This window comes from Lissotriton helveticus, chromosome 6 (assembly GCF_964261635.1).
Source record: "Lissotriton helveticus chromosome 6, aLisHel1.1, whole genome shotgun sequence".
NCBI lineage: Eukaryota > Metazoa > Chordata > Amphibia > Caudata > Salamandridae > Lissotriton > Lissotriton helveticus.
This window is the reverse complement of record NC_136067.1, coordinates 144,132,040-144,204,128: the sequence shown is the minus strand read 5'-3', so window position 1 is coordinate 144,204,128 and position 72,089 is coordinate 144,132,040. Positions and strand designations below refer to the sequence as shown.

The following is a 72,089-nucleotide window of genomic DNA, read 5'->3' as shown; positions in this document are numbered from 1 at the left end:
GGGTTGGCTGCTTTGGCACCGTAGTGCTGATTCTTGCCAACATAGATTTTTGAATTTAACTGACGGTTTTAAAACTGTTAGATCTGATCCCCGATTTGACTTAGGTTATACTGTCACCTCGTATTCTGTAGGCAAATTGTGTCAAAATAGGCTGAAACATTCAACTTTACCTGCAGTTGAGAATCACCTTTCTAAACTAAATGCAGACGTGGACTTGAATGATTTCATTAAAGGCCCGGCTAGTGGCAGGTCGAAAAGGTGGTTATATGGGGTTTACAATGAAATTTGGAAGCTATCACAGATTGAGGCTGCTACACGCCTTAGGGCTATTGATCAAGCAAATCTTGAGAAAGTGCTTGCAGTTGTCGACAATAGCATTAATGTGCTTTCCTCTAGAATTTACACATTGGATAATATTGTGTCGTCAGTCGTCGATATTGTACATGATGAAGTGTCAGTATTATACCATGGTCAAAATCAATTACGATCAATCATGCAGTTTGCATGGACCCTTCAAACTCTAAAAATGGGTAAAGTTCCCTGGGGGTACATGAACGTTTCTTCTTTATTTGCACCGTTTAATTTGACTGACAAACAACGCTTACTTTCAATGCGTGATGCTTCCTTTTCTATGTTACATATTGAAAGGTTAGAATCTTTACCTTTTTCCGTGGCTGAAGCCACTGCTGCAACGTGGCTTATCCACGGTTTAATAACGCTGCCTTTTGCTTTATATAAGTTTTCAAATTGCATGAAATATGTACCCATAGGTCGTTATGAACCTTTAGGTAGCGGTTTCCTTCATGAATTCTGGTCACTCCCATACACATACAGATGTTTTAAGGATGACCAGGAAGTTTATCTGACAGGGGAGGAGCGCACTGAGACGCCAGATCATTATTTAATGTGTAGACACATACAGTTACACGGTTCATGCAACAAGGACCGACCGAATATGGCTTGCGTTTTACAAGGCACGCCAGTTCCTGCTATCATCCCCACGTTTAAATTATTAGAGAATGGTAGTTATTTAATGCTCAATAATGAAAACTGTTGTGGGTTAATTAAAGGTATAGCTTTCATAGTAACAGTCAGTGAGCGGGTTATTTGCTGCAGAAATGTGCTTTATCCTCCCACACGTGAACATAGGGAGTCTTCCATCTGGCCACAGATACCAACCTTGGGAGCAGAATTCAGCGGCATGGCAAGAATAAGGGCTCTTTTGTCCCAGAAAGAGGTGGCCTTGAGCTCGGCCCGTGAAACTTTCGTGCTTCACATTGCAAACACCCGTACAGAGGTTCAGGCTCTTTTGAATACTGATTTGCCTTTGCCTTTCGGAGCGATGGTTCGAACTATCTTTAACGCATCCTCCACAAAAGGCCTTGCACATTTTTTTTAAAGTTGTAAGCAGTGGTCTTGTGACTTCCTTTGAAAAGATTTTTGGAGTCATCCCTGCTTTCTTCCATTCTATTTTTTCATCCTTGTTTGGAGGGTTCCCATTTTTACTTGCATTAGCAGCTGGCGCGCTAGTGGTTTTTTGTCTCTTTAAATATGGATGTCCTTCCTGTGCAAGACCCCGCGCAACAGCTACTGACGCGGTTTCGCAACCGCATGCATGAATATTATGGCACACTGCCGTTGGCGACATTGAGCACGGCATATGGATTATCTTTTCGATTCTCCTACTTCACCTGTGTCCAGCCTGTATTTCACTGCCTGACCTGTGATTTCCATTGGGCCATTGATTTGTGTCTCTGCGGACCGGTTTCTCCTGACGTCGATTTTAATCAGCTGATGAGTCCTATCATTGCTCACGAGTTGGTTTGTTCTGACGAGAGGATTATGGCCTTAGCAGTGGCGCATGGACTAATGGGTCCCTAGGATATATTGTCGGCAGCACAGACTTTCTTGGAACTAAGTTTTCTTGAAAACCCACCGAGCTGTCCTCTGATGGTTATAGAGGATCCGGTGCTGGGAGAACACGTATGCTCCTTTCATCTTTTAAATTGGATGGCTGAACTATTTTCGGATGAGGACAGTGATTTCCTATTAGAGGCAGTTGCTGCTTACTTTTCATATACAGTTTTATAATAGACACTGCCTCGGATTGACGTGCTGATTAATAGCATTTCATTGATTTTATTGACTTATTTGTCAAGAAATTTTTTATTTTATTTGCCTATTGGCTTGAGCCACGTTATATTTTTGGGCTATTTTTTAGCATTAATTTTTAAAGTTTAGTTTCGATTCATGCTCGTTTACTGTTGAGTTCTGCTCTCATGTGATGGCACTTCTGTTATCATATTTACTCCGTTCTCGGATCATGGGGGGGTGTCATATAGCTCCTGTATATCCTTATATCGTGTTAAGTTAGCATAGGTACATTTGAGGTTTAAACGCCATTTTTCTTTCTTGCAACTTCTGCACACGACACTTAATTGTTGACTTAGCTTTCAACCTAGTAGTTTGCCGTGGTGTATGTGAGAATAATATGTTATTGCTCTGATATCAGCTTTGCTTAATAAACTATGTCTGCACGAAGAGTGCTGAAGTTTCAGGAACAACACGATATGGAATTGTTATGAGGTCTGATCTCCACGCCTTCATAGTCATAACACAAGTGCAGCCTTTGCCAACTCTGGCTTCAGGCGGGATTGATATTGCTTTGCACGAGGCACATAGAACACACTTGATGCGGTGCACATGCAGAGAGAGCTGGTGTATGCTGATGTGATTCCTTCATGCTAGGACACTAAGGTATGGGCCCGCCCTAAAACAACCCAAAGAGACCTTCTTAGCTAATAATATAATATATGTGTTAGGGAGGGTGAGATATAAGTGTTGTTAACTCTTATTCATTACAGTATGTTGACATGCTGTCACCATTCGCTTTTTATGTCTTAGTAACTATGCTGGTAATTTTGCTACTGATAATAAGTATACTTGTATTATCTAAGATACTGCGCCTGAGAAGACGGCATTAGTAAATAAACATTTCAAATGCACATGTGTCTTCTTTACTCCATGTTCTGGTTTGTAAAGATAATATAACGAAAGAGTGTTCATGAGTTGCACGTACCCTAAGGTACAGTAAGTTCATGTTCTGGTTTGTCTAAACATTGGGAGTTTGATATGTCCAATGAGACACTGTAGCTAGCTCGGTAAGTGGTGAGTTGGGTACTAAGGTGTGTTTTGGGTCACCCTAATTCGCCGAGGTTCCACTCCTCTGTGCACAGTTCTGTGTGAGAACAGAAACCCTGCGACACCCTGTTCCCATGATGCACTGGGCCAGGGACAGACTAATTTGCATATAGCCAGGTTCTGAGCTGGGATGGGGCAGTGAGCTAAATAACGGTGATGGATCAAGCCCTGATCTTTGGACTGGGTAAGAGTGGTCTGCTTAATTCAGACACTCTGTTCATCACCACCCCCTTTTCTGAATCGTTTTTGGCCACTATAGGTGTGGCAGGGTATACTCAGACATGAGTCCCTTGCTCACTGCTCCATCAGGATTCAAGCAAGCCGGGCCGACGAGGCTGAAATGCCAGAAACCGGTCCCCGGTAGCTTGTCTCCTTTCTGGTGAAGAATTGGCTTGGTAGTTTGGTCTGCCCTGTTCCCATGATGCACTGGGCCAGGGACAGACTAATTTGCATATAGCCAGGTTCTGAGCTGGGATGGGGCAGTGAGCTAAATAACGGTGATGGATCAAGCCCTGATCTTTGGACTGGGTAAGAGTGGTCTGCTTAATTCAGACACTCTGTTCATCACAACCCCCTTTTCTGAATCGTTTTTGGCCACTATAGGTGTGGCAGGGTATACTCAGACATGAGTCCCTTGCTCACTGCTCCATCAGGATTCAAGCAAGCCGGGCCGACGAGGCTGAAATGCCAGAAACCGGTCCCCGGTAGCTTTTCTCCTTTCTGGTGAAGAATTGGCTTGGTAGTTTGGTCTGCCCTGTTCCCATGATGCACTGGGCCAGGGACAGACTAATTTGCATATAGCCAGGTTCTGAGCTGGGATGGGGCAGTGAGCTAAATAACGGTGATGGATCAAGCCCTGATCTTTAGACTGGGTAAGAGTGGTCTGCTTAATTCAGACACTCTGTTCATCACCACCCCCTTTTCTGAATCGTTTTTGGCCACTATAGGTGTGGCTGGGTATACTCAGACATGAGTCCCTTGCTCACTGCTCCATCAGGATTCAAGCAAGCCGGGCCGACGAGGCTGAAATGCCAGAAACCGGTCCCCGGTAGCTTGTCTCCTTTCTGGTGAAGAATTGGCTTGGTAGTTTGGTCTGCCCTGTTCCCATGATGCACTGGGCCAGGGACAGACTAATTTGCATATAGCCAGGTTCTGAGCTGGGATGGGGCAGTGAGCTAAATAACGGTGATGGATCAAGCCCTGATCTTTGGACTGGGTAAGAGTGGTCTGCTTAATTCAGACACTCTGTTCATCACCACCCCCTTTTCTGAATCGTTTTTGGCCACTATAGGTGTGGCAGGGTATACTCAGACATGAGTCCCTTGCTCACTGCTCCATCAGGATTCAAGCAAGCCGGGCCGACGAGGCTGAAATGCCAGAAACCGGTCCCCGGTAGCTTGTCTCCTTTCTGGTGAAGAATTGGCTTGGTAGTTTGGTCTGCCCTGTTCCCATGATGCACTGGGCCAGGGACAGACTAATTTGCATATAGCCAGGTTCTGAGCTGGGATGGGGCAGTGAGCTAAATAACGGTGATGGATCAAGCCCTGATCTTTGGACTGGGTAAGAGTGGTCTGCTTAATTCAGACACTCTGTTCATCACCACCCCCTTTTCTGAATCGCTATGCAGATGTCAGGTAGAGACACTCCTGCAAACAAGGCCATGTTTCTTTCTTGTGGAATGAGCATTCACTCTGGAATGAAGCGGCTTTCCAGCTTTTTCATGACATTTAATGATAGCCGATGATATCCATCTGGCGATACTCAGTCTTGACAGAGGGAGGCCATTCCTCTGTCCTTCAAATGCAATAAATAACTGTTTAGATTTGCGGAATGTTCTTGTTCGCTCAATGTAGAATTTCAAACATCTAGCGATGTCCAAGGAATGCAAAGCCCTTTCTGCTTCAGATGAGGGATTGCTGAAGAAAGTAGGTAAAATAATTGGTTCGTTAAGGTGAAAAGAAGTAGGAACTTTGGGTATAAATGTAGGATTTGTCCGTAGTATAACTCTGTCCTTCCGAAATTGAAGAAAAGGCTCTTCCACTGAAAAAGCTTGAATTTCGCTAACTCTCCTCGCCGAGGTGAGAGCTAGTAGCAGGGCTGTCTTCCATGAAAGGAATTGTAAGTCTGTCTTGTGCATAGGCTTGAATGGTGGCCTCATAAGTTGCGCCAAAACTGTATTGAGAGGCCAGGGTATTGGCGGCCGTTGAATGGGTAGAAAAGCTCTAAAGAGCCCTCTGACAAACTCCTTTATCAGTCTGTGAGACCAGAGAGACAGCTCATCTGGCATTCTCCTGAATCTTGATATTGCCGCCAAATGCACTTTCAACGAGGCATGTGACAGACCTGCTTTTGATAACGACAACAGGTAAGGCAGAATACCTTCTGGGGGTACCGTCAACGGATGTAGACTTTGACTGGCACACCAGTGACAGAAGCGTGTCCATTTTGCTTTGTATGCCTTGTTGGTCGACATAGCCCTAGATTGCGATAGTATTTGTCTGCAGTCCTGCGGAATGCTCATGGCTTGGAATTCCCGCTCATGAGGTTCCATGCAGATAATTTTAGCGATGCTAGGTCCGGATGCAGAATTTGGCCGTTGCTCATCGATATGAGGCTCTGGAATGTCGGGAATTGTATTTTGTTGCCTTTTGACATCTGTAGCAGATCTGAAAACCATGCTGGTCTCGGCCAAGCTGGTGCTATCAGAATGACATGACATGGTTCTGATCTCAGCTCGCGAAGCACTCGCGGTATTAAAGGAATTGGTGGGAACGCGTAAGCGAACATTCCCGTCCAGTCCATGTGAAGCGCATTTCCTTTGGAATCCCGCTGAGGGTACCTGGACGCAAACTGATCGCATTTTGAATTGGCCCTGGTTGCGAACAAGTCGAACGTTGGTGTGCCCCATCTTTGAAACACTCTGTGAAGCTGAGTGTCGTTCAGTTCCCACTCGTGCAACACACTCGTCGTGCGACTTAGGACATCTGCCCATGTGTTGAGGATGCCCTGTATATGCAGCACCTGAATAGAAATGTCGTGGCTTATCAGCCATTTCCAAATCCTTTGCGCCAGCGCAGAAAGTTGTTTGGATCTTGTTCCCCCTTGCTTTAGAAGATAAAACATAGTCGTTGTGCTGTCTGTCTGAATGAGCACCGACGAGCTCTGGATTCTGGGCAGGAAAGCTTGAAGTCCCAGCAACACCACTTTGAGCTCCAACATATTTATGTGAAGCTGTGCTTCTCACTCTGACCAGTGGCCCTGGATCTCCAGCTCCTGGAGGTGCACACCCCATGTTGCAACGAAGCGTCCGTCGTCATCACATATTTGTGATTCTGAGGTACAAAATTCAGACCCTGATTCAAGTTCTTCTGAACCTTCCACCATGACATGGCCACTTTCATACGGTGAGTGATGGTAATCCGATCTTTGAAGGTTCCTTTGGACTGAACCCACTGCTCGTCTAGATGTTCCTGCAAGGGTCTCATTCGAAGACAGCAGTTTGGAAACAGTGGGATGCAAGAGGACATCATCCCCAACAAGGATTTGTACATCCGCACAGAAGTGAACCTTTTTGCTTGAAGGGATGTTGCGAGGCATATTATTTTCCTCATCCTTTCTTCGGACGGGTATGCTTTTGTTTCCTTGGTGCATATCCATGCCCCTAGGAATTGAATGCCCCGAGCTGGAATCAGTGAAGACTTTTCCAAGTTGGTTCTTAGGCCTAACCAATGGAAAAGGCGGATGCAGCACTGAAGGGACCTCCTGGCTCTTGTGAATGATGGACCTGTCACCAGCCAATCGTCGAGATATGGGTAAATGTAATGCCCCTTTAACCTTAAGTGGGCCGCTACCGGGGCCATGCATTTGGTAAACACCCTCGGGGCCGATTTGAGGCCAAATGGCAACACCTTGAATTGGAAATGGCGACTCTCCATGGCAAATCTTAAATATTTCGTGTGCTTCCGATGAATTGGAATATGGAAGTATGCATCCATGAGATCCAACGAAGCCATGAAGTCTTTCCTCTTTAACATTAGGAGGATCTCTTGTAACGAGAGCATTTGAAAGGGAATTTTCTTTATGTATTGATTAAGATCCCTCAAATCCAATACCTGTCTCAACTTCGTAGTTTGTTTCTTCTTGATGAGGAAGAAATGCGAATAGAAGCCTTTCCCTCTGTGTTGTCGAGGTACTTCCTCTATAGCCCCCTTCTGCAAGAGTGAATGGAGCTCCTGACGATGTTGATGATGTCTGAACACCGGGGGATGATCTGGTGGCATTTGTACAAACTCTAGGGTATGGCCTCTGCTTATTACGTCCAAAACCCATTTGTCCGATGTTATGGACATCCAATTGTCGAAGAAGAGAGACAGATAGTGGTCGTTTTTCGGGATCTGCTGTGTGGGGAGCGCCGGCATGAAATCATTGTCGTCTGTTAGATTGTTGATTCTTTCCTCTATTGGAGGATTGCTGCTGGAAAGAGGAATTGGAAGGCCTATATTGATTGCCTGTATTGTATTGCCTATATCCCTGCTGGTTATAGGGCTGATATCTGTTGGATGGATATGAAGATCTCTGATTAAATTGACCCCTTGCACCTCTTTTACGAAAGGACTGGAACCTTCCTTGCTGAAGGGATCCCAGCGCCCTAGCCGTATCTGTATCTGACTTGATGCCCAGCAGCGCCTCATCTACATGTTTGCCAAAAAGATTTTCCCCATCGAATGCCATGTCGACAATCTTCGCCTGCACCTCCGGACGAAAGGATGTAGCCTTCAGCCAACCCTGTCTCCGAAGTGAAACTGCTCCTGCCATCTGCCTGAAGGCCATAGAGGAGACATCCATGGCAACGTCAATGGATTCCGAGGCCGACTTTGCCCCATCACGGATGATAGCAGCTGCCTCTTCTTTCTTATCCTCCGGGAGTGCAGCCATAATGGGTGCCAAATCCGACCACATTTGCCTGTTAAAACGGCTAATTAGGGCCATCGCATTGGCTGCTTTAATAGTAGAGGCTGCCATGACAGCAAACCTCTTCCCGGCTCCATCCATCCTCCGTCTCCCTTTGTCTGGGAGCACCATCGAAGTAGAAACCGGATTCTTGGAATTCCTCTGAGCTGCGTGCGTCACCACCGACTCTGGTCTCGGGTGTCCTATCAGACAGGCCGGAGAAGACTCTGGTGCTCTATATTTCTTTTCAAATCTAGGAACTGAAACCGCGATGGAGGCCGGTGTCTTCAAAATTTTTAGTCCCTCCTCCCAAAGGTGAGGAATAATCGGGATTGAGCGAGCAGACTTTCTGGCGTCATTCTTGAAATCATATAAGAAACATTCAGTTTCTTTAACCTCCATTTCCAGATCAAATCTCTTGGCTGCTTTTTCCATAATGTCATGGAATCCTCCAATATCCTGAGGAGGAGAAGTGGTTGGCGGCGGAGTAGGTGAAGGGGCCGACGGCAAAATGTACTCATTCCATTCCTGACCTCCCGTAGAATCTTGTATAATTTCACCTTCCTCAGGTTGCTCATCATCATCAGTGTCCGTTAGATCGTCCCTGATTGTGATCACTGGAGGTGATCTCACAGACTGTGTGTGAGGAGTAGAATGGGTTCTCGGAGGCTGTGTTGCAGGTGCCGACGTAGATGATGGAGGCTTATTCGCCTCTGGAAAACGACGACAATAGTCGTTAATCATGAACCTCAAGTCAGAAACCGGAGCTACAGGTATGGAGACTGACTCTTCTCGCGACTCTTCTTGTTGCTCATCTTCCTCACCATAGTCGCAAGTCTCCTGGAAAGATTCATATCTTGTAGACTGAGACTGAGCCCTCTCCTTAAAGGAAAACACCTCCTCATCATCTGTGTCCTGGCTTTTTATCCTAAGTTGTGAAGGACTGTAGACCACTCCAGACCACTCCTCCCCTTCTGAATCCTGCTCCAGCAGAGAAGATGGGGATAGAGGCGAAATCTGCGTCCACGACGTGAATTCTGCAGATTTGCTTATGGTCGCCGAACCCCTCGACGACTGAAATGAGCGAATGGAGATCAAAGTCTTCGACTGTGGTGATTTAAATGCCTTTGCCGTTGAAATTACATTCTTCGTCGACGGAGTCGTCGTCGACATAGCCATCGTCGACGGGGTCTCCGTCGACAGGGTCGACGACGACTTAGTCACTGATCCCATCGTCGGCGGTATGATCAAACTCGTCGACGTAGTAGTCGTGGACACGGTCTTAGTTCCCGTCGTCGACACAGCTGCCGTCGTCGAAACAGTCGTCGTCGACGGTGAAGTCGTCGACGTAGCTGAAATCTTTGCCACAGATTTTACAGTAGAAACCAGGGAGCTGGTCGGCGGAGCAGACCCTGCCCCCTTCTGACCTGACGGCTTCTTGAGGGGAGTATGAGGGAGAGATGAGACGACCTTCCCCTTAGATTTAACCTTCTTAGGCTCCACCATTTCCTCAGAATGTGAGGCCTTTCTCTTTTCAGGTGTTAAGCTAGTAGACTCCTCACCAGATTCTGAATCTGATGCGGCCTTCTTCTTTTGAAGCCACAACATCAGACAAGCCGCTCTGTCCCTCAGAGTTTTAGCAGAGAAGGTTCTACAATATTTACAATCCTTGGCCACATGCTTTGGATGAAAACAATATAAGCAGTCCTTGCAAGGGTCTTCAGGGAAAAGCCTAGCCTTTCCACAGGATCTGCAAGGCCTGAAAAGCCTCTTTTTAGAGCTTTCAGCCATTATAAAAGAAATAGGTACTCACAATACCTTAATCCAGATGATAAGACAGTTGAAAACAAAGGTCAATAGTTCACACAGGAACAGCAAACTGAGCAGAGCTCAGGGAGACTCCTTTCTTACACGAAGGCGGTTGGAAATCTGACGCAGGAAGGTTCTGCTGGGGAGTGTGAGTGCAGGGCAGCAATGCTGATTGGCTGACTTTTGGACCAAAAGAAGGAGGAGGTCTGGTTACCAAATAATACAGTCCCTATGGGCTTTTCTATGCAGTTTTCTTCTCTACGATACTGCTTTGGTCATTCTGTTACCGTGAGACTCCCACCATGACGACGGGGAAGACACTAGCATGTGAATCTGTGAAAGATGTAATACTGGAGAATACTTATTTTTATAAAACCTGTGTTGTGTCCATCTGTAGTGTTTTCACTGTATTACTGTGTATATTCACAAATGCTTAACGTACTGCCTCTGGGATAAGCCTGTCTGCTCGTGCCAAGCTACCAAGGAGGTGAGCAGGGGTTATCAAGGAGTGTAATCCCCTTATCCTGACTTACAAGTAAGGGTCCCTATTTGGACAAAGGTGAATACCATTGCCAACTAGAGACTCCCAGATCTAACAAATACAAAGTCTCCATAACCCAATTAACAATTGTAATCATCAATTATACTTACCTTGCAATGTAGTGGGTATGATAAAATGTGAGAGTATACATATATATATATATATATATATATATATTTTCTGGCGTAGGAGGTTGCAGTTTCTGATAAAAGCAACTTTCTCTACAGCGAAGGAATTATGCCTGCAAGGTGCCTTAAGACCATTGGATTGCCAAAATACTCAATGTGTTGACACGCAGGCACCCTGCTCACGGAAACAGCTTGGTTGGGGGCATTTTGCTCGTTTTTTAAATCGTTATTAAAGTGCTGTGTTTTTATATTCTGCATTTCCATTTGCTGCACATCATTCTTACCTGATTCTAAGGGTTCTTGTTCCCGCCGCACACCCCAGTCCACCACTGTCTTTACCGATTGTGTGGAGGGTGCAGGCGGTTCCATTGCTCCTCTGCCGGCTGGCGAGGGGCAGAGACAGGGGGGTTAGCGCTCTAGTGAGCCTAACCTACTTAAGCAGCATGTCCTGCCCACCGCGCAGCGGACGCGCTGCCGGCGCGCCAAAGGCAAGCCCGTCTGCGCCAGGGCGGGGCTAGAGGCCAGAACCCCTGCTCAATCCCCCCAGATGACCTTTGCTAAAATAGAAAGCAGCTTCTTGGGATTAGAGGCGAGATGAGGAATAGGTGTACACACATTATTTCATTGGAAGAGCGGAATATTCATTGCCCTCTCTGTAATTTCAATTTTAAGCTTATTTATACTATCCCTTCTGAAGATTGTAAATGTAACCCCATATCAATGTTACTTCTTAATTGTCGATCCCTTCCTAAGCACTCAAGTGAAATGTATTTGCTTCCAGAAGAGAGGAGCCCTGATGTTCTCTTTCTGACGGAAACATGGACCAGCAAGGACTCCGAGGCTGACGTAGTCCAGGCTCTCCCCCTCAACTACGCCATTTTCAGACAAGATTGTGATAGTGGCCGTGGTGGGGGGGATTGCCATTATACATAAGAATAGTTATAGTTGTAGATCGACTATTTGCCCTCTATCTGATTGTGAGAGCTTCTCCTTTGGTATTAGCTTTTCTCCTATTTGTACCTTCTCAGGAATTCTTTTATACCGTCCACCAGGAGCATTTGGTAACTTTTGTAATTATCTTCCAGACATAGTCACAAATGGGGTGAGCCTCTTACCCAATTTTTCGATCCTGGGCGATTTTAACTTCGACTTTGATGACCCCGACTCTTCCCCTGCGAAGGACCTTACAGTAGGCTTGAAAACCTTTGAATTTAAGCAAATTGTGACTGGCCCAACTCACAAATTAGGCCATCTGCTCGACCCTTTTTTTTACTAATCTCACTAATATCACTTTGGTTGAGACCATCGCAGTACCCTGGTCTGACCATTTTTTATTATCATTTCTCTGGACCCCGTGAGATCTGCTACAACCATCTATCAGGACTAAAAAGCTTGGTCGCATATGGTCCAAACTTTCGTTTGAAAGCTGGGCAACTAGTCTTATAAATTCTCCCCTTTATGTTCCCCGAATCCTACTATGGCTAATGATAATTTTAACAGCTGACTGGAGTCCTCTTTGGACTATGCTCTCCCCAAAAAAGAATTATGCCATCGAGTTGGGCCTAATAAAAAAGCGTGGTACTCCAACAAACTCAGACAGCTAAAACAATCTTGCAAGCAATTTGAAAGGAAATGGAGGAAGGAGTATTCTGAGACTAGCAAGAGCAGTTATAGGCTAGCACTTAAGCTTTATAAAAATTAAATAAAAGTGGCTCAAACCAGCTATTATCATAAAAAAATTGCTTCTGCATCTAATTCCCCGAGGTCAATTTTTAAAATCACGAAATCCCTGATCAACCCCTTTATGCCTCTTAGTGAATCGATGAATGTCCAAAAACTCTGATGAAATAGCAAATTTCTTCGCTACGAAGGTCTATAATATTTACTCAATGTTCCAACAAAATGATTTGGACATAAATTTACCTCCATCCACTCAACAAGTTAGGCTGGAGGAATTTGCTCCGCTGACTACCGGCCCTGCAGAAACTTCTGGGGGAATTTAAATAGGGATCTCCGGCAGACCACGCCCCCACTTCCATTCTTAATCTGGTTTCAGAGATCGTCTCCCCAGTTGTGCTGGATGTAATAAATTCTTCCCTTGCAACGGGACAGGTCCCGCTTCTCTGGAAACAAGCAAGAGTCAAAGCTCTCTTGAAGAAGTCCAACTTAGATCCTGAGGAATGGGCCAGTTTATCGTCCCATTGCTCTACTGCCATGTATTAGTAAACTTGCAGAAAAATATGTTAACCTCATACTAGCAGACTTTGTGGAGGAAAATAGATGCCTCCATCCTACTCAGACGGGCTTTAGATGCAATCAGGGTACGGAGACCGCCCTTCTTGCTGTGGTTGACGAAACTAGAAAAATCGTGGATAATGGAGGCTGCGCTGCGATCATTTTGTTAGATCTCAGCACAGCCTTTGACACGGTAAACCATCAAATTATGAGCCAAAGACTCAGGGAGGTGGGAGTAGGAGGGTCTGCCCTTAAATAGTTGCAGTCCTTCCTCTCAGATAGATCATTTGCGGTCTTTGAAAAGGATGCTCTCTCGAAGCGGATTCCTTTGTAGTATGGAGTCCCCCAGGGATCTTCGTTGAGTCCCACCATGTTTAACATCTACATGAGGTCCCTTGTGGATGTGGTGCTCCCCTGGGGGATCCAGATGGTCACTTACGCTGATGACACCCAGCTGGTGGTGTCCCTTAGCCAACATGATAAAACTGACCTAACCTTACTTCCTGTCTTGTGAAGGTGTCGGAGTCGATGGATCTGTCCTTTCTTAAACTGAATGGTGCCAAGACAGAAATTTTGATACTAGGCCATGCTGCCCCCATGAATTTAGATCCCATGTGGCCTAGCTGTCTTGGCCCTCCTCCTGCACCAAAGAAACAAATCAAGAGTTTTGGTGCATGGTTCGACGCAAACCTTAATTTCACAGTTCAAGCACGTAAAGTTGCTGCTAACTGTTATGGTTTGCTTAGATCGATAAGGAAGTTCCTGCCTCTTCTGCCGTTTGAAGCTAGGCGTATGCTGGTCCAAGCCCTTATTTTATCACGGCTGGACTATGCGAATGCAGTCTACTTGGGCGTGCCACAAGGAACGACTAAGATCTTACAGACTGTTCAGAACTGTGCGGCCCGTCTTTTAATGAATGTTCCAAAACGTAACTCTAAGTTAGCTCTTCGTCAGTTGCACTGGCTTCCTGTTCAGGAAAGAATTTGGTTTAAGGCTATGTGCATTGTCCATAAGTCCATTACTGGTAATGGGTCCTCCTCTGACTCAGCCCATGATGCAATTATATCGCACCATTGGACACTCAGATCTAATAACAAACAACTTCTGCTAGTCCCTAGGATCAAACGGTCGCAGATGGGAGGTCGACGGTTCACTTACAACGCGGCAAAATTTTTGAACCAGCTTCCGGACCATATTCGTCTTGAACATAACTATCTCCGGTTCAGGAAGCAGTCGAAAACTTTTCTTTTTCCATGAACAGTGGTGAATGATTAGGTGTCACAGGAAGCAATGGGATGCCCTTGGGTAGCCATGCGCTATACAAGTGCATATTCATTAATTCATTCATTTGTTGCATTTGCCGTATCTGTTAGAACGTACGCTTACCATGCAGAGCACCGGAGATAGCATTTGCTCACTGCCCCTCACTGGTCTTCAGCAGCAAAAGAAGTTGGGGGATAACAAATTGTGATTGCAGTTTGTGTGTTGGCATTAAACAAATTGACTGTACCCAAAAACGGGTCACTGGGCAGTAATTTAGAACAATCCTGACTTGGTATGTTCCCCAAAGTGGGAACCAAGCTTCGAAAAGCCCTGTATCTCAATACTGCACAACTACACCTTTGTTAAGTCATATAAATTTGTTTTCTGGAACATTATTGGGTCATGTCTTGTTGTGAAAGATATGTTGTTGGCTTATCAAGAATTTACAACTGCTTACAGCCCGCCAACTGCTTACCATTGATGGCTTCACTGTAAATCTGGTTTGCTTTCTTAATAAATGGCTTTCCTTGTCCAGCTTGTCTTGCTCCCTCCCCTGGAGCATAGCCTCTTTACTATCTCTCCAATTGGCTGGCTTCTATCCTTCCACTGCTCACTTTAAAGGAACTTTCGTTTCTTTTTCTCATGCACTCAATGACAGTGCATGTGTTTTCCAGCTGCCTCCCTCATGTGCTACTCCCCCGCACTCTGTTGCGCTCCAACTTGTGCTTCTCCCTTGTGAAATTTTTCACCCGTTTGCTCCCACCCCACAAATTATTTTTACTTAAACACATTTTCTCTCATCCTCTCTCCCGAATGACTCCCCACATGGTCCTTTTTTTGGGGTGGGAGGGCCAGGCAGCAAATTGCTGCCAGCCTTTCCACTTTATTATTATTTTTTTTTAAACTTTGTTCATCTTTCTGAATTTTTTATTTGCCAATCATATCTCTGACGGGTAAACAAAAAAAAAACACAGGCACCCACTCATTTTGAAGGTGAATGCACCTACATAATGACACAGATGGGTCATTGCGCTCAATTCTTAGTTTTGTATTGCTAATGCTGCACAGCAATGCAAAGAAATGCCTTTTCCTGATGTTATAAAGCATCACAAAAGGCATTGGCAAACCCAATAAATCCTAAAAAGCAATATTCATTGGTTGTGCCAACACTAGCTTTTGTTCCTGAAAAAGAACAATTAAATCAAAGTACGTTAAATGCTTTATACGTTTTTTAATATGAGCGCTCCCTCTGCACACCAAAGGAGACGGGATGTGCTATAGGACTCAACAAGCAAACTCCACTTTAGACTGAGATGGTACAAATAAGGAATAGAGACCAAAAAACCTTTAATCAGCTTACGGTCAAAGCCCGGGTGGTGTATCAAAAAGTTGTGGAGTTGGGATTTAAGTGAATGCACTGATTATTATGTTTTAGGCTCACTTGTTGTATTGTTGAGTGGGGCCACAAAAGGTTACGAACTTGGAGCTTCTCCCCGCAGCTCTTGCGTAACTGAAATATGAATACGATTTATGAAGCTAACAATCTAGGATTGCTGAATTTTACAACCTAGATTTATGTCTCAGTCGCAAGATTGGTGTTGATATTATTTTCCCAAAAATTGTTCATGTATTATGGAAGTCCATGTTAGGTTTGGTGCTGAAAAAGGTGGGGTGAACATGTAGATCTGAAATGCTGTGTCGACGTTTGGTTAGCAATATGACGTTTTTGTACAATAGACGGAATGACAAAAGGTTCATGGACTCAACAGAATGCTATATGATTCAATATTGTAAGGATGTACACTTCTACTGTGATTAAGTGCTGTTTTTTAATGCAGTTTTAATTAGCCTATTAATAAAAGGTATATTTTTGAGAAATAGGTTATATAGGATTGTTTGTAATGCATATCTCTTTTCGATTTTATGAGATTTCTTGATAATACAAGGTGTTTTGTCTCTCTATTACTTTCTGGTCCAATAACAATCTAAAAGGGAGTTTGCTTGTTGTGTGCATGTTAAATGGTTGCCTCCAAGTAGATGGAAATCCGTGGATACCACAACAGTAGGTATACATTGTAGGAATGAGTGAAGGACAGGTAGTAAGTTATGCTAACCTATATACAGGTAGCATCGTTCAAGCACAGGATGCCTTTAAATCATGCATACACGTTTGGGGTGGCAACACACTTTACATCAAAACAAGAATGAAAACCAGCATTTAATACAACAGAAGAACAATAATGCGGGAGATACGCATAAGGGAGCAACTGGACCAGAATGATGCTAAACATCAACTAACACACAAGTGGAGGTCCGATGCAAGTACCTAAACTGGGATCCTATGGAACCGCCTCATTTGGACCCCGCTAGCGCTTCTATGAGGGTCAGAAAGACTCTGCGTTTCAAAAATTCTGACAAAGCAACTGGAGCACACTACAAAGTTATCAGTGCAAGACTAGAAGGTGGCTCATTTAATTTAATTTAGGTTTTGTAAAGCGCGTAGTAACCCGTAAGCATCCCAGCGCTAAGATCCGGACACTGAAGAGGATAGTGTAAGGGAGGAGATCAGGGGAAAAGGTGGGTTTTCAGAGATTTTCTGAACCGAAGGTGATCAGGCTCCATTCTAAGTTTGGGGGGGGGGGGCGTTCCACAAGCGGGCCGCGTTCACCGAAAAACGCCATCCGCCACTGCGTGCCCTCTTCACTCTGCAAGTAGTAATAAGGTGTTTGTGGTCAGAGCGAAGGGATCTTGCGGCTTTGTAGGGCCTGATGAATTTCTTGAGGATGGGGGGACCTTTGTCCTGCAGGAGTTTGTGGGACAGGCAGAGAGCCTTGAATTCGACTCGCTCTCTCACTGGGAGCCAGTGGAGATACTTCAGGGCTGGTCTGGCCTATGATCTGGCCGGAGTGTTGGTGAGGATCCGAGCCGCGACGTTCTGGATCCTTTGCAGTTTATTGAAGGTTGCTTCGGGGGCCCCCAGATATATGGCATTGCTATAGTCCAGCCTTGAGAGGATGAGGCCATGGATGAGCAGTTTCTGGGAGGCGGGAGGGAGAAGGGGCAAGATTTTCCTAATAGATTTAAGCAGCCCGAAGCAGATCCCAGTGTTTTTTTGGCCTGGGTCTTGAAGGACAGATCTTTTTCTAACCAGATACCCAGGCTTTTAATCTCAGCTTTGGGGGCTGGAGGTTCACCCAAACAGGGGGGCCAGATGTTGGGGGGAAGAGAGGTCCCCTTTTGGCCAAGGATTAGGATATCTGTTTTTGAACCGTTAAGTTTCAGTGACGAACAGTTCATCCATCCCTGGATTTCTGAAAGACAGCTGTAGAGGTTAGAAGGTTCCTGGTTGGGATGAGACAGAGACACCACTAATTGCGTGTCATCCGCGTAGTTGATGATTTTCACTCTGAACAGGATGACCACCTCCTCCAGTGTGGACATGTAGACATTAAACAATGTCGGGCTGAGCGACGAGCCCTGGGGCACACCACACTGGAGGGGGGTTGCGGGGGAGCGGGAGTCGTTCTCCCAAACCTGGAAGGAGCGGTGGTCTAGAAATTATGCGAACCATGCCAGGGCAGTACCATCCACACCGATGTTTTTAAGTCGCTGGATTAAGACCCGGTGGTTAACAGTGTCGAAGGCCGCACTGAGGTCCAGGAGGATCACTGCCACTGATCCTCCTGCGTCCAGGATGATTCTGGCCTCCTCTACTACGGCTAGTAGGGCGATGTCTGTGCCCTGGCCTGGGCGGAATCCAGTTTGCGAGTTCCTGAGTAGATTGTTGGACTCGAGGAACTGCGATAGCTTTTTGTTGACTAGCTTTTCAGCAATTTTACTGATTCCAGGGAGGAGGGAGATTGGCCTATAATTGGCCAAGTCAAGGGAGTCAAGTGAAGGTTTTTTGAGGAGCGCCTTGACAACAGCCGCTTTCCAGCTGGGGGGGACTATTCCCTGGAGCAGTGATGAGTTGATAAGGTCCGTGAGGGGAGGGGCGATCGTAGGGGCCACCTTTTTTAGAATACGTAGGGGCACCGGGTCACTGGGGGAGCCGCTTTTGATTGTAGCTAGCGTCGCTGTAACCTCTTCGATAGTTACTGGGCCAAGAGAATTTAGGTGGGGGATAGCTGGGTCCTGATTGGCGTAACTCATTGATGAAACTGAGGTCTACAGGAGGTAGGGAGGTGAGAATTTTTTGAATTTTCTCATTGAAGAATTTAGCTAAGTTGAGGCATTTCTCTTCCGAGGTTTGGGGGTCTGGAAGTTTCTGAAGTCGTGGCTCTGGGGCTTTGAGTAATTCCTTAAAAATTATGAAGGTTTCCCTGGCAGAACAGGAGGAGTTTTTTATTCTTTCATCATAAAAAGTACTTTTGGCTTTGCGAAGGGCGAGTTTCTAATTTTGTAAGGAGGTGCGAAAAGCAGCTTTTTTACTTGTGGATTTATCCCTTCTCCACAAGCGTTCTGTTCTTTTGCACTCCTTGCGTAAAAGGTTGAAATCAGGAGTGTACCAGGGGGCCGGGTTCACTCTTTTGACTAGTTTTAAACTTGTGGTTTTAGGGAGATCATCCAGTGAATGCGTAAGCCAGGTATTGAACTGACTATCCGGAGTAACTGGGTCGGAGGCCGAGGGGGGAAGGGTGGCCCTGAGAGTAGTGGTCCAATCCTCTGCCGAAAGTTTGTGCCAGCGCCGATCGGTGACCCGGGTTTTCGGCGGTAGGACAGGTGGGACAGGGACATTCCAATGGATGGGTATAAAGAAATGGTCAGTCCATGGAAGGGGAAGGGGAGTGTGGGTTTTGAGGTCCTGGATGTTGGTGAAGATGGGGTCAAGGAGATGTCCTTTTTCATGGGTGGGCTCTGAATTTACTAGTCGGATGTCATAGGACATGAGGTCGAGGAGAAGATCAGAGGCAATTATATCCTTGGGGTCAAGTAGGTGGAGGTTCAGGTCCCCCAGGATTAAAAAATTGGCGGTAGTGGTTGCCATCTGGATGACTGTGTCGGCAAGAGCGCTGGGGAATTTGGTTGGGGGTGCCGGCGGACGGTATATCAGTAGACCAGAGAGGGAGGATACATGGGATATCTGTAAGGTAAAGTGGCAGCTTTCACAGTTATCTATATTACCGTCGTAGGTTCTGCAAGAGAATTGATCTTTATAGATTATCGCCAGGCCACCTCCTCTGCCAAGGGGTCTATTCTGGGTGTGTATTTGGTAGCCAGGCGGAAGAGCGTTGACAATGTCAGAGTCAGAGCAGGTGGTGATCCATGTTTCCGTAAGGAACAGTATATCGATGGCATGGTCATATATCAAAAGGTTGATTTCGTGGGAGTGCTTAGGGAGGGACCTACAGTTGAGGAGGCCAAGCTTTAGGCCCTGGCGGTCATCGATGGTAGTCGCCGGATTGCAAAGGTCACAATTGATAAAGGGTATTTCTCCTGTGTGGGTGTAGTTACACTTGGGGTTTTTCCGTGGATTGAGTGCAAGGAGCCTGTCTCGGAGGTAGGAGAGGCAACCCGTAGGAGAGTTGGGCATAGTGACTGGGCCTGGGGCAGGCTGGGCCCAGACGGGCTTGCCTTAGGCGCGCAAACGGCGCGCCCGCTGCGCCCGTCCGCTGCGCGTACGTGGAAAGCACATCATTTATAGGCGGTGTTAGGGGCGTGGCCTAGTGCACCTGGGCGTGGCCTGCGAACAGGCTGGGTGGTGGCGCCAGAGGCAATTAGCGTTTTCCCGCGGCAGAGTTTAACTCAGCTGCGCGGGGGTCCAGGGGGGCGAGGAGAGGCTCAGGAGAGCAGTGTTCAGGTAGGCAGATTAATCAATTTTCAAAAACATCAAGTGACACAATTTTTAAAACAGATTCAAACACAAATACAAACTCCCGGCTGAGCCTCAGGAGTGCCGCGATCTACCGGCGGGCTCGTAGACAGTCCGCTTTTATGTAGTCGGGAGGGGGCGTGGCCTAGTGCACCTGGGCGTGGCCTGCGAACAGGCTGGGTGGTGGCGCCAGAGGCAATTAGCGTTTTCCCGCGGCAGCGTTTAACTCAGCTGTGCGGGGGTCCAGGGGGCGAGGAGAGGCTCAGGAGAGCAGTGTTCAGGTAGGCAGATTAATCAATTTTTAAAAACATCAAGTGACACAATTTTTAAAACAGATTCAAACACAAATACAAACTCCCGGCTGAGCCTCAGGAGTGCCGCGATCTACCGGCGGGCTCGTAGTCAGTCCGCTTTTATGTAGTCGGGAGGGGGCGTGGCCTAGTGCACCTGGGCGTGGCCTGCGAACAGGCTGGGTGGTGGCGCCAGAGGCAATTAGCGTTTTCCCGCGGCAGCGTTTAACACAGCTGCGCGGGGGTCCAGGGGGCGAGGAGAGGCTCAGGAGAGCACTGTTCAGGTAGGCAGATTAATCAATTTTTAAAAACATCAAGTGACACAATTTTTAAAACAGATTCAAACACAAATACAAACTCCCGGCTGAGCCTCAGGAGTGCCGCGATCTACCGGCGGGCTCATAGTCAGTCCGCTTTTATGTAGTCTGGAGGGGGCGTGGCCTAGTGCACCTGGGCGTGGCCTGCGAACAGGCTGGGTGGTGGCGCCAGAGGCAATTCGCGTTTTCCCGCGGCAGCGTTTAACTCAGCTGCGCGGGGATCCAGGGGGCGAGGAGAGGCTCATTAGCTGTCTTAGGAGTATCCTCCGTGTGCCCTTCGCGAGCTGGATATGGACCAGCAAAAAATTACAGACCCTTTCCAGAGAAGGCGCTCGCCAGAAGGGAAGGTCTCCTGAACTTCGAGATCAAATGTTAAATCAAGATAGTGTCGTGACATGAAAAAGAACAGAGAAACACACACAATCCCTTACCCTCTTGTCTGTCACCAAACGTAGCTATTCCTTCATCTATGATTATACTTCATTAGTACAAATGACACCCTGACAAGAAAAAACAATGTCCACTACTCAAAACAATGGTCAGCGTTGATCTGAAGACAATACTCAATAGAAACTCAATCATGACGAGCTATTTTAATGAAATTACTCAGCGTTACAAAAATAGCAAGTGATGGATACAAATTGATGCAATAGTCTGTGTCCAGAGGCGAAGACCTTTCGTCCCTTGCATTGTTTGCTTTCACAATGGGCTGGAATTCAAGGAGCCTGCTGCCTCAGTCTGTTTCCTATCTTCTCCATACACCCTGCTGCAAGAACGGGCTGGGTTTCCAACCAGGAGTCCGTGTGCAAGTGGCGCCTTTTTACACGGAGCGGATCTTTTTCTTTTCAAAGAAGAGGACATGTTGCTTCACTGTAAAGATAAGGAAATGTTCTTTTAAATCACTTTAACAATGTAATATGTAAACCAAACTGTAAGTAGTATTAATAGTAGTACATTGTTTTGTTTGGAAGAATGTTCCACAAGCTTCTCAACTGATAATACATGAATTGCATATGTTGTACATTTTTGACACCTATTTCCTCCAACCGACTGGTTCATAAATGACACTGGCAACCAGTGCAAATTTTGTTTTGCACATACTGATGCAAAAATGCATATTTTCAAAAGTTAACCAACACCAGGCAAATCTCTTGAATCTGGCAAATGTTTCTTGGTTTACACTACATGCTTTTTTTCACAGCAAATGCCCTTTCCACATAGTTGTTCACACTGTCAGAACCTATATTCCCAAAAATATGTTAATATTTTTTGGAGAGTTTTGACTATTCCAAATGTTTCTGAAATAACAGATTATTGTAGGGAAAATTAATGCAAGGATATTTTACAAATTAGAGTATATTGTCTACATCTATCTCTACCAAGACCATATTGTAAATGATTTTGAAAGCAGTTACAACCGTAAGAAAATCAAATTGAACAAGCAACCATACGAGACTCGACTGCACAAAAAGTTCATACCACTGATGAATTACAGATTTTCTTTTTAAAAGCGGCATATCCATCAGCATATCCATCAAAACCACCCCAAAGATATCCCTTAAGTTATGGAAAAGCTTACCTGTCTCCATTTGGAAGTAATTGCTTATTAAATGTAATAAGGTAACTCCGATGTTATACTATGGGCGAGGCAGGCCTTGCGATGATGTAAAACGAATTAAAGAGTTTTCCACTATCAGGACATGTAAAACTTAAAAGTACATGTCCTGTTTTTTAAATTCATTGTAAAGTGATCCACCTGTGTTGGTGTGCTCCCCTGCAGAGAACACGGTTGTGCTACACCAGAGCACCTGCTTCCAGGGGATAACTACCGGCTCACTACAGACTATGGCTAGATCAATGGTTTCTGGAGGCCGTTCCATACTATAGTCCCCAATACTCAAGGTCCTACAAAGCCCCAAACATGAGTGTGGTATGAAGTGCCTGCTTATACACATCAGAGTCCAGGTGCGATACAAATGATGTTCTCTACGAAGACACAGTGTTTGCACTTAAGGATGCCTTTGTGCATTTAGACTTGACAATCTGTGTGTGTCTGCCTAATGGAAACACAGTAACCTTTGTTGAAGGGTTGAGGAAATCCACATGTGCACAAATGGTGGCTGCCTATCCTGGGGCTGTTTTTATGCTAAAATAAAGCAAAAAACAACATTAAAAGATGGCCTTCGTGCAAGCACAGAAAGCCTTTTTTTGTTAAACTTAATATTCAGTTCCTGCTCCAGGGTGGCTGATGTGTATTTTCGAACAGCCTTTTAACAAAGTAGGTGTGTGATTCTGCAAAAATTCATGCAGCCTGGTAACACTGCAGTTGCTGGCTGATGGGCCCTTGCAAAAAGGGTGGAGGGGTTGGTCGAAGGTCGCCGGGGGGACACGATAGCACCGGAGAGGGCATAAATGAGAAGAGAGCAGGGATTAGCATAAAAGAGAGTTAAGGAGAGGCAGGAGAGAAAATATCCCTTCATGCTCCTGAATGGAGGAGTGGCATAGGAGGCAGAAGTAGATAGAATGAGGCAAGGGAGCCTATCTCGCCTGTGGGCTGACCTTCGATGTGATGGACATTGTCTCCAGCCAATGGCGGGGAGAGAGAAAAATCTAAAAATCCACTCCTTAAACCCAACCATGTAAACATGAACAGTAAATATAATTACGTGCAGGCACGTAAACACTGCAAAAAAGGCAGAGGAAAAACGTAAATAGAAGGTATATATGAATTTTCTCCAGGTGGTAAGGTGAATAAATTAAGCAATCCTGGATACTAGAGGAACTCGTCCCGGTTGATGTATGCCTTTTGCCAAACATAACTGAGGCGGTCTCAAAGATGTCTTGTGTGGAATTGTTTTCCCTATTCTTAAAAACAATCCCCTTCCATCTATCTTGCCCAGGTACTGCCCCTCGCAGTAATACCTATCATGTGCCAAACACTGATTTCCTAGATCCATATGTGATCTGGGTGTTAGGGAGCCAGGAAGAAATTGAACGCAAGTTGTTTTTCACACATTACCGACTGGGTCAAGTTTCCAGAGCACCAGCTTATCCTTTAGTCGGCCCCGCTTTGTGACAAAGTAGTATCCTGTCCCCGCTCCGCTCATCATCTGTACCAGAATGGACCTAAAAATGAAAAAAGGTATGTTACCTGGCATCCTGCGATTGCCACTTTTCCTCAGACTAGGCATAAAAAACAGAATGTATACATCACAGGGGAAGGACTGGTCAGTTCCAGCAGGTGAAGGAGAAGTAAGAGGAACAATATACCTAACGAACTAACTCACCATGGGTTGGTAAAAAACAAACTAAATGGTATGATGGTGTCTGCTTACCCAACCACAAAATGATTGCCTTTGACTTTGCTTGAGAAGCCCTCATCATTAGAAGTGTGCAAAGAAATGTTGTTCTTGCAAACTTTAAAAGTTCAAGTTGTGAAATGTTATGATTTCCCAAAATTGGTGTACAAATGGTGACTCTTGCAACAATTTATGTCACAAAAGATAAGCTTACATGTAAAAACGTTTGCACACATATTCCATCTTGGCTGGGTTTGAGTAGAGTGAACATTATCTGGCAGTGCAGTGAAATTATGTAGCAGTGCACAGAAAATGTGTTAAGGCAGACCTAAACCCAGAAATTATGAAAACTTAATAAAACGAAAGCAACATCTGTGCACTAATCCTATTCAAAATTGGCACAGTAAACGTATTGTTTAATTGTTAATCATGTATAGAAAGTATGCATGCAATAGTAGGTTTTCCATGTTTTCTTTATCTTAGCTTGGTACAGGAGAGCAGAATAGGTTGATTAATTATATGTATTACTGACTTACTTTCCCTTGAGATCTTTATTTATATCCCAATATTTTGAGATCTATACACCCACCCTCCCTGACTAAGGGTAGGGACACCCGATTCATTTGGTCCTGAAGAAATGCCACAGATCCCTCCTGGACCTAAAAGGTGTTAAACATGTCGACCTTTTAAAGCACCTATAAAGAGATTGTCAGGCCCCATAACGATTTGTGTCAGTCCACACATTTTTAACCCTGCCAAGGTGACCCTTGATTGAAATATCTTCCAGTACCCCTTAGGTAGTTTTAAGTCACTTTATTTCACCACTTAAACTGACCTTTCCCCACACACCCACTCTCCTCATCACGACGTTATACAAAAAGATCTCAGTGAAAGAGCCCTCTTGCAGGGCCCAGGGGCCATTGCGCGTTAGCCCCAAGAGGAGCTAAGCCCGATGATGAAGCATAACACCCACAAGTGTGTGTGAGGGCGTCAACTTCCAATAAGGATGTTTCCCTTAGTCTAACCAGGCATCTCTTTCCCAGGAACAGTCACCTTCCTTGTGTATTAATTTTCCTACTTGAGAGCAAGGGAGCCATGCCTTTAACTGCCCCTTATCCCAATCTCTTTTGTGATTTATACTATTGTATGGCGGCTCACCCGTGGGACACACTCACTTTTTTTCCTTTTTTGTATACTATTTGATTAATCCATGCAGACTGTCTTGGGATACATTTGCGACACACACACCTTTTTTCTTCATCATGACAGATAAACATGGGTTAAGTTTTGATGATGATACAGGGGCAGAGATATTGAGGACACCATCTCTCCTAGGGGCAGATGGCTCTATCCCCACTGGTAGCCATACATATTATTGAAATTATATTGCAGCAGGTGAAAATAACCTTACACAGCTCAATTATGATGTAATATTAGAGAGCCAATATTGCCACCAATACCCTCCTGGTGACCATCACCTAACATATTTTTCTGGATGACATTACTTTCAGACGGGAGTGGTCAAAAGCAGAATGGAAATGTACTTGCGATTGGTTAGTCCCGATTAGTAATACAGCTAAACGCCTTTCAGACGTATATTAATCAGAATAACCATAGCAGAGAATGCCCTTAAAGCTGGCATTAGCATAACAGCATTAAAAACTCGGCTAGCAGAGATCAACAGTGAAATGAATAAACACAAGGACTACCTAACAAAGCAGAACATCACTAAATTATTAATGGATGTAAGGAGATTCGACAGGGTGAAGATATATCCTTACACCAGTGAAGTTCCAGGCGGCACCATTGGGAGAAACATCCTCTTAGGAAGGCTTCACCACTTCACCCAGGAAGAACAGTTCCTTTAGCAGAACATCAAGCAATGACAGTTGGGGGGAGTCATGATAACACACGAAGCAACCAACTCCCTTGAGTACCCTGTGGCTCCCTTTCCTGGTAACCAATTCAGGGGCCAATATCCAGAATATCCTCCAATGTGGCACCCTATGTAGCAGATGGCCCCGCAACCACAATTCCCAATGTTCCAACAACAATTTCCTCAGCCACCCTTTTACAACAGAGGTTGGGCAGAGGAAAAAGAAGAGGAAGCAACAAGAAGGTACAGTGGCAGTAACCGAACCGCAAATGTGCCTCAGAAGCCGTACAACAACAAAAACTTGTAGTGAATTTATCTTCACGCACTCTCACTACAAAAGAGGAAACCATCCTAGAGAAAGGACTTGGCTTCGTCCCAACCCCAAAAGAAGACATCTGTTGGTTGAACAGGGAATTACAACAATTCTTTTGGAAAATTCGCATTCAGGTGTTTTTCAAGTCAAACCCACTAGGAATTCAGGGGATACAGGCCTGCAAAACCCTTTACGTTCACATTTCAATGACCGATACTACCACCCCATAGACATCAACCCAACTGCCAAATTGACAACCAAGATTAAGCACCTGGTCAGTGCAGCAGATGGAAGGATGGATAAAAAAGAAAGAAACAGACTTTTTTTGTATAACCTCACACCTAGGACTTCATACTTCTATATTTTTACTAAGATACATGAGGGGTGACCGATAGTATCAGGAATCGACTCCCTTCTCGAGCCACTGGGCAAATTTTGTGATAACTTCCTGAGTGAGCACCATCATATTTGAAAGACACCACTGATGTACTGAATTTACTAAGGTACTTCACTCCCCAGCAAGAAAGTGATCTACTAGTTACCCTCGATGTCGAGGCCCTTTATAGTAATATACCACAAGATGGTGGTATAGAACAGCCTAAAGGCAGAGACAAAGTAGGAGTCAGCAACACCCATCACTTTTATTGTGGACTGTGCATGGATAGCCCTTAGAGAAAACATTTTCAAATACAAGACTTACTGTATCATCAAATACAGGGCACATCAATGGGCAGTACTTTTGCACCGAGCCTAGCCTGCCTTTACATGGAGCTTTTGAAAAAGAGTACATCTCTGGAACAACAACTCATACAAAACTAATATCAGAACGTGGTGGAGATTTATTGATGACATCCTTATCCTCTGGCAGCCTAGATAAATACTTTAAATCCATACTTGAAGTTCACAACTACCATCTCCGAACAAGCAGTACCATTTTGGATCTTCTCCCAATTTTAAGGTGTCACAAGTTCTCTCAATGCAAAGTTGCACTGTATTTCTTGAAAGCCTTGCCTAACCCTTACGTTTGTTTTGTGGTTGCAACCTTTTTATGGGCTTGCTGGAGAAATAGAAGGGTAAGAAGTTTGCCTTAATTAACCCCTACGGCTGGATTAATTATGGTTTTAATCTGATTTTAATTGTTTTAAAAAAAAAACTTTTATATATATATATATGCTTCAAAAGCTGGCCTCCACCACAACTTCACCACGGACTTGCAAGTAAGACGAGGTAGACCCAATTCTGTGCTGAATTTTAGTTTATTTCATGAGTGCCACCAGCCATCACGACGCGTTTAGGCAGATCCCTGCCTTGATCACATGACAACAATGTCGTGAGACACACCTCTATTTAAAGTGACTTTGCATAATTAGACATGAAAGAAATACTTATCATTTGTCCTTTTCTTTGTTCAATACTGTTTGAAAGAGAATATTTATATACATGTAAAATACAGATAAAATATAGGTAAAATACAATGAAACTGTCCCATATCTGCTTAAATGCATTTGAGGACAAGCACAGATGTGATTGTATAATACATTATTTCATTGTGTCCAGATATCTAAAATATACTCTTCGATTGTATAGAGATGCCCTCCAACTCAACAAGCATATTTATCTATAAACAGTACATGGTTTTATGGCATTGTTGCATTTGCCATTGAACAGAGTTTTATCCAGGATTTTCATGTTTGTCTAAAAAACTCATTTACAGTGTGCATCCCCAGGACCCCCATAAACGATATACCATAGTGTATGTTCTAAAAAAAAGTGAGTTAAATAGTGTCATACTTGTGACACCCTAACCTTTTAAATTAATTTCAATCAAATATTGAAAACATTTCAGCAACCTAAAGTTCAAATATCCACACATTTGTTTCAGAGACAGTTTTTTGGGGGGCTACCTTGATGTTGATTTTATAACCTCACATGGCATGAATGATTCCGACAATTAATTACACCACTTTTGAGTATTAGCAAGGTAACAATTCATTCATTTATTAAAGTGTTCAAAATCATCATAAAAAACCATCATAAAAACCTAATTATACATCTAAAGATAAAACTTCTATTATATAAAAGTACCATCTAATTACTTATAAAGTCCTATTTCATGAATGCATTTGATATAGAAAACAATAAGACATTCGGAACAGTTATTGCTGATCAAATACTGATGTTTCATAGATATACCCTCCTACATTTGCAGCTAGCTAAGTGCCATAAGCCCACTTTTATTATGGATAGACCTGATCTAGGGCAGTCAGTCCAAATAGGTATAAAGATCCTCACTCATATTCGGTCCATTTGGCTGCTTAGTATCTAACATTAATATGTAGTGGGTCTCTAACCGCCTTAATAATCCCTCCCTGTCCCCACCTCTTCTCTGTATTGGGACAGTGTCTATAAGGTAGTATCTCAGATCTTTTGGTTTGCCCCCGTGAGTTTCCTGAAAATGACGTGCTACCGGGTAACTAGGATCATTGTTGTTTATTGCCCTGATGTGTTGTAGCACTCTCTTGTGGCCTGGTAACTTTGTACTTCCTACGTACTGTAGATTGCAACTGCACTCTAAGACGTAAACCACATACTCACTCCTACATGTGAGATGATATTTTATTGTCTGGGGTTTCAAACTAAAGGCTGTCATAAATGTGGTTTTGTTGACACCATGTGAGCAGGCTTTGCAGCTGGGGCATTTATAGAATCCCTTCCGGGCCAATGACTGTCCCGTATTGTCCTTATATTCTGGGCTGCTTTTCACCAGGATGTCTGCCATGGAAGTGGCCTTCCTGTACGTTATTGCAGGATATTGGGGGAGATAGTTGCCTATCACCGGGTCATCTTTTATTATGTGCCAATTGCGTTGTATGATTTTACGCAATTCCCTATGTTGTTGACTATAGGTAAATATGAGTCTGGGAGTATCAACTGGTGTCTCTGTCCCTCCCTTCTCATTATCCGAGGTGGTACCTGCTACCTCCAGAAGATCTACCCTTGACTGCAATCTTGATTTTCTGATTGCTGTATCAATCGTTTTGGCACTGTAACCAGATCTAGAAATCTAATCTTACTTTCCTGTTGATGTTTGTATAATTCCCCCTCATCACTGCATATTCTTCGCAGCCTCAGCATTTCTCCGTAGGGAATGCTATGTATAAGGTGTGTGGGATGTGCACTCGTTGCATGTAGCAACGTGTTGCCAGCTGTTTCTTTTCTGTACAGCGTAGTATTGATCTGGGCTTTATCTATATTCACTTGTACATCAAGGAAGGATACCTGATGATTGCTGATTTGGGACGTGAATTTTAAGTTTACATCATTCTCATTGATGCATTCAATAAATAATTCCGCCTCTTCTAATGTACCTTTCCGAACAATTATCAGGTCATCTATATATCTTAACCAGGATACGATTTTGTCCCTGCATATGTTGTTGTATTGCCTTCTGAGGACCAGCTCCTCCCACCAGCCCATAAAAAGACAGGCGTAACTGGGGGAGAAGCTGGCCCCCATGGCAACTCCCTGAACCTGACAAAACATCCGTTTAATGTAAAGATAGAAATTGTGCTCTAAACAAAAAATTAACATATCCATGAGCATTTTGTTGTGTTGGGTATACTCAATTGGCCTTTTTGCAAGGAAGTATTCAACAGCTCTTAACCCACCTTGATTCTTAATGAAGGTATATAGTGACGAGACATCGAGAGTTATTAAATAGTAACCTTCTTGCCACTGAACTTTGCCAATTTTCAGTAGAAAGTCTCCCGTGTCTCTCACATATGATTTTAGCCCTCACATGTGTTCCTGCAGAAAAAAGTCTATATACTTGGACAAGTTCTCGAGTGGGCCGTCACATGCTGCAATAATCGGTCTACCTGGAGGCTTTTCCTTGTCCTTGTGTACCTTCGGTACGAAGTAAATGACTGGTGTTCTAGGGTGTTCTTTTTTTAGGTATTTAAATTCTTCCATATTTAACAATCCCAGACTTTTCCATGCCAGTAATTTACTACACAAGTCATCCTGCATGTGTTTATAATTGATGGGAGAGCTGTGATGATAACATTGAGTATCATTGAGCCGACTGTTGGCTTCAATTAGATATTGGGAGAGAGGCCACAGTACAATATGTCCTCCCTTATCCGAGTTTCTTATAACAACATTGTTTTCTTTCTTTAATTTGTCCAACTATAGCCCATATTTTATTTCTTCGCTTGATCGCTTCCTCTTGGTCATTTGGATTTTTACATTTAATTTCTTAACTTGAGCCACCACTACATCAATGAATACGTCAATTGAGTCCTTCATCATCATCGGTACAAATTTAGATTTTTTCTTGAAGGGTGTTTCCGGTTTTTTATTTCCAATACCCCTTACCTCGAGTGTTTAGGATTGGAAATGCTGGCGGAGACTCCATGTCGCTTTGCGAATTCAAGGGAGTGTTTATTATGCTTTGTCCTGCTGCCAATAATTCAAAGTCCCCAGCCACTAAGTTGGATTTTTCATTCCGTTTTTCCACATTGGATTTTGATTTGCCAGTTAACTGCAGACTATGAAATTTTTGTAATTTGAGCTTTTATGAATTGGAAGACATCGGCCCTTGTTCTGGTATATTGGACGTTAGTTTCGGGACAATATGATATACACACACACATATTACATGTAAATATATATTTTAAACGTTTTGGTATTATGTAAATGGTTTTATTATAAAATCTGTTATGAGATTGTTCTTTTATTATCTGTTTATTAATGGATTGAATAAAGATTTAAATGGTAAATAGATTTTCTAATTTTCCGTGAAGCAGGCAAGCTGTTCACCGCCAACTTTTTTTCAACACCAACTGATCGGAACAGTGTCCTACTCTATGGAAGTCACCATTCGAAAGCATTACGTGATAAGTCTTCCAGTTGGCCAATTCCTTCGCTCACGGCGAAACACTAAAGGAATACGAGGGTCAGGCTAAAGAGTTGTGCATTAATTTGACCATATAGTCTGATATTGTTTGGTACATGTGTACACTGATTGGTGGTTGTATTTGATGTTTCTATTGGATATGGGTTAGTGTCCTCATTGGTTGGGTATCTGAGGGTTCTGATTGGTTTCTGGGTCTGTGATTCAATCAATGTAGGGTTGGGGCTAGGGTTAGGATTTCTATTGGAAGTAGGGACTAGGGCTTCCTGTGTTATTGGTTGTTGGGACTAGGCCTTTAATTGGAAGTAGCGATAAGGGCTTATGGTGTGATTGGTTGCTGGACTAAGTGTGGGACTAAGAGTAGGGTTAGGCTTTCTATTGGAAGTAGGGACTAGGGCTTCCAGTGGCGGCTGGTGACATTTGAAAGTAGTGAGGCGTAAAAGTTTGAGGTGAGTGCTCGGTGGCGAGTGAGCCTAGTGAGTGAGTCTGACTGCCATAAGGTGGGTTTGTGGGGTCCTTCTCGCCATTTTTGTAATCACACTGGCTATCCCCAGAGCTAACTAACCCAGCCTATCAGTATTCAGATGCTGATTAAGCCGCTGTGTAATATCTGAAAAAACTCCAGGTGACAATGGTGAACACTGCATAGAGATGGTACCCTGACCACCGAAGCGCACACGGTAATGGATAGACACACAATGCATGCACATGTGAGTTATTTGGCCACTGTGGGTAACAACAAAATCAATGGGGGTGATTGACAGCCTGAAAACAGGCAACATATGCAGGGAACAAGCCCCAAGGCATCCTATGTGACCCAAGAACACCACCCAGCATGGATGCAGCAATAATGGAGTACACATGCAAAATGAATAGCAGATGAAGAGAGCAGTGCCTGAATAAACAAAAAACAGTAATAAACACATTCATGAACGAAATTAATGAATTTACCAACCATGAAAGAAACACTAAAATGCTAATTTAAAGGGTACGACTCCAGTCCATAGAATCCGAGCACCTCGCAGAACATGTCACTACCAGTGACATCACACAGCTGGGTCCTTACCAAGGCTGCACACCCCACCTCTTAAAGTACAATAATCTGCATAAACTAAATTCATTGAGGGAAAACAAACCATGTGACAACACCATGTTAATTTTTAAATAATTCTCTCTGTGGTATTTTAGAACAAGTCCTTGCGTGCAGGTTTGTATAACTGTGCAGTGCTGTTTACATTCCACTCGCACAAGAAACGGAACTAATAAGCTCTCTGATTTGTCTGATTTGTACAATTAACTTCCTTACATCTGTGGCACAGTATGACCCCAACTCCCAGTGCACCAAGCATATCAAGGTGTCTGCAGCACCTTGATCTCCTGGGCCAGAGTGGCAAAGAGCAACTGCAGCACGGGAACCATGTTTAGAGCAAATAAAAGACACGAGCGAGCAACGACTTTACCGCTGCTGTAGTTCTAATTGACCGCGCTGTAAGACTGTGTGGGTGAGAAAGCAATATTAGAGGGGGTGAGAGAGCAAACATGGGTTGCATCCTAAACAATGCGAGCCTGTGCAAAAACTGTTTTCTGCAGGTGCATTTATGTGATTTATGCTCTAATCACATACCCTTTTTTATGATCAGCGCTGATGTGCAGATTACCTTTTCATCAGATAGTTAACATTTCAAACGGTTCCTAACTGAGAATATACTTAAAAAATAGCAAGACCTGTTTTCTGCCATATTCTCAGTAAGGAAAAACTATCATGAAAAGTGGACTAATGGACAAATTGCCGGGGCAAAAATCATAGGAACTCCGCTGCAAGTGTGGCACTAGAGGAATTCAAACCTATTGTTGCCCACGCGCACTCTAGTCTCTTCATGGTCTGGCCTCCCAGGGGTGTTTGGTAGTAAGAAGGGAGTGTGACCGGAGACAGCTGCACTGGAGGGGAACATCAGCTGTCATGAACGAAGGAATCGGCACAGACAGTTTGAACTTCAGGCCAGCTCCAAGGGCGGCAGAAGTTTAACCACGTACAGTACACATATTTATATACCCTTATTACAGCAATTTTTATACTGCAAAGTAAACAGCATTACGGCCCAATCCCACCCAACAGGGATTTGAAACGGTAAACAGCACACTTTTGATGTTTTTTACCTTCTTTTTTACACACGGACGGCTGCCTGCTTCAGCGTCTCTGAGGCCATTAGGCCAACACTGACACTAGTGCTGCCTTGCTGCGGGCTTGCTGTGAGGCCAGGCCCGGGCCTGAGCGTGGCATGTAGTCAGAGAGATGATGACGAGTGACATGGTGGTGGTCAGATTGGGAATGAGGAATAAATACCACCACTCGTCTCAACTGCACCTGCACCGTCCACACTTCGATCTTCGTCGTCCTGGAGGCAAATACACAGGAGCTGGAAGTAGATTTAGACTCCAGCGCGGCAACAGCAGTAGGGGTCCATCACTGCAAGGCATCATATTAAAGCCCTGCAGTGATTGGTCACGAACCTTGGAGCCTGAAGAGATCTCTCCTATCCTCGCGCTGCCTTCTGCTGTTCACCAGAGATCTGGCAGTCAGCCGCCCACCATCCTCGTTAACTCAGCCAATCCTGGCGCAGTATAACATCGTCACTGCGCCAGGATTGCCTAAAGAGCAGGGCAAATACTGCCCATAATGAGACCCGGCTCACCCGGGTCTCTGTCTGTTTGACGGCTAAGGGAGGAGGAGGAGGGAAGGGGCTATTGCCTGTGTGCGCATGCGAGGGCAAGTCATAAAAATGACTTGTCCTAAATGCGCACACTGCTGCCTGCCACGGACGCTGATATTCACAGTGAGTCACACGCTGCACTGCCGCAGGCCCGCCCCCCACACCTTCTGCGATCGCGATGATGTCACGATTTGTGACTCCGGCCTCAATTATGACTGCACTGCACTGTCGGCTATTCTTGTGCGCGCTCATAATTTTACTTTATACTTTTTGCGCAGTGTGCAGTGTGTCAGACCAGAGACAGCAGTGACGGTCGTCCATGGCTAGTGGGGCAACGCCCCAACGCCCCCAATGGACGAACCGCCACTGAGGGCTTCCTTTGCCAGTGGTTGCTTGTACTAGGGTTGAGACTACTGGGCCTCTATTGGACGTTGAGATCAGGGTTTTTGAAACTGATTGGGTGCTTGGACTAGGGTTAAGATTTGCTATAAGGTCCACGTCTCCTATTGGTTCTAGATTTTAGGGCTAGGGCTGTGATTGGATAGCGTTAGGGCTAGGGTTCCCATTGGCTGAAGAGGTCACCTGACTACTAGGGCTATAAACGGCAAGGCTTAGGGCGTCTCAGCTCAGGCGTCAAGACTAAGGGTGGAGAGGACAAGGGTGAGTGCCTGTTTGAGGTTGGTCGGAGCTGGGGACAGAAATGGTGCCCATTTTCCCATTCATTAATACCCACCATATGTATTTGTCCCTCTGTATACAAGCATTCATTTTCACTATAGATATGTGCCTATCTTTGTGTATTGCTTTGTATAAACATGTACAATAATTATGTTATAAAAACAAAAGACAAAAAAAAATAATCTTTGGTCTACATGTACTTGCATCCATTGTGCATCTATATACCTCCATGTATTTGGATCTGTGTGTCTGTTACTTTTCTCTTGAAAAAGCATATCCAATACACTACCTTATTTCTCATCCGCTAACTCTATAAAAATCTTTAATCTGCATAAACTTACCTCCTTTATGCATCTATATACTTTCAATATACTTATGGATCTATATATTTATCACTTTCTTCTAATTTAGCATTTCCAATGCACTACCCTATTTCTCAGCCTATACTTCTCTCAATATATCTTCTAGCCCAACTTTCTGACTCATCTCAAATTTCTTTCTACTACTCTTTCCAATTCACTACCCTATCACCTACTTTCTTTTATCCCAAACCCCATACCACTACTAAGTTCCCCAAAATAACCCTGTCTTGACTCTCCTACTCTACCCCTCCTTGCATCACCTGATACCACTTTTACTATACCGATCCCCCAAAACAAACCTTTCTAAACTCTTCCCTCGGACTCTTCCCCACCAAAACCCCTTTTTACTCATCCAAACGCCTCCTCCTACTGCTATGACCTAAAATAAAGAAATCCTTCACACTTCTATCCCTCCACTATCCTTTTCAATCAAAACAGACTAGCATGTTCACTTCTCTAATTCCATATTCCACTATACTAATTCACCACAAATCCTTTATGGGTTCCAGAGTAGCATGCTACTCGCCAACAAAGCGTTTCAACACCTCATCAGGGTTACAACCGCTATATTAATGCAAACCTTTTTTCCTTTTTGTACCCCTCCCCAACCCTTGTCAATCCAAATAACTGACTAACATATCCACCACTCAAATGACTTCACATTTCACTATACTAATTTTCAACACTAATCATTATGGGTCCCGGAGTACGTGCTACTCACCGAAAAAGCGCTTTAACGCCTCGTCAGGGGTAGTAAGCGCTATACAAATGCAATTACAATACAATTATCCCCAAGGATAATCATGCAAGCATGCAAACAGGCAAGAAATAACCACTGAGAAGCTCTATTAGAGACACAAGAGAAGGAACTTGAAGACTTACTCACCTATGTTACCACTTTCACACTGCCTTCCAACCAGATTTAAAAAATCATCAAGAAACACTGGCCAATCCTCAAGACCGGTTCCCTATATGGATGGACGTCGGTAGCACACATGCCAGTAGGCCGAAGGCTTTATTATTGAAAGCCTTAGTCCCAAGCTGGCATTATCAAGCCAGTTTCTCGAACTACGTTCATCTGCAAGTTGTACATATATTTTCAACAAATGCCCCGATCTCGCTGGTGTCTGCTAGTCACTCCTGCCTCCTGGGTGCCACTGTGCCTCATGGATGTTGCTGAGTGCTGTGGGAAATCGTGCTAAACATTTACCCTTAAAACCCCTCATCCCCCTACCTCTTAGCCCTAAAACTACCCATTCCCATTAGCCCTAAAAACACCCCTCTCCTGAACCTAAAAAGGCTTCTTCTTTTTACCGAAACCCACCACTTCCGTTACCTTAAACCTGCCCCTTCCCTTATCCTAAACCTGCTTCTTCCCTTACCCTAAACCCGCCCTTCCTTTACCCTAAACCCGCCCCTTCCCTGACTCTAAACCCGCCCCTTCCCTGACTCTAAACCCGCCCCTTCCCTTACCCTAAACTTGGCCCTTCCCTTACCCTAAACCCGCCACTTCCCTTACCCTAAACCCGCCCCTTCCCTTAACCTAAAACAGCCCCTTCCCTTAGCCCCAACTTCGTGCTAGCGAAAGATCAGGCATAAAGACGTGTGTACTAATGAAGCCGTTGTGATGCCACTTTCGTTCTAAAGGCTTTCGTATTATAGCCTTTGTTTAAAAGCAAGTTTCTCTTCCTAGATATCACCAAGAAGTCAATCTAGGGGAGTCCCGCCCATGGTTTCAGAGAGGACACACCAACTACAATACTAAGAATTGCATTTACCCGATAACCTGCCCCTGAACTCTTGGTTACGTAGGGATGACCAAAAGAACGATTAAGACTAGGATTACAGAACATCACAGCAACATTTGTTGCAAAAGAACAACCACCAAAATGTCTGTACATTTTCTTGCAGCTAATCACACACCAGAAACCATCAGATGGACCATCCTAGAGGCTAATGATAGTTAGGACCCACGATCCATGTTCAACAGAAAACAACGTTTGATTTTTCGCCTCAACACCCATATCCATGGGCTGAACAATGATATACCTTGGAATGAGTGCATTAGAGAAACAACACACCCTCTTCTCATTAGAGCACATACCCTAATGGTCAAACGGGGTACATACACATAGCCGCTCAGCACTTATACAGGTTTATAGTAACACTTCAAACCTTCGTGTTATACCCCCAGTATTTAACACCTACTGCGGCAGAACTCCACCTCAGGCAACTGATACAGCAGCTTGACCCAGCCGTAGGACCTGTGTGCCTTTATAGGTTCACCGGTGCCATCATGGTCCTTTGGTTTCTGGGCCAGCCATGCTATCACCCACTAATATCATTAGCATTTATATGTTGGGAGTTGAATTTGATCGCATTGCTGCATAATATTTTATGTGGATATTTACACTTTCACTGATTGTGGTTTTGACTCCTCCACTGCACATAACTTTCCACACATGCCCACCACTCCCAGACAACCTATTGAGTGATCATACGTGACGTGACCATTTATACCCAGGTCCAGCTTGTTTTTCAAACGCTATATCACTTGAGGCACTATTCCCTAACTACCTCACCCAGCCACAATAGCTTTGACGGGTGAGACAGGGCTAGCGGATGTCTACATCCGAGTAAGAAACCCCGTTTTGTTTTTATTTAAAAAGGGGACAATTTGCATTAGTGATTATTAGGCCAAGGGGGCTGAACGTATTTCTAGCCCGTGAACGGAACTTACCATTCACACTCACCTGACCCACACCACATACTATTGGTGGGGTTGTGGTGCTCTTTGATTTATTTTATTTTTATTTATTTATTTATGTCACGATTAAAGTGTGGCATCAGTCATTTCACCTGGGCCATCTAATAAAATAACTGTCCCATCGCTGCACTAACCACCTCCGATCAGTCAGAGCATAGGGTAGGTCACACGCTCCTCTCCACGCTGGGCTCTGTAAGTATTTAAAACCGAGACGGCAAGCTCCAGATTCCCAGGTATGCGTGCCTTGAATGCTGAACCGTTATTAGCAATATCTCTATGTTACAGTTCCCACTGCAGTTTTTACACGGTCCTCTGCCTTAGCCTAAGGCGCCATCAGTTTACAGCGATCTGGGTAAGAAGAATCCTACCCTTATTTAGGGATACCACTGCATGTGTAGGTCTGTCCATACTTGTTTTGGCATATTTATTTTTTACAAAAAGTAAAAGCGGCCACCAATGTGCCACTCGCCTGACCCTGGAATTTGTGGCCCAATACACTAAGGAGCTTTGTGCTCCTAGCATACTTTGGATTTATCAATGTATCAATGCAACCATAACCTTCCTATAGCCCTCAAGGAAGTGTTAATCATGTACAGAAAGTATGCATGTATTAGTATGTTTCCAACACATGCCTGGAGGAGGAACCGGATCCCGGAACTGGATCTCCTGGAAGTGAAGAGTTGGGTCTTGAGTGACGGGATTACACTCAAGGCAGTTTCATGGCTGTACTGCACAATACAACACACCAGACAACCTCCGAAAACTACAGGAGAAATGGGAAGAATATAATGGAACCACAGAGGACATGGACTGGGAAGTGGCTCTGATGCATCCTAGGAAAGTAGCCATTAAAGCCATGTTGCGCTTTATCCAGTTCAAGGTCCTCCACAGGTCATACTATAACAGATCCTGTCTCCATAAAATGGAAAGAGCAGAGACCTCGATGTGACTCTGCTGCAACACAGACAAAGGCATGTTCCTTCACACGATCTGGGGCCTGTTGAGATACAAACATGGTCATAGCAGGAGAGCCTCACAAAGCCAAGCAAAGGACACTTGCTGGGCAGTTTCATGATCACTCTTTATCCTTTCACTTTCTCTTTTTTAAATTTGTAACATTTTTTACGAGGCGTTGCCCAATATTTGATTAACTTTTCATATGATACTTGTGGGTGGACAAGTCACTACAGATGTAATTTTAGAAGCTATGCAATATGTAAGCACTCTGTTTTGTCTTAGAATTTAACTTACATGAAATTCCGGGGTGAAGAGGGGGCATGCATATGTGACATCTACTTTTAGGTGGAATGTTCTACAGTGGGATAGGTATATGATTAGTGATGCTAAGTCTTGGCATCACTAATGAAGAGAAGAGGTGTGCTAGGACATGTTTTAGAATGTGATATTTATTTTCCTAAAATCTATAGGTCTTACATTATTTTACTTAACTCTTATTTTATATTTTTGAAATGTTTTGAGTTTTACAACATGGGTTATACAATCAACAAATCGTGCCATTCAACACACCGTATTGAATAAGTACACATATCAATTAGCGCCAAAGGAAGGAATATTGACAATTGCACGAGGTGCTGGGTCAGAAAATATCCCCGATTCTGATGCTTGAAGCAGCAAAACATATGTAGATGTGTCCGGTGTGTAGGTGCAGGGCACCCAACTGGGGTGTAGAGTGGAACATGGGGAGACTGCAGCAGTAGAGGGGAGGCGGCTGGAACAGTCTAGTGGCAGAGCAGCTCATTAGTGTAGGTAATTGATCTGAGCAGGGGCTACAATGGTGTGCAGGATATTGCTCCTGGGCCGTAAGCGTGTTTGAGCTGAGGGCCTTCAGTGGGGCTCTCCTGTCTAATGAGAAGGGTGCATAACGCTGGGGAGATGAGGCTGAGGTGGGGTTGTGGTGCTCTTTGATTTATTTTATTTTTATTTATTTTCAAGAGTTTTATATAGCGCTGACTAGACCCAGAGGTATCAGAGCGCTTTACATGTGCATCAGATCATAGTTACAGGTTACATCATAACAAAGGTTACATAGTTCTTAGAGCATGGCCACAGAGTTAATGGTAAATTCGAGATAAACAAAAAGCACAAATAGGTAAGGGGAAAAGCAGGCAAGGTGAGAGATTCAGGGGAGAGGGGGTAGGAGCAGGGGAAGTAGACAGATCGTGAGGGGGGAAAGAGGAGGGTAAGATGAGAGACACAGCATGAGAAGAGGAGGGGAAGGGTGATGGGTACACAAACCGGTAGACGAGTCAAGGTAAACGTCCAAAGTCCAGTAAGCTGTGATCCCAGGGGAAGTGGTATCAATACCCTATCTCTGTTGCGAGAGGCTCCCTTTGCGCAGTGGACTCTCTCAGAGAGGTCTCTGAGACTCCAAGGCCTACAAACTGGATCCTTCCCCAGAAAGGGGAGAGGGAGTGCTTTGGCAAGGGGTGCCATACCATACCTCAAGTGTGAGTGGCTCCCTTGGCGCAGTGGACTCATTCAGTGGGTTCACTGAGACTCCAGAGTATAATTATTGGATCTTTCACCAAAAAGGGGAGAAGGAGTGCTTAGTCAAAGGGCAAAAAGGACAGGGGGTAGGCAGAGTAGCAGGCAAGGGGAGAGAATTCGGGGGAGAGGGGATAGGAGCTAGGGACGAGACAATGAGGAGAGACGAAAAGAAGTCTGTCTAAAGACAGACTGGGTAGGTGACGACCAAGGAGGGAATCCACGGCCCATCTCCCCTATAACTAAACTAAGTAGCTCCATCGGGCGTCAGACAAAATAATTCAGCCTCAATACATTGAGAGAGGAGGGAAGGAGAGACATAAATAGAGGGCGGGTGCGGTAGGAGACTGCAGGAGAGACGAGAGGAAGTGCAATAATGTGGTTCAACAATATATAGGAAAAGATCAAACAAGTAAACATTATATCAAACAGTCAGCAATACATTAGGAGAGGAGAGAGAGAAGCGAGAAAGTAGTGGGGGGGAGGGGAGGAGGGAAAGTGAGGTTGGCTGGACCCAAAGGTATCAGAGCATTATACATGAAGATCAACAATGTATCATACAAGATCTACAATTATACAATACATAAAAAATAATAGGCAATACATTAGGAGAGGAGAGAAAGGAGAGAAAAAAGCATTGGAAGGGGCGGGGGAGGTGGGAAAGGGAGGAAAAAGAGAAAAGACAACAAGGAGAAACAAGAGGAAGTCTGTCTGAAGACCGACTGGGTAGGTGACGACCAAGGAGGGAATCCACGGTCCATCTCCCCTATAGCTAAGCCATGTAGCTCCATCGGGCACCAGACAAAATAGTTCAGTCTCAATACTTAGAGAGAGGAGCGAAGGAGAGACATAAATGGAGGGAGGATGTGGGAAGAGACGACAGGAGAGATGCAAGGAAGTCTGGCTAAAGACCGACTGGGTAGGTGACGTCCAAGGAGGGAGATTCCCGACCTGTCTCCCCTATAGCTAAACTAGGTAGCTCCATCGGGCATCAGAACAAAATAGCTAGATCTCAATTGACGAGGGAAAATTCGTAGATAAACAGGGTGGGGGCTGGGACAGGTGAGGGCATAGGTCATTAGCAGGAAAGTGGAGAAGAGTAGAGTGGGATATACCTAATAAAAAAGTCGTTCCAAGATGGCTGCATGTTTGACAGTGGTGATTTGGCTCAAATGCGTAGTCCTATCGCTCTTTCCATGAGCCTGTCTCTGTAGTTAAGGTCCTCTCTCTCTTACCATAGGTTGCAGTTGTTAGTCATTTGTTTCTTTTTAGTACTGTGTAGAGCGAGGTGGTCCTATGTCTTTGATTATGGCTCGGTGTGGAGAAGGAACAGCCCTCTCGATGTGGTTAGTTAAGTTTGCCATTTTGAGTGGAGGAGTATCTGGTATTTACACTGTGTGATCAAAATGGTGGCTTTATCATGATTAACGAGCTCTTGATGCAATTAATAATCCAGTGTTGGACTGAGCAGGAGAAAACGAACTAACAAAGTGAGGCAAAAATAAGGGAAACATCCAATTAAACAGATAAAAACAATAGGAGATCAGTGGGTCCGGTTCCATGAAACACGCATCGCTTAATGTTTAATGAAACATTGTGCAGATTAGAGCTCAGCGACCTTTTGACTAAGCAGGCACGATGTGTCCAAATTAACAATAAAACAAAAAGTAATCAGTGTGGCCGGATCCTTGCAGCATGCAACCATTTTTGTGGGTTGAAATGCGACCTGTTAAATAAGCAGGCACGATGTGACCCAAATACACTGAGTGCTGTCGCCTGCACCGATCCAGGATGCAAGAAGCAGGCGCCAGGGGGGAAAGTTTTGAGCGGTGATTATGGCAAGAGGGAGGGAAAAAATATCTGCATTTAGAAGCTGTGACCCTGCCAAGAAGATCATCGGGGGTCATGAAGCTGCGTCAGTCGTCACTCCTCATCGGCGATGGGGGAAAGATAGACTCAGGACTGGGGACTCGAGCTCCCATTGCAAGGGGAATCAAGTGACTGGGGGGAGTCGGAGTGACCGGTCCTGCACTGTACGCTCCTACTGACATGGGTTCTCACCCGGGGACTCCCGCTCTTCTTCTCCGCAGCGGCAGGTCCCCTGCAGAGACGGGACCGCCCCCTCAGCTACCCCAGACAATGCAGTGCTGCAACCAGTGATGCCTCCAGCGATGCGTCCTCCTCCTGGGACAACCTCATGCAAACCGGGTGAGGGTGTCCTACCGATTGCCTGCTGCACTGCCTCCAGTTACAGCGCCGACCCGGGGGCCCCAACCAGCCAGCAGCGATGTGGGCTAGCTTGGTCGAGCGGAGGGTCGCCACCAACGAAGTCCTGCTCCTGAAGCGGAGAACTCCTGCCGATCGACTCAGGTACAGTTGTTAGAATCCACATATCTGTAGCAATGTGGTTCCTATGTTCCGGTGCCTGAAGCAGCAGGACTGGCGAGGACTAAACAGGAATATTTCGACAACTTCGGTTCCCAGCCTGCGGAGCTCCGTTCTTGAGCTCCTCTCCGTTTGCCATCTTGAAATGTGAGCATAAAGCATATGATAGCACCTCTTTGATAGGGGTGATCCGGGCACAATAGGAAGTGTTAATAGGTGTCATTAATGGAGGAGGAGGTAGTCATTCCTCACGTGCTGCAGAAAGTGGGTGAAAAGGGTAGCCTCCTCAGGAGAAATAGGTCACTTCCGCAAGTGCCAATTCTCCTTGTAGACAAGGGCCTCCTCCTCCGTATCTTTCCGTGCAAAGTCACCACATGGGGCGCCCCCGGGGATCTCCACTGTAGCATGAGTGCACGCTTGCCCCGGAGAAGTGCCAGAGCTGCAAAGTGGATACGGACCCTATGCTGCTTTCTGCGTTTAAAAATACCTAGGGCGAATGCTTTCCATGTATGGATATTAGGCAGTTCTGTGACCTCCCGTAGCGTGATGTGTATCGACTGCCAGTTTCCCTGCAGGGTCAGGTAAGACCACAGCATATGCTTTAGTTCTGCGTTTGGCAACGCAGACTGCTGAGTTGTGCCTTGAGGAAGAAACAATTTAATTGTGCAGGGGCCAGGTAGGTCCAGTGAAGCATAAATAAATTTATATTTTTAGAGTAGGCATTTTCGAGAGACAAGCTGGGGGAATTCCAATGCTGTTCCCATTCTTTGTCATTCAGTGCCCTCCCAATGTCATTCTCCCACATGTTCCACAGCGCTGCAAGGGGGGCTCCAGTGAGTTCACGGATGACCTTGTATATCCATGTGATCAGGTGGCGCCCCTCTCCCATGGTAAGTATAGTATGCAGCACTGGGTGTACAACTGGCTCAATCTCGTGCGCCCCAAAGGATCTGCAAGGTGTATTGAATTTGGCTGTGGATGAGGATTTGCCCTGGTGGGAGGCAGTGGTCTATGGTAAGTAGTTGGGAAATGAGGAGGCGTCCGATACAAAACACGTCCTATATGGTAACCAGATATTGTTGTCTCCAGCTGTGTAGTTCCCAGGATGTGTAGAAACCCAGGAAGCGGGGGTGACCTATAAGAGGGAGTCCCAGAGCGTACGCAGGAGTGCCATACGTGAGACGATGTAATCGGATCATACAGGCGCGAGCTACCGACAACTGCAGGGGTGAGGGGTACGGGGGAAAGATCTTGGGGACAGGGGCAGAGGGCCTGGTCCACAGCTCGGGTCTCCCATGTAGCGCCCAGCTGTCCAACATGACAGCCACTGTAATTAAGCCGCTAGAAAATACACTTCTAAGGAGAGGACACTCGCTACTCCTCTGCCCACAGGCAGTTGTAATTTATTCAGGGCAATGTGGAGGCGTTTTTCACCCCTTATCAGGACACAAAGCAAAGAGTCCAACTCGCCAGAGAAGGTTTTTGGTGGAACTATGGGAAGGTTCGAAAAAATAATAAAGGAGATGAGGGAGAATGACCATTTTTATTAGCGCTATATTACCAATGCGGGCAAGGGGCAGGCTCTTCCATAAGTGCACTTGGGTTTTTGATACCGGCCAGGGTGGCCCGAAGATTGCCTTTATATAGGTCTAACAGGGTATGAAAAAGGTGCATCCTAAGATGGCGACTCGCACCCCCACACCAATGGAGTTGTGTGTCAAAAAAACGTATCTTCTGTGATGGCTGGTCAGAGCAGAGTGGGAAGACGGGCTATCTCGCCCAGTTCACCTGGAGCCCAGTAGCTCCAGAGAATTCAGTCAGTTAGTCATGCAATGAGAAAAGGTGAGACACTATGTCCTGTAGGTATAAAAGTAAATTGTCTGCATACAGGGGCTCTTTTACTTAACTCTTATTGCACATTTGTTTGGAAAATGTAGGAAAGGGAGCAAAACAATCTAAAGTACTAAATTATCAGCAGGGCTTAAAATCAACAAAGAAAATGTACTTTTGATTAAGTCATAGAAGTTAGTATTGGGACTTTTGATTAAGTGATAAGTTTGTTATTAGGGCAGAGGGTAAATAATGAGGAGAAGGGATCTCAGAATGGACGCTGTTACACAGTAATTAGGCTAGGCAGATTGAATCTGAATTAGAGAATGGCAGTAATGTTAATCCTTCAGTAGTCAAACATCTCTATTAAGGATTGCCACCCTAGCGCATGTTGGGCTGGTGAAGAAACCTACAGCTCCACTATCAGGGCACCAAGTTGCCCTGGATACTTCAAATAAAATGATGGAAGAGTAACCTCCAAATTTAGGGTGACCAATTCATCACCATGCCAAGCAATGAAAGACCAATTTACGGTTTGGCAAACGTCCATGGAAAGAAAAGCTCTGTCTGCCTTAAATGCTGTGAAATACCCTCCATCTTATTAGAGAAGCAAAATATGTGGCCACTGTTAGTGTAACTTCACTTTAGGGGTAGATTCCCAGTGTCCGTGTGAATGATGGAAATTGAATCTTACAACATTATTACTGGAAGAATATCCCCTCTTCACGTTGTTTCTCGCGTAGCAGAGAATTCAACATTTTGAAGAATTCTTCAGGACATCACAGCAAATAAACAACAGGCAAGCATATCTCTAGCCAATCACAGGACAGCGTATTTTTCTGAAACCCAATCAACATCAAGAGCTCTCTTAGATAATCTAATGACAAGAATTTCTGCAACCAATCTTAGGTCATCACATCACACTTTCCCAATACAACCGCACTTTTCAAATTTCATCTGCTACGGCTTGCTCCAAGGTTTACACATCCCCATATGGAGTTCCCCATGGATCGATCCTCAGTCCACTGCTCTTTAATCTGTACGTCAGACCATTAGCAGACATCACGGAACAAGCCGGCCTAACACTCTTCACTTATGCTGACGACTTGCAGATTATTTTCTCCCTCTCCAACTCTGACCCTTCTGCACCCTCTCTTCTCCAACAGGGTCTCAGTAAAATATCTACCTGGATGAAATACAATCTCCTTAAGTTAAACGGTGAAAAAACCGAAATACTGATTCTAGGTAAAAATAAAGACCTTTGGAATCCTCTGCACTGGCCAGCTGAGATGGGTAATCTCCCAAAGCCCTCCTGCCATGTCCGAAATCTAGGAATCCTAATTGACTATGAACTGAACAGCAAACAGTTAAAACCACTGCACTTTGCTTTACCATCTTAAAATGGCTTAGGAAAATTATTTGGATGCTACCCGCCACCACCCAAAAAAATGTGGTCCACGCCCTCATCACCTCACGACTTGATTACGGGAATGTACTGTACCTGGGATCTAATAAGGCAGTGACCCGTAGACTGCAGTTGGTACAGAATTCTGCAGCTAGGCTCCTCTGCAGGATTCCCAAAGCCTCCTCTACAACTGAACATCTGCGTGGCTTACATTGGCTCAGGGTGGAGAACCGTATTAAGTTCAAAGCCCCGAGCTATATGTACAAAATCAAAACTGGCACAGCACCTCAGTATCTTCAGTCACTTGTCCGCCCCTATGCTCCCACCCGTCATCTACGGTCTGAATCCAAGTGTACTTTCGTGGTGCCTAGAGTCAAACTGACCAGGATTTGGGGGGAGATCTTTTTCTTATTTAGGTCCGTTCCTCTGGAGTACTCTCCCCATGGCCTTTCGTAGGGAAACCGTCTACACTACCTTTCGTCGAGCTCTAACGACTTGGCTATTTAATCAATTATTTCATTTGACTGCCCTGCTATTTCTCAGCACAAAGTTCGCCTGGCGCCGGGAAACCCTTTTTGGGTAGCTGTTGCGCCTTACAAATTCAAATAATAAATAAATATAAATAAAACATAATATGTTTCTTCCTAAACGAATGGTTGCGAGCACTTCACCAATACTCCACTCTGCTCATATTAATTACAGGATAGAAGATACATTCTAATTAAGAAATAATGGACAAGGACTTCAGTTGCCAATAACAGACTGCAGGAAAAACCTAGATCGGAGTTGTCCATCACACACAGAAGGAACAAAAATGTAGGCACCACTCCCTCTGCAGATTACCCCAATTCCTGCGCCAATAAGACGGCAGCTTGCGGAGGCACAGGCAAAAGTCTATAAATCTTGAATGAGAGTTACAATCAACCAATGGCTGATGAAATTGGGTCATCAATAATGTGAATTCATGCTTACAACAGAAAGTTGCTGCTATTGTTATAATTACTTACCGGTAATCTCCATTACTCTTAGTCCTACTCGTCCTCGACCCAGTCATCACTAATGAGGTATTCCACTTGACAGGAAACAAAACAGGAAACACTTTTAGGCTCCACCCACACTCCTGCCAGGGGCTATAAGTACATAGCCAACAGAAAGCACATCCTGACATACCAAGCAACAAAGGCCTGAACAGGGAGGGTGGGAAGTATGACTGGGTTGAGGACGAGTAGGACTAAGAGTAATTGGCATTACCGGTAAGTAATCATAGCATTACCTCTACGTCCCTCGTCCTCGACCCAGTCATCACTAATGAGGCATACCAAAGCAACCCCACAAGCAGGCATTTGGCAAACCACACAGAGGACATAGACCAAACACAAAAGTGGAGTGCAGCAAGTGAAAAACATTATTAAACACACAGAATCGGGGGGGGGGGACAACCCCCACAGCACGCAACACACCACAACCAAAATTGGTTCCGGTCAGACAGAGCACAATTCAGACGATAGTGCTTCACAAAAGTAGAATCAGAAGCCCAAGTCCCAGCCCGACAGATCTCATCAAGGGAAACCCCATGAAAAGCAGCCCAGTAAGCAGAAACACCCCTAGTTGAACGGGCCTGAACCCTAGAAGGGCAAGGCAAACCAGAGCCCTGATACGCCAGAGAAATAACAGCCTTGATCCAGCGACCCAAAGTAATACAGGAGGCAGCCTTACCTCGACCACCCAGACCAAAGGTCACAGAGAGAGTCAAATAACGAAACCCCACCGAGCGAGCAACATAAATAGACAACGCATGATTCACATCCAGAGAGTGAAGCAACAACTCAGCAGGCGAGGAAGGAGAAGGACAGAAAGAAAGAAGAACCAACTCATGAGAGGCATGAAAACGAGAACGAATCTTCGGAACAAACCCAGGATCCAAAGAAAAGACCACCGCGTTATCCAAGAAGCGTAAAAAGGGAGTGAGCTCGCTCAACCTCTGAGCAGAAGTAACAGCAACCAGAAAAGCCACCTTAAAAGAGAGGAACTTAAGGTCACCTGACTCCAAGGGCTCAGAAGGAGAGGACTGCAGAGCACCCAGTACTAAAGAAAGATCCCAAGGAGGAACCGGAGAACGAGCAGAAGGAGAGGAGAGAAAGAAACTCCGTAACAACCGAGAAACCAACAACCCATCCGAAGACGGGAGTAAAGTTGGAGCCCCGAAAGCCCAAACAGCAGCCCACTACCCCTTCAGAGTAGACAAGGCATAGTTCTTCTGAAACCCATCCAGAAAAAAACTGAAGGATAGAAGTGATAGGGCAAGACACAGGAGACAGACCAAGCCCCGAACACCAGGAGGAGAAAGAATCCCAATGTTTAGTGCAGGAGGACAAAGTGGACTTTCGACAGGAGCCCTGCATCACAGTGATGAGGTGGTCAGGCAAACCCCGGAACCCAAGAGACCTCAGTTCAACCTCCAGACCGCCAGAATGAGAGGGACCTCAGGGGAGACGGGTAGCGGGGTAGAATCCAAGGAGGACCCAACGCCAGACTTAACAATAATGGGAACCAGGACCTCCGAGGCCAGTGAGTCAAGACAGCCACCACCCAGGCACCCACCCGCTGGACCTTCAGCAAGAAGGCCGGAATCAGGGGAAAAAGGAGGGGGGGGGGGGAGGCGTACAGCAACCAACGGGGCCACCGGAGAGACAACGTCTCCACCTCCCAAGCACCCAACTCCGGAGTCCGGGAACAAAAGAGGGGAAGCTGCGCATTGGTCCTGGAGGCAAATAAGTCCAGCTTGGGAGTCCCGAACCTCCGACAGAGCATCCGGAAAATCCTGGGGGAAAGACACAGTGTCAGAGACGACGGAAACCTGCGACTTAAGGCATCTGCCACCACATTGTCCACACCCCTGATATGCTGAGCAGAGATGGCCAGAAAATGACACTCCGCCCAACCCGCAATTGCACAGGCCACCAGATCCAAAGAAGGACTGCGAGTACTGCCCTGGTGGTGATGTAAGCCACAGTAACTTAGTTGTCGGACCGCACCAGGACATTGCACCCCAGCAGACGACCCTGTAAGAAACGAAGAGCACGGTCCACCGCAGAGAGTTCCCTCCAATTGGAGGACCGACAGGACTCCGACCGGAGCCAACGAGCCTGAACAGCCCACTGACCCAGAGTCGCCCCCCAACCGGACGCACTGGCATCAGTCGTCAACACCAATAGAGGAGGCAGGTGAATCCACATCCCCTTGGAAAGATTGGAGGAATCCAGCCACCAATGGAGAGCGGACACAACCTCCAGAGAAACTGGCACAGAGACAGCATAGTCCCGAACCGGAAAAGGCACCAAACGTTAAAGATGCCACAGCAGAGGACGAAGATGAACCCTGGCCCAGGGCACCGTGAAGACAGTTGCAGCCATATGACCCTGAACCTCGAGCCACTGAAGGAGGGGAGCTGCAGCCTGGGACAACAACCTCCACAAAAGGAACTGAAGGCGCAGAAGCCGGGAATCCGGAAGAAACATCTTGTCCAGGACTGTATCGAAGACGGCCCCTATGAAAGACTGCCGAGTGTCAGGAACCAGATGGCATTTCAGAAAGTTCACTAGAAACCCATGCTGCTCTAGCGTACGAATGGTCAAGGACAGGTGCTGAGACAGGACCGCAGGGGAAGGAGCCTGGAGCAGCCAATAGTCCAAGTAGGGATACACCGACACACCCAAGAGGTGAAGATGGGCCACCAAGGGAGCCACCACCTTGGTGAACACACGAGGAGCGGACCGGAGACCGAACGGAAGGACAAAGAACTGCCAATGATGACCCTCCAGGCAGAAGCGCAGGAACCTCTGATCCTCCAGAGCCACGGGCACATGAAGATAAGCATCCTGGAGATCCAGCGTAGCCAACACCCAGCCGGCCTGAATCAAAGGGATCACCCGCTGCAAGGTCTCCATCTTGAATGGGATTTTCCGGACAAACAAGTTCAGACTCCGGAGATTGATGACAATCCGAAAACCCCCTGTGACTTTCGGAACAAGAAAGACAACCGGATATGTCCCCAAACCCCACTCCAACCAGGGAACGGGCACAATCGCCTTCTTGAAGAGCAAAGTGCGAACACCGTCCATCAACGACCGACGTCGAGACTGGTTCAAAGGCGTTTGAGTCCGTACCACTCCAGAGGGAGGAGGAAGGGACAGAAACTCGATCCGATACCCCCGGACCAGGACATCCAGCACCCACTGATCGGAGGTCGTCAGACGCCAAGCAGAAAGGAACAAACTCAGCCTCCCACCAACCTCTGGCGGAACACCAGTGTGACCAACCTCGGGGGCGACAGTCAGGAACGTTGCAGACCCTGTCCAGCATCACAGGGGGCTTCTTCTGGAACTTCCGGGGAAAATCCCTACCAGCACCTTTCAGGCCCTTAAAGGAGTACTGCTGAAACCGGGATGGCTGTCGAAAGGACTTGGCATGAGAGAAAGAAAAATCCTTACGAGAAGGCTGGCGACAGAAGGAAAAGGAATGTTTCCTCTCTTTGAACACTTTATGAAGTTTATCCTCAAGAGCGTCCCCAAAAAAGATGAGGGCCAATAAAGGGCAACCGCAAAGCCATGGACCTCTGTGCGGCGTCCGTATTCCAACCCTTCAACAACAAGTTCCGACGAGCAGCAACAGAGGAACCCCAGGACAAGGCAGAAGCACGCACAGAATCAAAGGCAATGTCCGAGAGAAATTCGGTCTGACGTTCCATGGATTTCCAGCACATCCGGACAACTTCCCCCCCTCCTGCATCGTGGAAAACAAAGTCTTAAAGTCAGTCAACAGTGATTGCGCGACATAAGCCCCATAGACACCAGAACGGATTGCAAGGTGAGAGCCAGCATAAGACTTCCTCAACGCAAAATCAATCTTCTTATCCACACCATCAGAATATTATCATCAGCCATAGAAGGACGACCAACTAAACTGGCGACAATGGAATCCACATTCACCAACTCAGGAAACGATTCCTCCATGTCCTGCAAAGGATACAGTTTGGACATAAAGTGCGGCATCATGATGTGATCCGGATCCTTCTATTCTTTCAAGAGGGCATCCATCACAAAGGGATGGATAGGAAGAGAAGTAGTAACAGGCTTCCGAAATTGCGGCAGAACAGCATCCGAGGAAGTACTGGCCACAGCATCATCAGGAAACCCCATGTTCTCACGTACATGAGAAAGAAGGTCAGGCAACAACTCCTTGGAAACATATTTGCCTTTCAGATCCACCGCCCCCAAGGAAGAGGCATCAGAAAAATCTGAAGAAGAAATGTCCGAATAGAGACCAACACCCCCAACAGAATGACCCCCAAGAGACTTCTTGGAGGACTTCAGATCAGACAAAGTCTCCAAAATCAGGTGCTTCAATCTGCCGTTATCCAACCTGGCCCGCTTCACCGCAGGGGCAGAATTCCCACTGCCAGCAGGGGAAGAGTAAGAGGAAACAGGAGACATATGTTTACGCTTCTTGTGATGTTTCCCCATCATGAACACCAAACACAGTACCCAGCCGCACACAACCAACACAGGCAGGAACCGACCAGAATGCGACCCCCCCCCCTACTTTTAAATAAAAACAAGCCTGAAACCGACCTCAATCAACCGGCAAGGGAAAACAAAAGCGAGGCTGGAGGGTGCGTGGCCAAACCCAAACTTCAAAATCTCACCCACCACGGCCGCCGAAGGCCGATAGACTCGATAAGGCGTCAGCGTGAAGGCCATGGAGGGCCACGGAGCACCATGGAGCAGCCGAGCACCCGGAGCCCACCCAGGCGCACCACATTTGCAGCGGCACATAGGGCAGCAGAACGGAGCACTCGGAAACCAACCTGAGTGCTCCCAGAGACCCGCTGCACACAGAGCGCCCGGACCCCACCATGGGCGCCCCACAAAGGCAGTGCCTGAGCGGCCCGAAAAGCAGCACATCGGAGCACCAAGAGCCCAACCCGAGTGCACCAAAAAAAAGACCCACCGCACACGGAGCGCCTGGACCCCACCCCGGGGGCTCCGCAAAGTCCGTGACTCAGCGGCACAATAAAGAAGCAGACCGGAGCACTCAGAACACAATTTGAGTGCCCAGAAAAGGCGGGCTGCACAGGGATCGTCCGGAGCCCAACCCGGACGCTCCACAGAAAACGCCAAACACAGGACTCCACAGACAGCCCAAGGCAGGTCGAAAGAGCTCAAAGCCCCGAACCAGCTGCAGCGGCCGACAAGCTGGACCACAGCGCAAGGAATGTGCAGCAGGGAAGGACTCACCCGACAACAGGACCCCAGGAAACCAGCGCAGCCCAGCAGAAGCGGTAACCAGGAACTCGAAGGAGTCCAGGAAGCCAAGCAGCCCGACTCAAGTAGTTCCCACTAAGGTCCATGAGCACCCCCAGAGTCCAGCAGAGGAGGAAACTACAGGACAACACGAAGTAAGTAAGTGCCCAGCACCTACCCAAGCGTCCCCGCGAGGTCCACCGACAGGAAACAAAAAGGATGTGCTTTCTGTTGGCTATGTACTTATAGCCCAGGCAGGAGGGTGGGTGGAGCCTAAAAGTGTTTCCTGTCAAGTGGAATAACTCATTAGTGATGACTGGGTCGAGGACGAGGAACGTAGAGGTAATATTCTCCTCTATGTATACATTGTGTAAGCTGTTGTGACTCAGTCAAATTACTCTGCGTACAGAATTAAATCTGATTTTGGCAACAACAACAAAAAAAATCTGAAACGCTGGAGGAACTGAAAAATCTGGGTATAAAAACATCAAGAAATGAGCAGAGAAAAAAAGACAGTTAAAATTACAGACCAAATGGTCTGCAAGCTAATTGAGGTGGTCATTAAATTAATGGTGTTAAAACAGCAACACCTGTTTAGGATCAAAGGAGGTGTTCTGTTTTTGAATTCATCTGGAATTTTCTGTGAGTTCCACTCACACATATTTCATCTTATACATTTCTACATGGCCCACTAACTTTTCTACCATCATTCTTCTGCGGTGATTTTTAGGGAAAGGAAAACACCCAAAACTGCAATGAAGAAACTCCCAACACCCCAAAGCAAAGCAAGGTGTTAATTTCTAAAGTGCAGTACCTATCAAGGTGCAGTCAGATTGGCAAACTGAGCTGCACAAACCTGCAGCCTCTCATGGATCACGCTCGAGGCATATTAGTGACCCTCTCCCATTGAAGATAGCCTCACCCGCTAAGTGCATAAGAGAACATAACCTTATCCCCATCTCCACTGAGTAATACAGAAGTACAGCAACAATACTAATAAAGGTGAAAAGGCTCTGAAAATCTTTATGGTTTAATAGCAAACTCAAGATGGCCACACAACATCCATTTTGGAACGGGTGCAAGAGTACATGCATTTTCACTATTAAACAGCTCTTCAAAAGGGATGCACTAATTACTCAATGGGTTTTTAATTCTCAGTTTAATTTGACTGTCAAACACGTCTGTGCCCTAATCCCAACAGCTTTCTTTTTTTATTACAATCACCTTAATTTAGAAGGAAACCTCCCAACATATTGTAGCATGTAGGAACCACTCACTATCCCAGCCAGAACCAAAATCCACAACCATAAAGGAATATTAAAAACACCGACACATCTTGGACTATTTCTCAATTTGGCTCATGGCTAACCTTATTCTATACACTCTAGACAGAGAAAATAAAATTAAAAAATGTGTAAAAACTCAAATCGATGCACCAAATATGCCTATGTAATGCAATCAATTTACTTCATTCTTTATACAGTACTGTGGTCACTGAATAAAATCCACAAAACCATATTGCGGAAACACAACCGATGATGTTGATGCAGTTAAAAAAGCAATCTTACAATTGAGCCCACATTGGTCTTTTGCCAAATAAATTATCTATTGGTATAAAGTCTCATCAGAAATCATCAACATTATTGTCTCAGAAGCCAACCTATCACTAAATGAGCTCAATCTACAAACTCTCAGTACAAATTCAAAGATTTCCAGTAAAAGAATCAGAAGATTAGATGGTCAATACAAGAGCTTTCCATAAAATATTATGACCAGATTAAAGCTTGAGGTCCAGCCATCTACTGCCAAATCTACGATCATTATAAATCAAAAGCAAGATTGAATATTACGAACTACCATGCACAAAGTCTGACTCATAGTGGACCCAGTTTGTCAATTATATGAATATCTGTTAGAAACAAAATAAATGACACTGCCAGTCACTTTGGGAGGGATGCCTAAAAACAGAAAGTGCCCTGATGTTTCAAACCCTCATCTAGAATTATATCATTTTTTATTAAGTTTTCTCTTCATCGTCATAGACAGTTCACACTTTTTCCAGTCACATATTCTCTGAAAGTCTTGTCTCTACTTCGCTTTTCACTTTTCTCCAGTACATCCCATGCATGAACTCTCATCTCATATTTAAATCTGTAGCTCCCAGCCATATAACAGGAACAGTATATTTCGGCCAACTCTTTGCCCACCTTTTCAGATAATATCTTTGACGGAAAGCGTTGACTCTTCCTTGGATTTATCACAGCAAGTTGTAGCTTTTTGACCCCAGACTCAGCAGGATGATCATGCATATGAGCTGGTGGTAGTTTTTTTTACCAGGACTGAAGCACTAGATGACGATCTGAGGTCTGGAGGGGCAGACCAAGCATAACTATCGTCAGCTCCCATGGTTAGAGAGAGCTGATCATGGGGGCAGGTGCCAGGGAGAGTTGGCTACTGGCCTCTCCCAACAACACAGGTGAAGTGAATTGCAGGGCTCCTCCACGACATTAAAGAGATCTTTTGTAGAGGGCCAGGCTTGTGGGTGTTGGGTAGAGGGGACAGAAGACCTCTTTGAAGGTAAGGGAGTTTCCTCTGGCCTTATCTGTCTCATTGTTCACTTGAATTGTTATTCCCCACATGTTAAGAGGTAATTAAGTGGGGCGACCTCCCTTTCTTTTATACATTGGTTTTCTGTCTTTCCTGACAGGAGATTCTAAGATCTACCCCACCGTACTGCTCACACTTCAAAGTGATAAAGACCTTTGCTGGACCAATCTATGCAGAATAAGCAAAAGAGACAACTGCTCCGAATTGGTCTCAGAAGTAACTGTTGGAATACATAATCAGTATCTGCAGCCTCTGTACAAAGATAGGGTTGAAACTTATAGACGGTGTGCCAAGATTTCTTCACCAGACATCGAGACCTCCACACCAGTGGTGACTGAGAAACGCTCTTCTGCTCCAGGAATTCCACCGCTCAATACCCTTGCAAGTTTGGGACTAAAGCTTGGGAAACTTCGACAAGATTGCCAAGAAGGGATACCCACATCACGCTTTGAGGAAGAGAACCGACTGACTGCTCAGGAGCAGAACTGGAAGTGATCCAAATTGAGGAAGACATCGCTCACAAGGACAGGGCTATAAAGGAACGAAGGCACGACAACCCAAAGACGCCCACTATCGCATTAACAAAGGATCTGTTCTGTGAGGTTGAGGTACAGAAATATCGAAGTTACCCCACAATGTGAGCAGATCTGTGTAGATGGAGGACACTAAGAAATTTGTGTCCTACAGAGTTTTGTTGCAGAACTAAGCACTAAGAAGCCATGCAGTGCTAAGCAAGGTCAGATTGCTGTCCAAAGTCCTCACAAAAAAGAATTAGGAGTACCGGAAGAAAGCCACATTGACTAAGAAGACTGCATCCACAACCAAGTACTCATCAAGCCCACAAAGCATAGGTACCTAGCTTGTTTGGGCCCAAGGGAAAACCAAAAGCGCAAGATCTGAAAGCCACAAGTACAATAACTCCATTGCAGTCTCAATTAATGCTAGGGCTACCTCTGCACACCTCACACCATCGCCAAATACACTGCATGCGCACTAGTTAGCAGGGCTAGGGTAGGATCCGCACTGATCTGGCTCTTGTGAAACATGTGGTGCACAGTACCGCAGGTACAAGGGAGTGGCATAAGGTGACTCCTCATTAGTTACAGAAAGATTTGAGTATGAATCTGTATATTTATTGTTTCTGGAATTATGTACAATTATTTGAATTAAGTCAAAGATTTTTAAAAGAAAAATCGTTAGCTGAATATTAAATTATTAACTGATAATTGTAGTTTATGGAGTTCCTAATCCCCATCTCCTACCTCGGTGCGTAAGCCCTGGACTGCTCAACTTTGCGACTGTGAGGGTCAGGTGCTAAACTGGTGCACGGTATTGGCTCGGTCGTAAGGCTAAACCCCAGGCCAATACTGGTAAAAATCTCTTATTGTCACAGCCTGAACCCATTAAGCCCCGACTTCACTGCCCACAGTTGTCTGGAAATGGCGCAAGAGTCTATACAGAAACACAGGGGGTCACAGTTCTACTGATGCAAGATGAAAAAACATTACTGCAAACGACATGCAATGCAATCTGCTCTTTCACCTAAATGTATGTACGAATCCATCATCTTTAGTCTACACATATTAAAAACATACTTACTTTGCTTTGGCCTTGGCAACTGTTTTTTTCCAGGTGCATAGAAGAGAAAGAAAAGAGATTATTTCACAATCTTTTATGAACAGCATACTGCAAATACATATCCGCATACACAAGTAACAACAGGAATAGGTTTGTGCATCTATTGCAACCATTAGTTCCAGCAGTCATGAAATTTGAGAGCATAATGGCTGGCTGTGGCCACGAAGATGTGAGCAGTCATTCTTTATAAGAAAAAAAAGCCTGAGAGAGGTCTACGATTGTTAATACGTACACAGTAAGAATATTGCTGGACTATTACACCCGCCTGCTTTTTTTTAAATCTCTCTTCATCCTTCAGGAACCACTGCTGCATCTTCAGGATCTGAACCTAACTTACCTACATAACCATTTAATGTGCAACATGTTGATACTTTAGTATCTTCTCGAACACCTTCCTCTCTCAGTTACCCCAATATCAGTCCCTTTCTCCTTTCTGAAATGTCCCGCTCTAGTTTACCATTTGTTCTTTCATTTGAAACCTGCCTTTTTGGTAAACATTAACTCTGTTAACATTAAGGTTATTTTTGTTGGCTGGGCCTTTTTTTTTAATCTTGTTTGCCATGTAATTCCTTCATTCGCTTCCAAATGACCCATTTACGTTTGGCTTAAGAAATGTTCTTTTCAGTATTCATTCATGCTAAATCCCTTTGGAAATATAAGAATAAGGCACCTAAGTACACTAGCTGGTGTGCCGGATTTTGCGTCGGATTGTACAAGAGAGAGCGCCATGCAAGCATCGTGGTTAAGGAACAGAGGTCGCCACGCTAATATGGCATTTATTATTTTCTTTGCTGCCCCTAGTAGAAAGACATATAGAAAATATTGACTAAATAAGTTCAGATAGCTTCTAAATTCCTTATGCTTTAGGCCACTGAAGGTAACTACTTTGCGTGCGGTTGTTCTCCCTATTATAGAACAGAAAGCGGTCACTCACAGTGACGTTAGCCAATGGCTGAAGTCGAATAACCAACACCTGCCCCATGCTGTAGAGGGCAGAAGAAAATGTTAATAGGACAACAAACTACCAAAGAGAGAACACGGCTTTCTGGAAGTCCATATAGTAAGTATATAATAAATATAAGTTTATTATAATCAAAAGGTTATGGTTATGGCTAATGTCAGACGTAAAAATGAAGGACCACAACGAGAATGCTGCTTGGGGGTTTGGGCACTAGAATAAAGTGCGCACCAACGAGTCCCACCCTCCTGTGATAACATCCAATGTAAAAGAGGCAAAGTCGTGTATCGAGAGGTTTGCAGGTTGCCCCCTTCAGCACCTCTGTGGCGTGTACCCCGCCTCTAACGGCGGCTACACAGGACGCGGGCGGTGCACCGAGAGGGCAGCCAGTACATTTAGTTTCAGACCACTTCTGTATATGTAACAGGAATCGCAGAGCTCCCAAAGGCCCCTTAGAAGACCTGAGCCCCACAGAAACTGTGATAAATATTAACTGGAGCTACCGCTTTAAATTTAACCCTCCAGACCGCCTGACACGAAGGATGCTTCCCACCGAGAGCCTGTCATTGAGGGTGCATTTCCGGGGCCCCTGATTGTTTCCTTCTGCCATCACTTACAGTTCACGCCGGTTAGAAACATGCCTCACTTTTCTCCTTACTCCTCACGGTCACTGCGCAATATGACAACTACTTCCGGGTCAAAGGACAGCGCAGGCAGAGACAGCACGTACTGAAGAAAGAACGCTCGTTCCGCGTCACAGCCGTCCGAGAAAGCGCATGCGCAATGCAACTTTGTCACTGTATGGTGCAGCATTACTGGCCCCCGGAGCTTCAACGTGGGGTCTGGGAATTGGACGAGGGATGGGAACGAGTCGTGGGGGTCGAGTTGCTCCGTGATGATGGTCTGATGAGCGGGAACCAGGAAACATAAAAAAGCGCAGTTGAAAAGAGCCTCAGGGTAGTCAGATCGTGCCTGAACAGTCTTGTGTATAAAGATGAGGGGCAGGACGAAATGGATCTCAGGTGGTGTAGGCTGGGGTGCTTTCAGCTGCACCCCATTTAAAATCCACACCTTTACCTGCGAGTGACACTGCCCTAATGGTCTTGTGCAGCAAATACCTGTAGCCACATTGCTAAAAAGATTAATCTCTCTATGTAGTGAGCATTTTTCTGCATTCAAAGTGCAGTTTGTCATTGTTATTCCAATTTAAATGTGCCCTTTGTTCAGAGCCTGCACGCCAACGATGTGTAAAGTGTCTGTCTGGTGAGAGAGGTCAGCATTGGGTTACATGGGCCAGGGTGACTTCAATACTTTTAATGGGATGCAAAAAGGAGGGGTGGGGGATGGGGGTTAGGGAAGACCTCTAAAAACGGTGTGGCCATACAGCTTATTTTTTGTTTTGTTTTTTATAGTTTTATATAGCGCAAACTCAACCCGATGGTATTGGAGTGCTTTACACAAACACCAGTTAAAATTATTTTTTGGTAGGCACAGGGAGATTAAGTGATTTGCCCAGAATCACAGGATGTTCAGCCGACACCGAGACTCAAACCTGATACACAGTGCCAAAGTCGGATGTCTAATAATTCAAACCAGAGGTCAAAGTAGGCGAGATCAGAGGGGCAAGAGTGCCAAAGCTTTATTAATTTACGAAAAACGATTCCCCTACTAAGTGCTTCAGCTGAAGTGCCATTAAGGGAGTTTCCTGTGCTGTGAAACCAAAGGTGGCAGACAACTAAACAATCAACAAGCCTTCTTGCCAGGGTGCTCGCTTGCCTGCAAATGTAAAGCGTGCTTGGGAGCCAACATTGGCTTTATTTGATGGAATCACTGGAAGCTTTGTGATGACAAATATTTATTCTTTTTGAGTGGTAGTGCAAGTGAGTTACCAGCTGAGCTGTGAAGTGTGTGCTTTTAAGAGACAGTATATATAAAAAAAAAGCATTACTTACAGTCGGCATTATTCAAATATTTATTTTGTAAGCACCATTTTATCTTCAACCTTTTTGCATATTTTGTAGCTTTTTATCTTACACTGAAATGAAATGAAATGAAAAGACCATTTATATAGCGCGGTAACTACCCTCAGGCGTCCTGGCGCTGCAGACAATCGCGCTTGATCCGCGGCAGTCATGAGCTAATCAGGTTTGTTAAAAAGCCAAGTTTTTAAAAGTTTGCGAAAAGCAAGCAGTTTAGGTTCTGATCTGAGTTAGAGGGGAGGGAGTTCCAAAGCCCGGCCGCGTTGTGGGAGAAGGAGCGGCCTCCACACCTGGCTCTCTTTACCCTATGTATTACGGCCAGGAAAGAAGACCCCGATCTAAGCTGTCTAGGTGGGTGGTAGGCGGTCATCAGTGGTTGGTTGATGATGGCACCTGTCCCCCAGAAGGATCGGTGCGCAATGCACATTGCTTTAAACTGAATCCTTTCCCTGATTGGGATCCAGTGAAGATCCTTTAGTCTGGTTTTGACAGGAAGACGGCGGGGAATTTGGAGGAGGGTTCTGGCTGCACAAGTTTTGGATAATTTGCAGTTTGTTTAGAGTGGTCTGGGGTGCACCTAGATACAGGGCGTTTCCAAAGTCCAGACGAGACAGGATTAGGCCCTGGACCATAGTCTTTCTTGCGTGGAAGGGTAGAAGGGGGAGGATTTTGCACAAGAGCCTTAACAAGCCGAAACAGGTAGCGGAAAGCTTGGCCACCTGACAGTTGAAATTGAGGGACTTGTCAAGCCAGATTCCTAGGCTTTTGATTTTGTCCTTAGGTGCGGGGGTAGCTCCTAGGCATAAGGGCCAGAGTGATTCGATGGTGTTATTCATGGGACTGCCCAGGCGCATCAGCTCTGTTTTGTCCCCGTTCAGCTTGAGGCAGGAAGATGCCATCCACATGTGGACAGCTTCCAGGCAGTTCTTAAGGTCAATGGGCGTGTTTTGTGAGGGGTTGAGAGCCACCACTAGCTGAGTGTCGTCCGTGTACGTGATGATTTTTACGCCGAAAGGGCGGACGATCTTAGCTAGGGGGCTCATGTTATATTAAATAATGAAGCTCTCAGGGAAGAGCCCTGCGGTACACCACAGCCAAGGAGCTTACTGGGAGATGTGTTGTTACCCTCAAATACCTGGAAAGAGCGATTGGATAGGAAGGATTTGAGCCAGGTGAATGCCAGGCCCAAAATTCCCTTGCTGCTGAGTCTGTGCAGTAGGATGTTGTGGTTCACTGTGTCGAAGGCGGCACATAGGTCAAGGAGGATGATGGCAGCGAAACCTCCATTGTCGAGGATCCTCCTGGCCTCCTCCGTCACGGCAACCAGAGCGGTCTCGGTCCCATGAAGGGGGCGGAAGCCGGTCTGGGTGGGGTCTAAGATGTTATTAGACTCTAAATAGTCTGTTATCGCAGTGTTTACGTGTTTTTTGAGGATTTTGCTCAGCCAAGGCAGCAGGGAAATTGGTCGGTAGTTGGCCGGGTTATTTTGATCCAGATTTGTTTTTTTTAGAAGGGCTTTGACCATGGCTCGCTTCCATGGGAGAGGGACGATGCCAGTGGATAGGGAATTATTTAGTAATTCCAATATGGTGGGTATAATGTGGGTGGCGACTGAGAGTAGGATGCGAGGAGGTGCCGGGTCGTTAGGGGAGCCATATTTTACCTGGTGCATGATGAGTTCTAAGGTGCTCGCGGCTAAAGGGGGGAGGTGATCGAGTGTGGTGTGGGATTGGGACTCCAGTTGTAGGGTTTTTTTTGTATCAATCGGGGGTTGGTGGAAGGAGGTATAGATATTTTCAATTTTTTGGTTTAAAAAGTCAGCCATGTTGTCACAGTGGGTTTGAGTGTCTGAAACGTCCTGTTGTTTTTCTGGTAGTTGGAGTAACGTTTTTGCGATGTGGTATATTTCTTTAGGTTTGCACGCGGCTTTGGTGATTTTATCCTCGAAGAAAGATGCCTGCGTGCGTTTAATACTAGCTTTATAGGCTTTAATTGCTGCTCTGTAGTCAGTTATTCTGGAAGGAGAGTAGTCAAGGCGCCATTTCCTTTCTAGTTTTTTGCAGGTGCGCTTCAGGTCTCTAAGTTCAGGAGAGTACCAAGGGGCAGTCTTGTTGCTACGTTTGAGTGTGGTTGGTTTAATGGGGAGCACGGAGTCGAGTGACTTGGAGATCTAGTTGTTGAATTTTTCATTAGCCAGAAGGGGGTCGGAGGAGCTGGTAGGTCTGGCTGTTTCAAGACCTGCCCTCCACTCGGCTAGGGGAAGTTTCGACCATTTGCGGCCTCTGCAAGCTCCCGGAGGTATAGGGAAGTGCGGTTCGTAGGTACGCCAGGATATCGGGTGAGGAAGTGGTCTGTCCAGGGTAGGGGGGAGGGTGCTCCTACCTTCAGATCTGAGCAATTTGAGAATATGGGGCCAAGAAGATGGTCCTTGTTGTGGGTCGGGTCGAGCACTCGCTGTTTTTGCTGCAGAGCCGAGAGGCTGCTGATCATTTCTTGGGCAGTGGGGTCTGTGGGGTCATCAACATGAATATTGAGGTCCCCTAGGAGGGTGAAGTTAGATGGCCTGAAGGCCAGATTCGCAATGATTGATGGGAGGGTACTGGGAAACTGACCCGGTGGACCCAGCGGGCGGTATATGAGAATCCCCGAGAAGGTGCTGGTGGGGGAAAACTCTATGGTGAAGGAGAGACTTTCGCAGTCTGGGATTGAAACGGAGGAACTCCGGCATCCACAACCATTTTTGTAGATGACTGCTAGCCCCCCTCCTCTTCCCCCTTTGCGATCGCCGCGGAGTATTTGAAATCCTTTGGGAAGGGTTTGAACGAGTTCAGGTTCCGACTGATAATGCAGCCATGTCTCTGTTAGAAACAGGATGTCGGGCTTGAGCTCTTCTAGCAGCATGACATTTCTAAAGAGTGTTTGGGGAGGGACCTACAGTTCAACAAGTACATGCTATGCTGTGCCACCTTGGGTGGGGAGGTGGGGTGGAACCGAAAGCCACGCTGATGGCAGATGGTGTGTTGGGCTGCTGGGTCCCAGGAAGGGAAGCAAGAGACAGGGGTACCTCTTCTTAGTTGATGTAAAAACGTTGGGCTGTATCTCCTGATAATGGAGGGTGGACGAGCAGGGGTTATGGCCCCTGGCCCCGGCCGGGCGCAGACAGGTTGCCTTTGGCGTGCCGCCGGCACGTCCGTTACACGCGGAGAAATGCATCTGGTTTTTTAGGTTGGTGCAGGGGGCGGTGCGAGTGGATTCAGCCAATAGCGCTGCGCCCTCCTCCCCTCTAACCCAGAGATGTTTTTACTATCCCGCGCCTCCCTCCACAACAATCGGGAAGAATCCCGTGGTGGACCGGGGAGGTGCGGGTAGCCGAGCGTCCAAGGGTGCAGGACTGCGGGTAGGTGCTATCAGGCTTCGTGAATTCTTATATCTTAAAATACGGCGACAAAGTATACAGTTTTTAACACACAAACTTTTAAAAAAGCTTCAGGAGGAGCGGAGACTGCTGTGCTCTGGCGCGCATCAGCTGCGCGAATGATGAGCCTCTAGTTTTAAGGGCGGTGCGAGTGGAGTCAGCCAATAGCGCTGCGCCCTCCTCCCCTCTAACCCGGAGATGTTTTTACTATTCCGCGCCTCCCTCCATGTAGGAAGGTAGATCCCTGACTATGGTTGCCCCCAACTTTTTGCCTGGTGTTTTGCTGGTTTTCTGACTTAGTTGACCTGAGGCCCTGCTATTCAGGACCTCAGGCCTACTGCTCTCTCTGTAAAATGGATTCCATGTACCCTAGGTACATATCTAATTGGATACTGAGTCACCTTATCAGTCCCTGTACAGTGTACCTTAGGTACCCAGGGCATAGGTGTACCCAGGGCCTACCAGGGGCTGCAGCATGTATTATGCCACCCCTGGCTGGCCATCCAAATCTGACACAACTGGCTGCACGACAGCTGGGGCAAGGTGGTGTAATCACCCTTTGCTTTAGATATAGTATTCCTATATCTAACCCTAAAATGGACACACAGATCTCCTATCAGTCACTCCTATGGCAGGCCTTAACAATCCTGAAGGCAGAGTGCTTGGAATCGTGTGAGATGGTGCTCTGGCATGAGCTGAGCCTGTCTGCGGCTTTCGGGATCCATCCCTTAGCCGTTTCCATGATATCGCATACCATATACTCTTAAGTGCATTATAATCCTCGCGGTTATATGCCAACTCTGGTATCGCTTTATCAAAACATGTCGAGTAAGGTGTCATACGAATTGGAATACTAACCCCTCGCCAATTCTGGCGACGGGGTTAGCATTCCACCCTTCTAGAGGGACACGACATGTATGTAACCCCTAACCCCGGTTAAAGTCAGACAGAGCCTTAGCATCCACAAAATGGATGCTGCCACCGAGACACAAGTCTGCCCTCCTGCTGCTGGGAGTCCTCCCAGAGCAGGAGATAAGGACAAAGGGTTTCCTGCCAGGGGCGGTGCCAGCACCGTCCCAGACCGGATTTTGTGTATTGTAGGTAGGCAGGGCTTCAGAGGAAGGTGACTGCACGTGGCACCCCGGTGCTCACTGTGCATAGGCTGGCTTGAACCAGTTCCAGGGACACTCCAGACCCTGTGCTGGGGAAAAGCCAGCCAAGGAAGTGGGTGTAACCACCCCCCTCCTGGTCCCACCCCTAGGGCAGGACTTAGTCGCGTGCCAGCCCCCTTTTCCCAGATAAAGGTAGGAGCAGGCCCCCTTCCAGATTAGATCATCTTTGAATCCTGAAACTACTTTCTACGAAAGGAACTCAAGACTTCTTCCTAAGATTTCTCCCTTGTGACTAAGGAGTAGTCACCCTGCATCCGCAGGCACCATCTTAAGAACACTGCGGTCTGCTGCAAGTCCTTCCTCCGGAATCCGACTGCCCAGCTCGATGAGAACCGGCTTCCCTGGCACCTCTGACCTCTACCCACCTCTACAGCCCAGCTGAGAACCGTGGGTGCGACGAGACCTCGAGGGACCGGCCATCTGCAAGACTGCACGACTTCTGCACAGCAAGCCCGCCGAGTAATTTCCTGGTGAGTGCTTTGGGGTCCGAGAAGCCCCGACCCTGAGCAGCTCCAGCACCGAAGTGCAGCCTCCCAGCATCTCCACGATCTGCGTGGGGCCCTTCTGCTTTTTGCTGCTCACCGCGTTGTTTGGCTACTAGCCCGCTGGCTTGTGGCCTCCTGAACGACGCCCGACGACATCACTGCTGCTGGTCTGGTTGCTCCAGACTGGCCCTTGCTCCCTTCCCGAAGAGGAGCACCCCGGACCCTCCTGGTCCACTCAAGACGCCATTTTGAGTCCACCGCGTGGGCTTGAATTAGCCAAGGCTTGTTGCCCAATCCTGGGTAACTTCGACGCCGACAGCTTCATCCATCGTGGGACAGCTCGCCTCTCCATCCTGGTCGCCGACAACGCCTCCTGGTCCGTGAGATCTGCAGAGCCAGCGTCGCCCACTCACCTAGTCGAGGTGACTGCCATCCGGTGCCCTCCTGGTGCCCACTGACTACTGGCTAGTAGTCACGAACTTGGTCCCCTCTGCTTTCAGGTGTCATCCATCTTCCAGATCCAGGCTTGGATCAACTCGAACTATCTTCACTGGTCGCCTGCCAGCATCTTTCTTCCAGGCTCCTGGTCCGGCAACGAGGATTCCCGACGTCTTTTGAGACCTATGCAGCTGCAGCCCCTGGGCTAGGTAACTTCGGCATTTCGGTGCCCCAGCATAGCCTCACTATCCAAGGGTCAGGATCCACTGTCGTTTTCTCCCTACCAGGTTGGGTTCGCCCGTGAACACTAACTGTAACTTTACTAGCTTCCATAGACTTTGTCCCGCATCCCGCGTGAGAGTGCACACTCTGCACCCGAGTCCCCTAGGCCTCCTAGAAGTAATCTAACGATTCCCTAGTCAAGTCCTAGCGATTCCAAAGCCTATTAGTACTGTACTTACCTGCTAGTAATTTCGCATTCCACTTTTAGAGTATATGGTTTTTCGTGCCCCTCGGGCATTTGTATATACTGTGCTAACTTAAGTATTTTCGTAAGAGTTTTGTTGTGTGCTTAGCACCCTGTCCTCATAAAGAGTACAGGGTTGTTGTGATTCTAATAAATATATTGTTTATTTTCATAACACTTGTGTGGTGTCCTTTCACTGGGTGTTCAAGGGGTAATGTGATGGTAAAACAGCTGGCTTAACACGCCCTCTAGAGTCTTAGCCTTAGACTGCTCGTATCCATGCTACTAGAATAGCTGGTCTATAAGGTTGACTTACAACCAATCATCAATAAGGGTTGTTTGGACTGATATATAGTGATCACTAGAATAGTGAACACTGCACATCAGGCCAACTTCTCACATTGGTGGCAGCGGTGGGATTTGAGCTTGCTGTTGTTTTACCACACATATCCTAAGAATATCTTGTGAAAGATCACATAAGTACTAAAGGTACATATAACTTAGCTTAGAATACTCTGAGTTCTACTGAACCAGCTGTTGTAGCTCCTAGGGCCTAGCACACCCTAAACTACAACTCTAGCAAGGGATCAGTAGGCAAACATATAGTGTAGGTAAGTGCACCACTTACACCTCACTAGAAAAGCATGTCTACCCAGGGAGAATCTACTGAGACTCCCCTGGTCAGTGTTGACCCTCCACAGGTCACTTCCAGATATGCAGCTCTCAGTTTCCAGGAGATGAGACAGATCTGTGTCTCCAGGAAACTGAAGCAGGGGTCTAACCCCACCACTCCCTTTCTGATAGTTCTCTTAGAGACATATGATGCCAGAAAGATTTCTCAGTTACATGAGAATATGCCAGCCTTAGAGGGAACCTCTGGGGATCCAGACCTCCCCAACACTGCTACTGCAGTTGAGGAGGAGGATCAAGAGGAACTCTCTGGGGATGAGGTAGACAAAGGTCTTGAGGTAGTCAGAAGGCTAACTAGGGCCAACTTAGACCTACTTGGGGAAGGATCTGGGGGACCCCCAGTACTGACCCTAATGAGGCCTAACCTTGGAGTTAGGAGAGATAGATCTCCTTCTAGGGACTCCATTAGATCTCTGCACTCTAATGCCTCTTCTCAGGGGAGAAGGAACTCTCCCCAGAGGAGATTGACTTCCCCTCAGAGAAGAGAGCATGAAGCAAGGATGAGACAAGCTAGACTGAGGATTGAAAGGGAAGAACTTGCCCTGGCCAAAGAAAAGCTTGCATTTGCTAGAGAGCAGAAGATGAGTGGGTTAGCTCCCACTGGTGGCAGCAATCTCCCAAGAGAAAAAGAGAAGGGTTTAGATACTAAACACCTGACTAAGATAGTGCCCCCCTTTAAACAAGGGGATGACATCCAGAAATGGATGGCTGCTTTGGAGAGGGCCTGCACTGTGCAGTGCATTCCCCAGAGTCAGTGGGCAGCTATACTGTGGCTCTCCTTTGATGTTAAAGGTAGAGATAAGCTCCTCACTACAAGAGTGGAGGATGCTAATGATTACCAGGTCCTGAAAAATGCACTGGTTGATGGGTTTGGCTTAACCACTGAGCAGTACAGGCTGCTGTTCAGAGACACCCAGAAAACTCAGTCTCAGGACTGGTCTGACTTTGTTGATTGTGCCACTAAGGCTTTGGAAGGCTGGCTACTGGGTAGCAAGGTTACTGACTTCACAGGATTGTATAATCTTATTATGAGAGAGCAAGTCTTAAATAATTGTCAGAACCAGTTATTACACCAGCACCTGGTAGACTCTGATCTGACCTCTCCACAAGAATTGGGTAAGAGGGCAGACAAATGGGTCAGAACCAGGATTAGGCCCAAGAACCAAGGTGGTGACCAGAAAAAGGAATCAACCAAGCCTCAAGAGAAGGGTGGGAATAAATCTACAGATCAAACCACACCAGGGCCCCAAAAATCCTCTGAGGGGGGTGGGTCCCAGAATCCTTCCAACAACCAGAAGAAACCTTATTGTTATCCCTGTAAACAGGTGGGTCATTTAAAAACTGACAGCAGTTGCCCAAAGAATAACAATAAGGAAAACATACCCCCAAGTAACATTCCCAAACCTCCTGTTACTACTAGTAGTAATCCCCCAGGTGGTGGGAGTGCCCCCAAGAATTTGGGTGCATTTACTTTGGGAGTTCCTGGGGACTCTGGCCTAACCAGGTCCCCTGACTTAGATACTCTTGTCTGTGAGACTGGCATGGGGTTTGCCAACTTCACAACTTGTCCCAACACTTTGGGCAAGTACAGACATGAGCCCCTCATCAATGGCATAAAAGTTGAGGCCTATAGAGATACAGGGGCTAGCATCACTATGGTGACTGAGAGTCTTGTCCCCTCAAGGCAACTTTTACCTGGTGCCACATACCAGGTGACCAATATTGATGGAGTACAGAGAGATCATCCCATGGCAGTGGTCAATCTCAGCTGGGGAGGTGTCACTGGCCACAAGAGAGTGGCAGTGTCACCAAACTTGCCTGTAGATTGCCTACTGGGGAATGATTTAGAGCTCTCAGCCTGGGCTGAAGTTGAGCAAGAAACCCATTCTAAAATGGTAAACACCCATGGTAAGGTTAGTGGGGCAGTGATAGCCACAGCCCCAGTCCAAGATGTCCTCCCTGAACAGGTCAGGAGGGTTGTGCCAGTCACAACCCAATCTCAGACAACTTCCTTCCCAGAACAGGTTGTCAAGGCTGTCATGGTAACAGCCCACACCCAAACTGAGCCCCCTCCTGAAAAGGTTGGGAGAGTTGTGATGGCCACAGCTCAAACTCAGACAGATGATAGTGTTGTGAAGCCTGAAACTATGGATCACTCCACTCAGACAGAGAGCATTGAGGAGGAAGATAAATCTCCCTCCCACCAGACTTTAGGAAAAGATCAGCCTCCTCAGGGAACTGATCTGACCCCTTGTGAAGAAACTGCCACAGAGGTAGTCAGGCCTAGCCTGGCAGAACCCCTGATGTCAGTGGACCCTTCCAAGATGGGACCCAGTCTGGAGCAGGTAACCTGCCCCTCTCTCCCCTGCCTCAGTCAGCCCAGGGCTGCAGAGGTCAGGGAGGCCAGTGTTGGACCCCAAAGGGCCCCCTGTCCAAAAGAATCTCCCAATCAACAGATTAAGGGCACTGAAGCTAGTAGTCCTAGCCAAGTGAAAATAAAACACACTCCTGAGGGATCCCCCTTAAAATTAGTTAGGGACCTCCCCCAGATGGACACTGCTGGGCACAGCCAAACTTGGGACCTGAGGGCCCCAGACCTGACCTGTCCCTCCAGTAAGCCAAACAGAGGGACCCAACCTCCAGCTGTAGGTAGCCAGAGGTTGACCCTGAGAGCCCAAAACAACTCAGTCTTGGAAAGAAAGGCCTCTTTGGTGGATGATGATTGGAGGAAGCTGAGCCCAAAATTAGTGGAGCCTCACTTCAGTACTCCATCTCAGCACCAGCCTTTTTCTTTGACAAAACACACCACAGGTAGAGATTCCCTATGGTGGAGACCCTCAGACACCCTTAGGGTGAGGGATTGCTTAGTGGACCATGAGATAGGGGGTAACCATGCCAGTGCTGGTACTTCCTTATATGGCCACTCAGGCAATATAGGCTTACCTGGCAAGGCTAGCCTTATCTCCTTTCGTTTGGGGGGGGGGGGTTATGTAGGAAGGTAGATCCCTGACTATGGTTGCCCCCAACTTTTTGCCTGGTGTTTTGCTGGTTTTCTGACTTAGTTGACCTGAGGCCCTGCTATTCAGGACCTCAGGCCTACTGCTCTCTCTGGAAAATGGATTCCATGTACCCTAGGTACATATCTAATTGGATACTGAGTCACCTTATCAGTCCCTGTACAGTGTACCTTAGGTACCCAGGGCATAGGTGTACCCAGGGCCTACCAGGGGCTGCAGCATGTATTATGCCACCCCTGGCTGGCCATCCAAATCTGACACAACTGGCTGCACGACAGCTGGGGCAAGGTGGTGTAATCACCCTTTGCTTTAGATATAGTACTCCTATATCTAACCCTAAAATGGACACACAGATCTCCTATCAGTCACTCCTATGGCAGGCCTTAACAATCCTGAAGGCAGAGTGCTTGGAATCGTGTGAGATGGTGCTCTGGCATGAGCTGAGCCTGTCTGCGGCTTTCGGGATCCATCCCTTAGCCGTTTCCATGATATCGCATACCATATACTCTTAAGTGCATTATAATCCTCGCGGTTATATGCCAACTCTGGTATCGCTTTATCAAAACATGTCGAGTAAGGTGTCATACGAATTGGAATACTAACCCCTCGCCAATTCTGGCGACGGGGTTAGCATTCCACCCTTCTAGAGGGACACGACATGTATGTAACCCCTAACCCCGGTTAAAGTCAGACAGAGCCTTAGCATCCACAAAATGGATGCTGCCACCGAGACACAAGTCTGCCCTCCTGCTGCTGGGAGTCCTCCCAGAGCAGGAGATAAGGACAAAGGGTTTCCTGCCAGGGGCGGTGCCAGCTCCGTCCCAGACCGGATTTTGTGTATTGTAGGTAGGCAGGGCTTCAGAGGAAGGTGACTGCACGTGGCACCCCGGTGCTCACTGTGCATAGGCTGGCTTGAACCAGTTCCAGGGACACTCCAGACCCTGTGCTGGGGAAAAGCCCGCCAAGGAAGTGGGTGTAACCACCCCCCTCCTGGTCCCACCCCTAGGGCAGGACTTAGTCGCGTGCCAGCCCCCTTTTCCCAGATAAAGGTAGGAGCAGGCCCCCTTCCAGATTAGATCATCTTTGAATCCTGAAACTACTTTCTACGAAAGGAACTCAAGACTTCTTCCTAAGATTTCTCCCTTGTGACTAAGGAGTAGTCACCCTGCATCCACAGGCACCATCTTAAGAACACTGCGGTCTGCTGCAAGTCCTTCCTCCGGAATCCGACTGCCCAGCTCGACGAGAACCGGCTTCCCTGGCACCTCTGACCTCTACCCACCTCTACAGCCCAGCTGAGAACCGTGGGTGCGACGAGACCTCGAGGGACCGGCCATCTGCAAGACTGCACGACTTCTGCACAGCAAGCCCGCCGAGTAATTTCCTGGTGAGTGCTTTGGGGTCCGAGAAGCCCCGACCCTGAGCAGCTCCAGCACCGAAGTGCAGCCTCCCAGCATCTCCATGATCTGCGTGGGGCCCTTCTGCTTTTTGCTGCTCACCGCGTTGTTTGGCTACTAGCCGGCTGGCTTGTGGCCTCCTGAACGACGCCCGACGACATCACTGCTGCTGGTCTGGTTGCTCCAGACTGGCCCTTGCTCCCTTCCCGAAGAGGAGCACCTCGGACCCTCCTGGTCCACTCAAGACGCCATTTTGAGTCCACCGCGTGGGCTTGAATTAGCCAAGGCTTGTTGCCCAATCCTGGGTAACTTCGACGCCGACAGCTTCATCCATCGTGGGACAGCTCGCCTCTCCATCCTGGTCGCCGACAACGCCTCCTGGTCCGTGAGATCTGCAGAGCCAGCGTCGCCCACTCACCTAGTCGAGGTGACTGCCATCCGGTGCCCTCCTGGTGCCCACTGACTACTGGCTAGTAGTCACGAACTTGGTCCCCTCTGCTTTCAGGTGTCATCCATCTTCCAGATCCAGGCTTGGATCAACTCGAACTATCTTCACTGGTCGCCTGCCAGCATCTTTCTTCCAGGCTCCTGGTCCGGCAACGAGGATTCCCGACGTCTTTTGAGACCTATGCAGCTGCAGCCCCTGGGCTAGGTAACTTCGGCATTTCGGTGCCCCAGCATAGCCTCACTATCCAAGGGTCAGGATCCACTGTCGTTTTCTCCCTACCAGGTCGGGTTCGCCCGTGAACACTAACTGTAACTTTACTAGCTTCCATAGACTTTGTCCCGCATCCCGCGTGAGAGTGCACACTCTGCACCCGAGTCCCCTAGGCCTCCTAGAAGTAATCTAACGATTCCCCAGTCAAGTCCTAGCGATTCCAAAGCCTATAAGTACTATACTTACCTGCTAGTAATTTCGCATTCCACTTTTAGAGTATATGGTTTTTCGTGCCCCTCGGGCATTTGTATATACTGTGCTAACTTAAGTATTTTCGTAAGAGTTTTGTTGTGTGCTTAGCACCCTGTCCTCATAAAGAGTACAGGGTTGTTGTGATTCTAATAAATATATTGTTTATTTTCATAACACTTGTGTGGTGTCCTTTCACTGGGTGTTCAAGGGGTAATGTGATGGTAAAACAGCTGGCTTAACACGCCCTCTAGAGTCTTAGCCTTAGACTGCTCGTATCCATGCTACTAGGATAGCTGGTCTATAAGGTTGACTTACATCCAATCATCAATAAGGGTTGTTTGGACTGATATATAGTGATCACTAGAATAGTGAACACTGCACATCAGGCCAACTTCTCACACTCCACAACAATCGGGAAGAATCCTGTGGTGGACCGGGGAGGTGCGGGTAGCTGAGCTTCCAAGGGTGCAGGAGTGCGGGTAGGTGCTATCAGGCTTCGTGAATTCCTATATATTAAAATACGGCGACAAATTATACAGTTTTTAACACACAAACTTTTTAAAAAGCTTCAGGAGGAGCGTAGACTGCTGTGCTCTGGCGCGCGTCAGCTGCGCAAATGATGAGCCTCTAGTTTTAAGAGCTGTCCGAGTGGAGTCAGCCAATAGCGGTGCGCCCTCCTCCCCTCTAACCCGGAGATTTTTTTAATATTCCACGCCTCCCTCCACAACAATCGGGAAGAATCCCGTGGTGGACCGGGAAGTTGCGGGTAGCCGGGCGTCCACTGGAGCAAGAGTGCGGGTAGGGGCTATCAGGCTTCGTGAATTCCTATATCTTAAAATACGGCGACAAATTATACAGTTTTTAACACACAAACTTTTTAAAAAGCTTCAGGAGGAGCGGAGACTGCTGTGCTCTGGCGCGCGTCAGCTGCGCGAATGATGAGCCTCTAGTTTTAAGGGCGGTGCGAGAGGAGTCATCCAATAGCGCTGCGCCCTCCTCCCCTCTAACCCGGAGATGTTTTTA

The 72,089-nt window shown here is 46.4% G+C and overlaps 1 protein-coding gene across 1 annotated transcript; it reads right to left on the bottom strand.

Moving 5' to 3' along the window:
* Positions 1–21,124: 21,124 nt before the first annotated feature.
* MRPL33 (mitochondrial ribosomal protein L33) lies at positions 21,125–57,842 on the bottom strand. Its single transcript, XM_078647502.1, has 4 exons — positions 57,715–57,842; positions 56,101–56,119; positions 23,566–23,672; positions 21,125–21,416 (listed from the first exon to the last, which is right to left on the bottom strand). The coding sequence occupies exons 1-4, from the start codon at positions 57,734–57,736 to the stop codon at positions 21,367–21,369; spliced, it is 198 nt and encodes a 65-aa protein (XP_078503628.1). The 5' UTR covers positions 57,737–57,842; the 3' UTR covers positions 21,125–21,366.
* Between the last annotated feature and the right edge of the window lie 14,247 nt (positions 57,843–72,089).

Coding starts and splice junctions, on each gene's coding strand:
- MRPL33 (XM_078647502.1), bottom strand. CDS start 57,736: ATGTTTCTAACCGGCGTGAACT. Junction 21,417..23,565: donor CTGGAAACTTGACCCAGTCG/GTAATGTGTGAA, acceptor TTATCTTTACAG/TGAAGCAACATGTCCTCTTC.